Source organism: Muntiacus reevesi, chromosome 3, assembly GCF_963930625.1.
Source record: "Muntiacus reevesi chromosome 3, mMunRee1.1, whole genome shotgun sequence".
Lineage (NCBI taxonomy): Eukaryota > Metazoa > Chordata > Mammalia > Artiodactyla > Cervidae > Muntiacus > Muntiacus reevesi.
In genome coordinates this window covers 259,416,019-259,488,107 of record NC_089251.1, presented here as the reverse complement: position 1 = coordinate 259,488,107, position 72,089 = coordinate 259,416,019, and the positions used below count along the sequence as shown (strand labels likewise).

General features: G+C 36.8%; 1 protein-coding gene across 1 annotated transcript; it reads right to left on the bottom strand.

The window, feature by feature from the left end:
- Positions 1-16,478: 16,478 nt before the first annotated feature.
- Positions 16,479-37,624, bottom strand: ZC3H15 (zinc finger CCCH-type containing 15). The gene is made up of 10 exons (XM_065931893.1): positions 37,428-37,624; positions 28,473-28,574; positions 24,176-24,287; positions 23,381-23,533; positions 22,853-22,944; positions 21,522-21,704; positions 20,216-20,362; positions 19,799-19,900; positions 18,891-19,014; positions 16,479-17,301 (listed from the first exon to the last, which is right to left on the bottom strand). Exons 1-10 carry the CDS (start codon positions 37,500-37,502, stop codon positions 17,111-17,113), a joined length of 1,281 nt encoding a protein of 426 aa, XP_065787965.1. The 5' UTR covers positions 37,503-37,624; the 3' UTR covers positions 16,479-17,110.
- Positions 37,625-72,089: the final 34,465 nt, after the last annotated feature.

Sequence of the window (72,089 nt, the reverse complement as noted above, 5' to 3'; positions counted from 1 at the left end):
AAGGAAATAGATTAACAGTGATCATATACCTAGGTTTGCAAGGGACAGTCTGTGTAACAGTTGTCCTACTGTATGTATTAAGAGACTTAGTCACTCTCCATAATGTCCCTTTTACATTCAAAAGTGTCCTGGTTTGGAAGAGAAATAACCATGTGACCAAATATGAAGGGAAATGAGAACCTCACTAATATAGGATAGTAGCAGGGTGAATAGAAAGGAGGATGGATGTGAGAGAAATCATGGCATGGTAGAATAATATGTATATTTTTGATTCAAGTGACGACCAAAAAAAAAAAAAAAACAACCTCAATAATGGGTTAAAAAAGAAAGTAAAGAAAAAGGAAAAGGAAAAGATTTAGGAGAGAAAATGATGACTTTAGTTTGGAATCTGATGTACTGGCAGGATATGCTGAGCTGTGTGGTAGCTTATGGGAAATGTGAGGCTGGAGATATAGCTGCACATATGGAAATGATAACTGAAATCATAAAGTGAATGACACTGCCAAGGAATAGAGAGCAATCAAAGGTGGCAAAGAGGCCTGGAGGATATCAAGGAGTACCTATTTACAACTCTCATCTTGTAAATACTAAATGAGGTTAACAGTTCTATAATTCTTGATCATCTTGAAATCAGTCAAAATTACCAACTGCAGATGCAGAATGTTGAGTTTGAAAGTAGCTGATCAGGAAACCAAAGGGCAACTTTACAAACTGTTTCCTGCTTGTTATCATTTCATTTAAAAAGTTTTATCAACTTTTTCCTTTTGACCATATATTTTGGCCATGCTATGTGGCTTGTGGGATCTTAGTAGCCCAACCAGGGATTGAACCTGGGCCCCCTCCAATGGAAGTGCAGAGTCTTAACCACTGGACCACCAGGGAAATCCCTAATATTTTTCTTTTGAATGTGAACTTCTGAGTGTTATATTATAAATGTACTTCTAGCTCAGGACTAGAGTGATTGATACAAGATAAAGCAGCAGTGACACTGGCCACTCAAGCATCTACATTTTGTCACTCATTTTCTCAGCATACGTGTATGAATAATGTTATCTTTTCCTACCTAACTTGCTGTAGATTGCCAAGCTGAGGTCTCTCCCACCATTATCAGTGAATACATCAAGACTAAAGAACAAAATTAAGCTCTGTATTATTAGTGCATTCAGAACTATAATGGTGTATTGACAAATTGCTTAGTGTCCATATATGAAAGCCCAGGATTTACTGTTTCACTTACAGGTAGATATAAATTTTACCTAGGAAAGATCATGTACACTTTAAAATTACTATATGGAGTTGATAAACATATATATAAGGGCATTTGAGTTTAATTATAGGGTTGCTTTGACAAGTGAGGGAAAAAAGTGCATTTAAAACTTTTACATTTTGTAAGGCAAATTCATATATTTTTGCTCTTAAAACAAAGCCATATGAAAATATTTTAAGTACAAAATTCTATTTAACTGTCCAGAAAGTTGAAATTAAACCACAGGAGCACTGGCCTGATTTTTAAACTTGTCTCCTTTGAAAGAAACTTCAATGTTTCAGTATCAAGGATATACATAATCTACAAGTTTAACTGAAAACAGTGGCTTTGCAATTATTTAACTATCTTTTCCTTCATTTTAAAAATTCATTTTTTGGAGGAAAACCAGTTTTAAAGTAGGCCACGTATTTCTTCATATATCTAAAAACAAATGGTACATTGAACTGGAATCATATTAACTTTATGAAGGAGAAAATAGAGCAGGATAATTAATATTTTCAAGCAATTTCAATACATTTCAAACCTTAAACAACTGTCAAAATGACAAAGTGCAGCAACTCTACTATGATTCTCTGAAAAGTAGACAATATGTTTTTAATACCTGCTTGGAAGAGAATCGTGTGTTTCCAGTTAAAAATTTAGATTCTTTGCCAATACTGTGAAATAAATTCAAGCAGTATGGGAATCTGCAAGATGCAGTTTGTTACTCATCAGTGCAACCAATTTTTCCAGGTTGGCATTGGGCCTCTCAGTGTAAAACTGTTAATTTTTAATGCAACCAACATAGGAAGCTTGTTCCTGATGGTAAAGCACATTCAGTAATAAGTTGTAAACAGTCACTAAATGACTGGCTAGAATTTCTTTAGACAATACCCTACTTGACATTATTAATGGTTTTATCTGCTTTTTTGAAAATGAACTGCAATATTCATGTCATTAGAAAAATTCTGCAAACCATTTTTGGCAAGTAATAGGTTTAGTAAAATATCTATGCAGATGCTGAACATCCTAGGATGATCATACAGCTAAATAATTACATCAGTGATATGTTCAGAGGGTAAGGCAAAATAAACTGTTATTTTCTATGTTTCCTGAATTTCTAAGCTCACATTTTAAATTGAGATCTTGAACAGGTTATTATCACTTCAAGGGTTTTCCTCAATTTTAGGGTGCTATTAACTTCAGTTAGCCTCATCAACATATGGGCAAGTAAATGAGCCAAGAAAACCAAAGTGGTCAAATGTGTCCAAAGAATTCTTTTGTATACCAAAAGATCCAATTTAAGGCAACAGTTTTTAAACATAAAGAGATGAAAAGAAGACACAAAAATATATTTGTGTTTTCTCTGAGAAGGTCATCCACTAAATATTTTAGCTTCTATAAAGTTCTATAGTTATTGTGGGTTTTACATAAAAATATTTGGGAAAGAGACAGCAGTAATTTCAAGAGATCTTCCGTGTTTCATAAAATCACTTTAAATACAGATATATCTCAACAGTGAACTCAAGAACTATGTAAAAGAGCATTTTCTCAGCCACTCAGTAAAGTTCTTTCCCTTGAAGTTTGTGACACCCATTTATATTACATCTGAGCTATCTTCACATTCAAAAAATAATTTTCATGAGATTTTAACACTTTATGCTACATTTTCATACAGAGAATATATACTGCAATGCTTAATCATTAAAAAAAAAGAATTTTAAGGGAAGATCACATTCATTTTTTTGAATATGAACATTCTTAGTATTAGTAAAGCTATTACTGTCAAGTAGATTTTTATGAGTAGTACTGACTAAAAAACATAAGCTATCCAAGGTAAACAAAGGAAATATGGGGAAGAATTAATTAGGGGTTTGGTACTTTGTGAACCCCCACATTCTTACCAAATTTTGTAGAGAAAGTCGTTTCATTAAAAAATTTCCTGTATTAGGGAAAATGTGGGTATCTAAATTTAGATTTTACTTCCACTTCTGGCCAAGATGACACAGTGAATCAGATATACCTCTGCTTGAAACAAAAAATCATATGTAGTATATAAAAAATGGTTTTCCCCTAAAGACTCCACCAGAAAATTACTAGAGCTAATCAATGAATATAGTAAAGTCACAGGATATAAAATTAACACACAGAAATCCCTTTCATTCCTATACACTAACAATGAGAAAACAGAAAGAGAAATTAAGGAAACAGTTCCATTCACCATTGCAACAAAAAGAATAAAATACTTCGGAATAAATCTACCTAAAGAAACATAAGACCTATATATAGAAAACTATAAAACACTGTTGAAAGAAATCAAAGAGGACACAAATAGATGGAGAAATATACCATGTTCATGGATTGGAATAATCAATATAGTGATTAATTGGAATTGGATTATTGATTATTGGAATTGATTTTTGGAATCAATTGGAATTGATTATTGGAATAATCAATATAGTATACTAGCCAAAGCAATCTATAGATTCAATGCAATCCCTATCAAGCTACCAACAGTATTCTTCACAGAACTAGAACAAACAATTTCACAATTTGTATGGAAATACAAAAAACCTCGAATAGCCAAAGCAATCTTGAGAAAGAAGAATGGAACTGGAGGAATCAACCTGCCTGACTTCAGGCTATACTACAAAGCCACAGTCATCAAAACAGTATGGTACTGGCACAAAGACAGAAATATAGATCAATGGAACAAAATAGAAAGCCCAGAGATAAATCCACGCATCTATGGACACCTTATCTTTGACAAAGGAGGCAAGAATACACAATGGAGAAAAGACAATCTCTTTAACAAGTGGTGCTGGGAAAACTGGTCAATCACTTGTGAAAGAATGAAACTAGAACACTCTCTAACACCATACACAAAAATAAACTCAAAATGGATTAAAGATCTAAACGTAAGACCAGAAACTATAAAACTCCTAGAGGAAAGTGTAGCAAAACACTCTCTGATGTAAATCATAGCAGGATCCTCTATGATCCATCTCCCAGAATAATGGAAATAAAAGCAAAAATAAACAAATGGGACCTAATGGAACTTAAAAGCTTTTGCACAACAAAGGAAACTATAAGCAAGGTGAAAAGACAGCCTTCAGAATGGAAGAAAATAATAGTAAATGAAGCAACTGACAAAGGATTAATCTCAAAAATATACAAGCAACTCCTGCAGCTCAATTCCAGAAAAATAAACGACCCAATCAAAAAGTGGGCCAAAGAACTAAACAGACATTTCTCCAAAGAAGACATACAGATGGCTAACAAACACATGAAAAACTGCTCAACATCACTCATTATCAGAGAAATGCAAATCAAAACCTCAATGAGGTACCATTTCATGCCAGTCAGAATGGCTGCTATCCAAAAGCCTACAAGCAATAAATGCTGGAGAGGGTGTGGAGAAAAGGGAACCCTCTTACACTGTTGGTGGGAATGCAAACTAGTACAGCCACTATGGAGAGCAGTGTGGAGATTCCTTAAAAACTGGAAATAAAACTGCCATACGACCCAGCAATTCCACTTCTGGGCATACACACCAAGGAAACTAGATCTGAAAGAGACACGTGTACCCCAATGTTCATCGCAGCACTGTTTATAATAGCTGGAACATGGAAGCAATCTAGATGCTCATCACCAACGAATGGATAAGAAAGCTGTGGTACACATACACAATGGAATATTACTCAGCTATTAAAAAGAATGCATTTGAATCAGAACTAATGAGGTGGATGAAACTGGAGCCTATTATACAGAGTGAAGTAAGTCAGAAAGAAAATACCAATATAGTATATTAACACATATATATGGAATTTAGAAAGATGGTAATGATGACCCTATATGTGAGACAGCAAAAGAGACACAGCAAAAAAGAACAGACTTTTAGACTCTGTGGGAGAAGGTGAGGGTGGGATGATTTGAGAGACTAGCATTGAAACATGTTATATTATCATATGTGAAATAGATCACCAGTCCAGGTTCGATGCATGAGACAGGTTGCTCAGGGCTGGTACACTGGGATGACCCTGAGGGATGGGATGGGGAGGGAGGGGGGAGGGGGGTTCAGGATGGCAAACACATGTGCACCTATGGCTGATTAATGTGAATATATGGCAAAAACCACCACAATATTGTAAAGTAATTAGCCTCCAACTAAAATTAAAAAAAAAAATTGGTTTTCAAGATATAAATATTAGACAGTAGGTAATATTTCTGAGAGATGGGAAAAGAAAGTGACTCCCATGACTTTTCCAAGTTTACTGCCTGGAGTTTCTAGTTACAGGATAGGATGAGGAAACCCAGAAGGATTTGGAGTCTAGGGAAGTCCAGGCAGCTAGAATTTGCAAGGCAAAGTGCCAGAGATGACAGGCACACACCACACCAAGGGTCCCTTCTTGGGTCTTCAACTGAGTATTAATGACCAGCTCATGCATGTTAGGAAACTACCTAAGGCTGGAGAAAAAAAAAAAAAGAAAAAAAAACACTTGACAGTTTTAGAGAGAATTAATACTTGAAGCTCACACAGGCTACAACAGCTATCAAACAGGAAGATCTCATAAATTCATGGGGCATCTGAAACAATACTCAGAAAGGTTTTGCCTCACTTGTGGAAAGTTTGATCTGGACTAAATCTTCCCAAGTAACTTAACTGCATACAAAACAAAGCTTAGTAATATTTAGAGAAATACAAAAATATCAGCACTCACCAACTTCAAAATGTCTATCATCCAATCAAAAATTATCAGGGAAATAAAGCAGGAAAATACAACCCATATGGAGGAGAAAATTCAGTCAATCAAAACTAACAGATTATGACTAGTAAGTGAATGGAAAAAAGGGAAATCATATGAAATACTCAACCTCCCCAAAAAGAAATAGAACAAATAGAAAATAGTAAGACAGGAGACTTTAACCCACTTTTGTGAATTCTATTATTATATGTAAATGGTCTAAACTCTCCAGTGAAAAGGTAGAGAGATATGATTGGATAAAAAAGCAAGACCAACTATATGTTGCCTAAAAGAAACCCTTTAAACAAAGACACAAATAGGTTAAGTGGAAAGGAGAAGATATTCCAAAAGGATACAGAATGACTGAAAAACACTACTGATCAACATGACCTAATAAACATGCAAAGAACAAACAGCAGAAATGTACATGTGACATTCACCAAGATGAACTATACTCTAGGCCACGAACCAAGTCCCAATAATTTAAAAAGAATCCAAGTCATAGAAAGTATGTTCTCCTGAAAGGGACATGTGTACCCAATGTTCATCACAGCACTATTTATAATAGCCAGGACATGGAAGCAACCTAGATGCTCATCAGCAAACTAATGGATAAGAAAGCTGTGGTACATATACACAATGGAATATTGCTCAGCCATTAAAAAGAATACATTTGAATCAGTTCTAATGAGATGGATGAAACTGGAGCCCATTATACAGAGTGAAGTAAGCCAGAAAGATAAATACCAATACAGTATTCTAACACATATATATGGAATAAAAAGATGATAATGATAACCCTATATGCAAGACAGAAAAAGAGACACAGATGTAGAGAACAGACTTTTGGACTCTATGGGAGAAGGCGAGGGTGGGATGATCTGAGAGAACAGCATTGAAACATTTATATAATCAAGTTTGAAACAGATCGCCAGTCTAGGTTGGATGCATGAGACAAGTGCTCAGGGCTGGTGTACTGGGATGGCCCAGAGAGATGGGATGGGGAGGGAGGTGGGAGGGGGGTTCAGGATGGGGAACATATGTAAATCCATGGCTGATTCATGTCAATGTATGGCAAAAACCACTACAATATTGTAAAGTAATTAGCCTCTAACTAATAAAAATAAATGAAAAAAAAAAAAAAAAAAAGAAAGTATGTTCTCTGACCACAATAGAATTGAGTCAATGACATGGTCAATGGGCAATTATAAAGTATTTTGATCTGAATTAAAAAGGAAAACTTATGGGATATATCATATCAAAACATGAAAGTGAAGAGTGAAAGTCACTCAGTTGTGTTGGAGTCTTTGTGACCACACAGACTATACAAACCATGGAATTTTCCAGATCAGAATACTGGAGTGGGTAGTCTTTCCCTTCTCCAGGGTATTTTCCCAACCCAGGGATCGAACCTAGGTCTCCTGCATTGCAGATGGATTCTTTACCAGCTGAGCCATAAGGGAAACAAAACAAGATGAGATGAAGCTAAAACAGTAATTAGAGGGAAATTAATAGTACTCAATGACTAGATTTAAAAAAATATCAAATCTGGGAGTTCCCTTGTAGCCTAGTGGTTAGGACTCCAGATTTCCAATGCAGTGGCCATGGTTCAATCCTGGTCAGGGAACTGAGATCCTGCAAAACGTGTGGTGCAGTCAAAAAAAAAAAAAAAGAGAAAAGTATCAAATTAATAACCTCAGTTGCCATGTTAACTAACAGATAGCAAATTAAACCTGAAGTAAGCAGAAGAAAAAAATAATAAGGATCACAGTAAAAAAAATCAATGAAACAGAAAACAGAATTACACAGAAAAAAATCAAAGAAATCAAAAGCTGTTTCTCTCAGACAATCAAGTTGGTAAGTCTCTAGCAAGACTTACCAGGAAAAAGAGAAGACACAAACTGTTAACATTACGAACGAGAGCTAACACTGCTTCACAATCTGCAGTAGTATACTAAAAGGATAATAAAGGAAGCTATGAAAAACTTTATGCTAATACACTGAAAACATAATATGGACTAATTCCTCAAAGCATACAAACTAACAAAGCTCATACAAGAAGAAATAACCAGAATTTGTAATAAAAAGATCTCCCCTTAATAAAGATAACTATAGGTTCATATGGTTTCCCTGGTGAATTTCAAGGAAGATATAATACTGAACACTTATTTTCCAGAAAATTGAAGAGAAAGAAATACATCCCAACACATTCTCTGACAGTATTTACCCTGATCCAAAACTCAAAGACATTACAAGAAAACTACAGACCAACTCATCAATTATGAACACAGACTTAAGTATTTTAAATAAAATTTTATCAATTTCAGAGTCAACTAGGGTTTATTATAGAAATTCAAAGTTGGTTTTACCATGTTGGTGGTTGGTGGTTTATTACCTAAGTCATATCCAGTTCTTGCAACCTCAAGTCAGGCTCCTCTGTCCATGAGATTTTCCAGGCAAGAATACTTAAGTGGTTGTCGTTTCCTTCTCCAGGGGATCTTCCTGACCCAGGGATTGAACCCAAGTGTCTTGCAATGCAGGCAGATTCTTTACAGACTGAGTCACTGTATTTAAAAAATTAAAAGACATATGATCACTTCAATAGATACAGAGAAATACTTGACACAATCAACATTCAATCTTGATTAAAACAAAACAAATACCACCCACCCCCTAAAAGGGAACTTGCTCCATCTTTTATAAGTATTATATGAAAAACCTACACCTAACATCATTACTTAATGGTAAAAACTGAATGCTTTTATCTAATATTATGAAAAGGCAAGAATGTTTGCTCTTACCATTTCCATTTAATACCTTAATTAAAAGTCCTAGCCAGGACAATAAGAAAGCATTTCTTCAATTTCATTTTTTTAAAAAATAGAAACAGATGGTAAGTCAGGCTTTGTGAGGCCATTTGGTCTTTATGGCAACTACCCAACCTGCTACTGTAGCATGAAGGCAGGAGAGATAATGTATATATAAACATGTTTGAATAAAACCTTATTTATAAGAACAGGTTTGCTGACTCATGAAATAATGGAAAAAAGAAAAAAACAAACAACAACAACAACAAAAAAAACAAAAGAAAAGGTATCCAGATTGAAAAAGAAGAAAACTATCTTTATTCACAGATGGTTATCAAATGATCGTCTATGTAGAAGACTGTTAAATCTACTAAAAAAAAAGCAGAATGAATTTAGCAATGCTGCAGAATACAATCAAAATGCAAAAATTATATTTCTATATAGTAGGGATGAGCAATTGTAAATTGAAATTTTAAAAAGTATCATTTACAACAGCATCAAGAAATATGAAATACTTTAGTATGACAAATACTTAAATACCACAAAAGATATCTGAGACTTGTATACTGAAAACAACAAACCTGCTGAAATTAAAAAAGACCTAAATAAATTGAGAGATACACCATGTTCATGAATCAGAAGACTCAATACTGAGATGCACATTCTTTTCAAATATGATCTATGGTTTCTTTTTGTCTGCGCTGCACTGCTTGTGGGATCTGTTCTCCAACCAGAGATTGCCCGTAGGCTATGGTAGTGAAGGCCTGGAATCCTAACCACTAGGCCAACAGGGAACTCCCTGATCTACGGATTTAATGCAAAACCAATCAAAATTCCAGCATCATTTTGGGCAAAAATTAAGTCTCATTCTAAAATGCACATGAAAATACAAATAACTTTGTAAAAGATGAACAAAGTTGGAGAACTCACTCTACCTAATTTCACGCTTTACTAGTATAAAGCTACAGTCATCAAGAAAGTATGGTACTGATAGCAAGAGAGAGAGATAATCACCCTTCCAATAAGTGGTGCTAGAATGATTAAATTGTTCACCAAATTAAAAAAAAAAAAGAGAACTTTTATTCATACTTTGGACTACATAAAAACATTAACCCCAAATGAATGAGATCTACATTAAAACTGATCACATCAAGTGTTAGTAAGGATGTGGAACAAGCAGAACTCAAACTGCCACAGGAATGTAAAATGATGCAATCATTTTGGAAAACATTGTGGAAATTCCTCAAGAAATTAAACATATGAACCAAACATTCCACTTGCATTTACCTAAAAGAAATGAATTATATGTTCATACGAAGACTTGTATGTGAAAGTTCATAGTAACTTTAAAAAACGATAGTTCCAAACTGGGAATTAACCTCAAATCCCATCAACAGGTGAATGGATAAATAGTGTCATATACATACAAAGGAAAACCACTAACAGAAAAGAATGCACTACTGATATCTGAGACATGGATAAATCTGCAAATAATTATGCTGCATGAAAGCAAAGAGAAAAAGATAGAGTACTATTGCATATTATATGATTCCATTCATATAAAATCTTAAAAAATGTAAATTAACCTAGTTATGAGTATTTGCTTGGGGAGGGAAAAATTACAAAAGGACACGAGGAATCTTTTGGTGGAGATGAACATGCATATTGTATCTTGATTGTGATTATGGCTTCACAGGTATATACATCTGTCAAACATTAAATTTTACACTTTAAACATGTATAAATTTATTAATTATGCCTTCTCAATGAAGCTGTTTAAATAATTCAGTAAAGATCTATGAAAAACCATTTAGTTTTATCTGAATGGAGGAATTAATAGAGATGCTTCTATCAACTTATCTCTTTGAAATTTGACTGATTTTACATCTTTAAATTTAACTTAATTCACTAAATAAGCTCATTTAAATAGTTCATTTAAAATGCTGGCAAAATTCTCCCACAAGAAAGTCAGTGCACAACAAATTAATTGTTCTAGTGTCCAAAATACAGTTCTAATTCTCACAGAAGGGTTTATTCTCAGTTCTACAGGCAGTTATGATGAATCATATTTATGCATGCATTTAAATCAAATATAAAAATATAAGTGCTGGAATAAACTTGTTAGTAGCCTAAGTTTGTTGACAAAATCCTCTGACATCCTATTGGTCCACTTAACTTTTCTTCTGATAAGACAACTCATTTGTGTTCATACTTCTGTCACTTCTAATATCTTTTTTTAATAAATAAGGGTATCAACTTTCATCCTTCAGTTTTTTAATAAATATCATCAACCAGAAACTCCTTCTATAGTAAATCTACAAATTACGTAATCTTTTTAGCTACCTCCAATGTTGAATGATTAATAATTTAAAATAATTCTCTAATGCCAAAAATCTCCCTGGGAAGAAAAGGAGTGAGGTGGGTATCAAGGGATGAATGGGGTCTCCTGTATACGAGCCATTCCACACATCAAATGGTTCTTGCAGGCTACATATTAGATAGTCAAGAATTTACCCTTCCCACTAGAAGACTGCTCTGGAGAAAAAGTTAAAAAGACCCATCAAGTAATGCAAAAATTGTAATAATTAGTTCAAAGTAGATGTAATTCTTTTTAGTCCTAGTTTTAAATTGAAGATAAACAAGTTGAAGCTACTAATGACTGCCCCCACCCCACCCACCACAGAGCTGAAAGATAAGTTTGGAGTAGACAAGCAGCAAATACTTACTTTTCCTTTATGATTGGTGTTCTCTTTAGACTTCCCTGGTGGCTCAGATGGTGAAGCATTTGCCTACAATGTGGGAGACCCGGGTTCAATCCCTGGGTTGGGAAGATCTCCTGGAGAAGGAAATGGCAACCCACTGCAGTATTCTTACCTGGAAAATCCCGGGGATGGAGTAACCTTGTAGGCTACAGTCCATGGGGTCGCAGAGTCAGACATGACTGAGTGACTTCATTTTTCTTTCTTATGATGGGCAACCAGTGCAAGAGGTGTAGGAATAGCATTATCAGACAAAAAAGGTCCATAGAGTGAACAAACAGTGTGGTCAATCAGCTGATATACAGTTGAATGAGTGAGAGCTGGTTTACTTATGATTATCTACACAAATTAACTTGCTTCTCAATCACATGGTAATTTGAAAAGTTATCAAAAGGATTTAGTTACTAAAGTCTTAACTTTCATTATCTATTCAATACAGAGTAAAAATTCAAGGATGGATATTCCTATTAATGCAGTAGATTCTACTTCCCCCACATCTCTTAACTGAAATATACACAACATGAGCTTCCCCAGTGGCTCAGTTGGTAAAGAACATGCCTGCTAATGCAGGAGATGAGAGAGACGCAGGTTCGATCCTCAGGTCGGGCCTATCCCATGGAGAAGGAAATGGCAACCCCTTCAGTATTCTTGCCTGGAAAATTCCATGGACAGAGGAGGCTGGCGGGCTAAGTCTATGGGGTCGCAAAGAGTTGGACATGATTGAGTCCACATGCATGCATGCACACACACATACATGCAATAATGCACAATCATGAGGTGATCCACACAATTAGTGTATTATACACCTTTCAATTACACATTCTTTGATAAATTTCTATACATGTTGTAAAGTTGTAAATAGATTACTCAAAATAAATAACTACCAAATAAACATAGCAACAGCATTACAAAATTCTTAAAATATGTAAAAGTAGTACTGATCTGTCATTGAAATACAGTTTCCTAAAAATTAGGTAAGATTAAGTACAGATTAAAGGATTCATAGGTAAACAGACACAACTGCACATGTAAAATTGAAACTGGTAATATATATGCTACTTTGAAAACATTCGCATACCCTTTTCTCAAGATTAAGTGTCAAAAAAAGTGGTCAGGTATTAACTGTCTTCTGAATTATTAGTATTAAGCTAACTAGACAGGGCTAACAAAATTAAGTCCTAGTGCTTAAGTCCCTAAGTGCCACTTAATTTTACCTACATTTGTTTCAAAACCAATATATGTCTCTGGGGACCGAGTATAAAATAACCATCTTTGCCTGAAAAATGTCCATCAAAATACTTTCACAAAAGACATTTTTATTTAAAAAAATCTAAATACTCAATGAAATGTAAATACAAAATGACTGAAACGTTTGCCTATAGTCTGATAGAAAAGTAACTGAATGAATAAATTGCCTATTAACAGAAAGTAACGAACAGTGAAAGGGTAAACATACATTAAAATGGAGGGGGAGTATTTGGAAATGCATTTTGTACTAATGCCATTCAGGATTGTGTGTGTGCATGTGCACTCAGCTGTATTCAGATTTATTTCTAAAGATACTATGAAGTTTTGTGAAGTGAAGTCGTTCAGTCATGTCTGACTCTCTTCAAACCCATGGACTGTAGCCTACCAGGTGCCTCTGTCCATGGAATTCTTCAGGCAAGAATACTGGAGTGGGTTGCCATTTCCTTCTTCAGGGAATCTTCTCAACCCAGGGACTGAACCCAGGTCTCCCGCATTGCAGGCAGATGCCTTACTGTCTTAGCCACCAGTGAAGCCATGAAATTTTGTGGATGGTACTAAATTCTAGTTTAAAGTTATCTTTGTAGTTTTTATTAATTGAGAAACAAGGTATTATCTTCATTCAGAAAATACTATTACCAATGGGATATGCATCTGAAAAAAAGACAAAAACCCGAAACACAAGATTTTGGTAGTCCACCTACTACCTCTCACATAGTATTCCTTGTAGTTATACATTCATTGCTACACATACCTAAGTTCATACAGTATGAACAGTGTGTACATACCTGGAAGCGTTAACATTAACAGTGTATGTATCAGAATCAGTATATGTATCTGTATAGATATCAGATAGATATCTGTATGTGTATCAGAATCCCAGATCTCCACTTTAATATATAAAGACCAGTCTGTAGCCTGTGATCCTGAAAGCTCTTTATACAAAGTTCACTACACAGAATATGAATAGAACTCATTCAATACTGTTAAGTTATCTGTAATAACTTCTGTCACAAACTCCCTTTTGTGCACTGTGTGTGTTAAAACCTGAGGGTGGATGCAATGCTTTCTGGTCTGCTACATGTAAATATGATACTGTAGATTCCTTTTTATCACATTCTAAACCACTTACTGGTCAGAATGGCCTAATTCAAATATTTAAAAAATTTAACAATTACACAATTTTGCATCAGTCCATCCATGGTAGGTCTATAGTATTATATAAGTTATCTGTGCAAAAAGAAGTTAATATTATAATTTAATTAGTTTGCATTAGAAAGATTTTGGCAAACATAGGATCATGATAGTAACAATTATTGAGTACAGGATAAAAAGTGTTGACTGATGTAACCCCCTAGATGTTAAAGAAAATAAAAAGGTCTTATGTTAGGGAAAATGATCTCATTAACAAACTAAAGGGAAATAACGGGTAAAGCCACAGTTCTTCTGTGAAGGGCTTACATTGTAAGTTCCTAAATCACAAATCTTTAAAAATGAAGCTAAGTCATCAAATAATTAAAATTAGATTACAGAGACCTACTATGTTTACAATGGAAATTATACAAAAGAGCAATGTGTAAAAAAAAAAACAAAACTAAAGTTTCGTGTTAATGGTTTTGAAAACAAGTGCCAATGTCAGATTTGTTGTACCAAGACAGGGTAACTGCACTGTCAATAATACAGGAACACCTTGGAGATACCACAGGTTCAGTTCGAGATCACCACATATTACATATGTGCAATATTACATTAATATGCAATAAAAGTGCATATTACAATAAAGTGAGTCACACAAATTTATTGGTTTCCCAGTACATATAGGGCTTTCCTGGTGGCTGAGACCATCATCTGCCTACAATGAGGGAGACCCGGGTTCAATCCTTGGGGGTCAGGAAGATCCGTCAGAGAAGGAAATCGCAACCCATTCCAGAATCCTTGCCTGGAAAATTCCATAGACAGAGGAGCCTGACGGGCTACTATGGAATTGCAGAGTTGGACACAACTGAGCAACTAACACTTTCACTTTCAGTACAAATAAAAGTTCACACTGTAGTTTATTAAGTGTACAATAGCATTATATCTTAAAAAACAAAAACAAACATTAATATAAGAATAACATGTGGAAAAATAATGCTGATAGACCTGCAGGGAAGCCATAGGCCTTCAATTTGATAAACGTCCAGTATCAGCATTTTTAAACTGTACTTCGCTGAGCAAGTCTATCGGCGCCATTTTTCCAATAGATTTGCTTGCTTTGTGTCTGTGTCATGCTTTGATAATTCTTGTAACATTGCCAACTTTTGCATTAATATAATATCTGCTTTAATGATCTGTGATGTGATTTTTTATATTAATACAGTGACTTCCTGAAGTGATGGTTCACTTATGAGATGATGGTTAGCCTTTTCTTTTTAGCAGTACCTTTAAGGAAGGAATGTACACTGTTCTATAGACATAATGGTACTGCACACTTAACAGACTTCAGTAGAGTATAAATAAAACTTTTTTATGCAACAGGAAAATAAATTTGTGTGACTTGCTTTAGTGGAATATTTTGCTGTACTGCAGTTGTTTGAACTGAACACTCAAAATATCTGAGGTATGCCTGTATATGATTTAATTTTGAATTCTGATTTTTTTCAGATTAAATTTTTTTTTGCATTCTCTGAGCATATTTTTTTTTCTAATGGAAGACAGGCAAATTAGACGAAGGCTGTCCTATGTGTAAAGAATTGTGGGTAATGAAAATTACTTTCACACTGTAGCATTTTCCTTTTAACTCACTGATTAAAGAAAACTGGTTTTCAAAATCAAATGCTTGCTGTAAGGAAACAATACTTCAAATTGAAATGTTTCATTATTAAAGTATTTAAAGCTTTTTAAAAAAAAAGAATGAAATAAATCTTTCATAGAAAAGTATGAAAGTATACTTCCATCGTAGATGGGAAACTTGGCTCCTGATAGTCTAAACCTTAATTGTACTGAATTGTCAAGAAATCAATTTCTCTATCAACTTTGATGCTATTGCTGGTAAGATTTACAATCATGTTTTCTTAGCTTTCACAATTCAGAAACACTTTAACTTCTCTATGCAGACAAAGAAACTAAAGTTCAAAGAATTTAAAAATCATATAATTAGGGCCTAGGTCACCTGACCTTTTACTGCTATTATCTTAATTGCCTTAAAATCCATTAAGATGAGCAAATAACAAAAGCAGCACTGTATTCGTATTTGAAAATGTACCAGTGTCAAAGGCCCCCAGTCCACTTTTCTGGTGGATTTCTTTACACTCTTTTACACAAGGTTATCAAACTTCATCATGTACTACTATAACACAATGGATCTCCACAAAGATGCTTAAGCAGTACTTGGTACAACTGCTTTACCTGCACTGCTAGCCCATATGCATGTAAGTGATACTTAATTAGGTTGACGATCTATCAATTCAGCAATTACCCTTTCATATAACACCATCTATAGTTTCTTTTTGAGGCTAAGTATTTGTGTTACTAAACTCATAGTAGTGCTATCAGCACTCAGTCCTGTAATCGGCATTAAGAGAATCCTTTAAGTGTCTGCGTCTTTTGTGATAGTTAATTCTAAAAGATATTTAGTAAAAATTCTCAAGCTAGAAATAGTCAGAAGACTTTCAGAGAAAAACATTAAAAAGAAAAGGTCTGTATTTGGAATTTATTGTATCACTGTTTTTATTTACAACTTTATTGGCAAAAAAGAAAAGGGAGTGGTTTCAAACAGTTTAACACAGGGCATTGCAGTTGATCCTGTCAGATTAATGAAGTTTCATTTTAAAAGTCCATCTAATTGTCCAAAGATATACAATACTGAATCTGCATATGCAGTTTCCTTGTGAAGTACAGGCTCATATCTTAGGCAGTCTTTTAAACATATAAATACAAAGGAAATAGAATCACTCATTAAAAATTGCCTTAAATGAAGGGTAATTTAAATTTATGTTGTCCTTGTAACAACACATGCCCAATGAAAATCAAAAGCTGGAAAAGCAGTTTACACTTCCTACTTGAGTGGACAATTACAACCATCAATCATTTTCTGCAATGACCATTTATCTTTAATTTATCATGAACTACTCTGAACTTACTATGAGATGTAGCCAAAGTCAGAAAACAAGATGTAGGGAGAATATTCCTTTTTTGGAGGAAGTAAGCCCTCCATAATCAGCATGGGAAACAAACATCCTGTTGAAGAGTTTTAGGTGGAAAAAAATTAATGTAGTCAATTTCAACTCATGCTGAGCTGGCTCAATTTTTTCATTGACTTGTTGGGTGTCATTCTTCTAAATCAAGTGTGTTTAATTCTTCTTCTAGTTCATCCAAATCTTCCCCAGTGAACAGATTTTCATCAACAGGAACAGCATCAATGGCTCCATTTTCCTGTCCTTCCCCTTCGTTGTCCTCTTCCAAATCACTTCTCTCACCATTTTCAGCCCTACCTCCGGAAGCTTCACTTAATTTGTTTTCTAAAAATAAAAATTAAAATCAATAAGGCCTAGAAAACGAAAACACTAGTCCATTAGGAATAATTACAGACTGATAATACTTCTTTTCCTTTTTCCATGAAAGCCTTCCTTAAGATTACTTTAACAAGAACTGATTTTTCTTTTTTTGAGCTTATCTGTATCAGTTTTCTAAACCTACTATATGTGATCTAAAAAATGTTCATGATACAAGCAGCTACAGAGTTTTTGGTTTTACAAATAGTAGTTAAGTCACACGAGCTGTAATGGTGTAAATGCAGGAACATTTCATCTTGTCATCAAATTGTGGAAAAAATAACCCTGGGGCTGTGCAGCTACTTCTTTCAGGCTATAGTTATTATGACTGACAAAACAAAAATGCTTCCCTTTCTTGTTCAATGACACCAATAATGAACAGAAGAGAATTTTCAATAGCTTAAAGTTATTTCATACATCTCCGATGACAAATTCTTAGGAATTAGAACCTCTGAGGTACTTGCAATTGTGCCTATTACTACCAAAGCCCTACTTCTAAAAGGAGCAAATTAGTTTGCGACTGCCATTAAGACAATAGTCTAGCAGCATTCTCAAATCTCAGGAGGGCAGGCCAGTTTTTCCAGTTATAACTTGTATTTCTTTACTGTAAAAATAAGGTTTAGTTTTTCCCCCTCTCAACTTTTGTCTACGCTTTTCCTTCACAGCAACTGTGCCAAACTTGATTTTTTTTTTCTTACTCAAGGCACAATTAGATATAAATTGTATTGGCAATCTTTTATTTCCAAATATACATGAGCCAGCCTCCTGTCCATTCTTATTCTTAATCGAACGAACTTAACTACTTATAGTTCCAGATCTTGATTCTATATCTAGCACTGTTTCATCTTCAATTTTTCTTTTTCTGATCCTTTTTTTCTGGTCAACAGATAATATTTAGATTTCCCATATTCTAAAAGACCCTTCTCATGACAATGTCTCCCTCTAAAAGTCCTTAAACACGAGTGATTTAAGTTCACTTGTTCTCCTCATTCCTCATACCACTGTAGTCCCAGTGAAAACTGTGTGCTCTGTTCTTACGATTCTTTCCCCAGTCGTAATTAATTATTTCTAACTCTCACCTGACTTAATCTTCCTGAAATTCTGTTCTTCTCATAACTTTCCCAAGCTTTTTCCTTTCTACTACTCTAAAACATTAATGTTTTCAGCAGTCTGTTCTAGAACATTCTTATCCTATGTATTGGGCCTGGGTGAAATCACTCCCTGTTAGCTATGAATGCAGATGACTTTCAAACCTTTTCCTCCTAGGAATGTCTACAAAGTATCCTAGCCAATGCCACTTTTGATAAGCAAAATATCTCATACTCCTGTGCTCCCAAACTCATTTTCATTTCCTTGAAGTTTCAGTTAATGGCTTCAATATCCAACCAGCCACCCATTTCCACAGCCTCCACTATTTACTACCTTTATATTCAGCCAAATCATATGTTTATGTTACCGGTCTGGTACCTGCAGCCATCTAAGTTTGCCAAGACTGGTCTAACCTCCTTTAGACAGTTTCTTAGTTTGTGGAATTACATGAAAATTAGTATACTTACCATCCTTTTCTGAAGTATATGTGCTGAATCTTTCAAGACTGGCTACAGTAATTCCTGTCTCATCTACATCTCTTGGGATGTACAGGCTTAAATCTATGTCATTTACGCTCACTGAATCATCAACCTTTAAAAACACATAGAAAAGGAGTGTTACTAATAAAAATAGTTTTCATAAATTACTTGCCCTTTACCTCAGACATTTATCTTAATGACAGAAAATTAACAATGCCAAATGAAAACAAATGACTATTGCCAAAATTCACTTCTTTTATACACTTTTTGAGAAAGGAAAAGAAATGTCACACTTGAAGCTTCTTCCTGACATCACAGTTTTACATATACAATAATTTTAATCTTTTACTCAAAGGCAGAAGTCAGAATTTTATGATAATCGTATGAAAAATCAAAAGCTATTTGCTATTTTATCAATATAGTTAATAGTTAAAATATTAATAATACTAAGTTTATCTATCACCAATAATTCTGCTGCTGTCTTCTGCTCCCTTCTCTGTACTTTTTAGTGTCTCTGTCTCATGATTTTTTTTTTTTTACTATAAAGTATTAAACAAAAACCTTTTTTCGAGAGGGAGAGTAAAACATTTTACAGCTAATACACTCAAGCATTTACTATATTAGGTACTATCCCAAGTTGTACAAAAGAAGTATAAACAAATATGAACTCACTAACTCATTTAATTCTCAGAAGTACTTTGTGACCGGAGGGATTATCATTATGGCAGTATTACAGATGAGAGTGGAGGCCTAGAGTGTAGCTAATTTCTCAGAGTAGAGTAGGGATCTGAACCAAGGCCTCCAAGTTAGTACTCTTAACTATACTGCTCTGGTGTCACTCTCTCTGTTTCTCTCAATCAACATGAGAAGATGAAGTGCCAAATCATCCTTCTTACCTCATCACCACCTGTTCCCTGGGTGTAACGGGTATCATCAGCTTCCTCATCATCATCGTCAACCAGTTCAGGACGAAATTCAAACACCTCACGACCGCTGATCTATTCAAATACACACATATATCAACTCAGGACAAACTTCAAACATTTCTTAGTCATTGATTTTATTTTTAAAAATCCTTTATTTTTTTTGCTAGTCCCACATAGCATGTGGAATTTTAGTTCCTCCATCAGGGATTGAACCCATGCCCCTGGCAGTAGAAGAGTGGAATGTTCACTGCTGGACTGCCAGGGAAATCTCTGCTGGTCATTGACTTTAGACATATACATAATTAAATAGAGATAAAAATTTCCATAATATAGAAACTGTAAAATGAAAGAAAGAATAGAAAACCTATTTAGGAGTTTGGAACATACCACTAATGCTTTCCCAGCTTTGAAGTCTGCTTTCCTTCTTTCTATATCTTGCTCAAGCTTATCAATCTTTTCTTGTCTTTTCCTTTTCTTCCATGCAAGAAAAGATTCTAGAGTGATTTTGGTAACATTTGGACCTAGGGCAGAACGCTGCAAAGATAAAAAAGTTAATTTTTTTCCCCCTAAAGTTATTTATGATAATATCTAATCATTTTCTCCTAGTTCAATTAAGTCCTTGCTATGACTGTTATGAAGACATTAAATCTGGAGTTAACTGCTTTATCTTTACTTTTCATGGCAAGGAGCAAAATGAGTGTCCACAGATATAAACATTTCTAAACATTATAAAATATATTATTCTGAGCTAGATGTCCTTTCAAAATCGAAGGTGAGTAAAACTTGTCATGAGAAAGTCTTAAAATCAATAGCTGAAAACAATAAATACGAAAAGCAGCAATACATCCAAGTTTCATTTGTGATTCTCAAAAGATGAGGTTTTAGCTAATATGTAGCAGAACTAGGATACAAATAATTCCAAATATATCTGACTCCAAGTCTACATTTTTTATCACAATATATTGCCTCCTGTGAGACACCAAAAATGATACATCCTTTCAAGAACAAATGTATATAACTTTAAAGGTAGACATTTACAAAACATATTTAGACCACCCATAGCAAGGCAAAATGGATACCGCTTGAAGCATACAACCCTAAATCTAATATTTCCAATAATCTCAACATTTCATGTCACTGCCAGAAGCCTTATCTGTTGACTCAATAAACCTATCTGCTAGCTCAAAGGATAAAATTCTTGTGCTGAACCAGAGATGAGCAGATGAAGAGTCCTTGAGGCCAGAAATGATGAAATATACTTGAAAAGCTGTAGAGGAGTTGTCTCCTTTCACATGTTAAAATAACCAATAAATAACTAGGCAAAATGGTGAAAAAATAAAGACATCAAGGAAAACATCTAAAACTTCAAGTTCAATCATTCTGAATACTGACTAAGCATTTTCATGAATTGACATACCAGTATATGAACCTTATGAAAATAATTTGTTTGATAAGCCAGTGACTAGCACTTAAAAAAACTGTTTCACAATCCTAAAATTAATATCATGATTATGGCTAGGTTTACATTTTTGACATGTAAGATTAACTAAATAAAAAGTAAGGAAGCTTTGAGAAAAATTCGTATTATTTCTTCCCTTTCTTAACAACATGCTATTGTTGCCCCCAAGTGGTAAATATTAGAATTTCACAATACTGCTTTAGAGTTTTATGGTAGGAAAAAGATACCAGTTACCTCTCTTTCAATTAGATCTTCTAATGAAATTTCATCCTCTTTCTCTTCTTTCTTTTTATCTTTTTTCAAGACAAATCCAGGAGGAAGTGCATGACGATACATGCAAATATCACCCCCTCCAGGACATACCCAAAACCAGCCGTATTTGTTGTTTTCAATAGCTTCAAGGAAATGTTTGCACACCTAGAGAGACAGTATTATTCACAAGTAGTGGCTCAGTGTGGTCCGTTTCCAAGGTAAACGCTAAGGTATATGGAACAGTTACATTCAATTCACATCTTTTTTAAGCTAACCACTTAGGTAGAGAATACCTTGTGTACAGAAATATAAATATACATTAATCTTAAAGTATCTAATACAATGGTAACTTTCCTTTAGAGAGGACTTGTATAAAATATTTATTTTTGATATTGCTCTAAACTGAATTATACAAAAGGATTTGCTGACATTTAGTCTTTGTAAATGCAATCCAAAGAGTGGTTTTTAAATATGAGAAATTAAAAATGGTTACAAGAAAATAAAACCAATAACTTTGTTTTGATCTTTTCTAAAAACTAACCACATGCAGTAAAGATGCAAACATTATTTCAATTATCTGAAATTATAGTCAATTTTGTATAAGAAGGGAGCAAGGCATGAATGGGTGCAAGATGAAACTGTACTGAAGCTTTAGGTAATACACTTTACAAATAAGAAGGAAAAATTAATAAGCAATATTCTTTTCCTAAAAGACTACAAGAGATAAGTAAAAACAATATTCAGAATTTTTCTAACACAGCAAGATTTTTCACTTGTAAGTATACTACAGAATGAGTATGTGGACATGAATGTAAAATCTGAGAAATAGGGCACTGATTTGTAAAAGTACATTTCCTGGAATAATACTAGAACCATTATGTACCAAAAACTCATTTTTGCAATTCATACATAATAATATTTTTACTTTTATGATTAAATGTCTCCCTACCATTAAAACAGAGTAAGTTATGAATTAGACAGGGTAGTTTAACAGTTCTCCCTCCATTCATTTTGTACAAAAAGTTAAGAATTCTTATATGAAAACGTGTATTCATCCATGTTTGAGAAAGTAAAACCATCTCAGAAAATAGCATTTGGAGAACTTTCATCACATGATTTTTAAGTCACTTTTGAACAAGAACTATGTATAACTGACACTTGTATATTCCAAACATAAAGCCTGATCACCTTATCTTTATGAAAAGATCCAGTAACTTAAAGAATAATCTAGTAGAAAATAGCAGAAATATCTTGTCACATAACTCTCCCTAATGATAAATACCAAAGCAACTCAATTCAAGAAAAGGACATACTATTTGAGTTTTTGGTTTTTTCTTTTCCGCCTCACCGTGCTTCTTGTTCACAACTTCTTCCAGTTTTTTCTCATCCCAATTATCCATAGTATCTAAATAGAGAGAGATATGGAGACTAAATACTGTAATTTTGTTTACTGTTCCCAAAATACACTGCATATATCCTTATACAAGAAAGTTATATTATAAAACTCATGACCTAACGCATTTCCTTTAAAACATCAAAGGTAAGAATAAACAGTGTTGTGATATTTTCACCAAATCTAAGTAGTTCAGGCAAATGAGAAGGTAACTCTAGAAGAAAGAGTGAGAGACAAATACAACACAAGCCACTGGTTTTTAAATATCTTCATTTACTTAATCAAAGTCCGTAATATGATAAATTCAGCTTTTACAAAAACAACAAACTATTCTTCAGGACAAACACAGTCCTACTAAGACTGAAATGGTCTTCAAGCTACTAAATATTTAAGTAACAACAAATAAAAAATATAACTACTTTTAAGAATACATCTTAAAAAAAAATACCTTTTTCAAGCTCTTCATCTCTTGCATCAATGTAAACGCTTCGCTTTTCACATTTTCTCTCCAGAGTCAAGTCATGAGAGAACTTACACTTATCTCCTTTAGTACACTGTCCTTGCTTGAAGAATGCACATACTACAGATTTGGGATCTGCACCTAAGTCAAATAGTACATGGCATTTATATTAAAAACTGCCAAATAATAAAGTACAGCTTCTTTCTAAGATACAAATACTTTTGGTTAATTTGTTATTTTCTGTTCACTGGTGTGAGAGGAAATACCACACATATAGGTGAATATTAAGACATTTCTTTGAGGTTCTTTCTATGGCATATTATATCTGTATTTGTTTGCTTTATTCTTACCAAAAAAGAGAGCAAAGGGGTAGGAAACCAAGTAAGTGCATTTGTTATTCTATAGTCACTTGTCTAGTTGGAGTCAATGAGGTAAGAGGCAAAAGAGAAATATAAATATAAATGTACTTGCAGGGCCAAGAGTTTGGGATTTGCAGTTTTTATAACCATAGGTTTGCTTTGTCTACTACCGAAGATCAGAGATTATAAATCAACTAGTAGACTGCCAAAATCCTTAATCTTCTCTTATGGGGGGTGGGGGGCTAATGGCTGGACTTAACAGTTTTATGACACAGCTATGCACATATAAAAAGGAATAATAAGAATCCACATAGATAATTTTGACAGAGTATTATTTTCACAGCATATACAACTGAAGAAAACATTTAAGAATTTTCAAATATGAATTACATTGGTAAAAACACTTCTGAAATTTAAAGTTTACCTTTACTTATTTTTTGAGCAGCAACTACAGGTTTGAACAACTCATTTAGCTCTTGTAATTCTTTTTTCTTGTCATCTTTCTTCAACTTCTTTTCAGCTTCACTTTGTGCTACCTATAATATTACCAGGTATGATATATAAATTTGATGTAATATAATAAAACTGTTTTCACTACACAGTAATGTCTATATCACTGACATAACAAAGACAATCACATATTACATGTATATAGTTCTTACTTCTTAAAATCAATGTTACAATGGCCTTCCAGTATATATTAAATGGTGTGTCCAACTAGTAAATGAAATTGCTAAATCTTGTAGAGCAATTGACTCTTATAAAAAACCTATACATGGTACCATGCCAAGTTAAGAGCATATTCAAAAGCTTATAGCGATAGCATTTATTAAGCATATGCTACATGCCCAGCATTTTTAGCAAATGGTTCTCACCTGGGAATTTCTTCTTGTGACAACAACCTACTCCCCAGAAATAAGTAGGTGCATTTTGAAGATCAGAGATATAAATATCCTAAAATGCACAGTCCCACACAATAAAGAATTGCACCAACACAAATACCTGTAAGTACCCTTGGGAAAAACACTGGGTTACGTCAATGTGGGAGACCAAACAAAACAAAACAAACATGACATATGACATAGTTCCAGGCACACAATTTACATACCTAATATGATTAGAAGTTTCATCCAAACATTTATATGTCAGGTCCTATGTTAGATGACAGGGAATACAAAGATGAAAAGACAAAGATGCTTATTTAAAGAAGCTCAGAATCTAGTGGGAAGACAGACATGTCAGCGACTATAATATAATACACGGTGCTCTGGAAACAAAGAATGCTTATATGCCTAAGAAAATTAGACTGAGCTAATACTTTATGGATGAATTCTTTTGATAAGCAAGAAATGCAGAAACAGAAGCTTCAACCAATGCAAAGATGAATCAGCTATGATAGACATCCATGAAAAATATGGACTGTATCAACAGGTGGACAGGGTGAGATTCAAGAGTTTAAAGTAAGCCAGTGACACAATCAGACTGCATTTCATAAAGATCATAATAACAACTTTATGAAGAGTTGACTGAAAGGAGTCCAAGAATGAAGGCAAGGAAAATTAGGAGGCTAATGCAATTGCTGTAGCCAAGAAAGCATAGGAGCTTAAAACAGGCATTAGTAGCAAGGATGGAGAAAAGGTGGAAGAAAGCTGTTAAGGAGCTAAAACTGTTAGGACTAAGTGATTGACTAGACATGAAGTATCAGGGAGAGGCAGGAGTCTAGGACTATCATTTGTATGGTTAGTGATGCTAAACAAGACTGGAAATACAGGAGGAACAGCTTTCATGGCAGGAGGTGGAGATGAGTTCAGTTTTAGACATACTTGGTATGAGATGCTGACAGGGCAGAAAGGTAGAATTATTTAGGAGGTAGGGGGACGTGGATCTTGATTCCTGGACATAAGGTCTGCTTTGAGATAAATATTTTAGAAATAGCTGCTTACAGATAATAAAGGATGTGTATGAGATTATGCCTGGACACCATAAAAAAGTATAAGAGCAGAGAACAGTACCCTGAAGAGTATCAATGTTAAACAAGCCAAAAGAACCTGAAAAGCTTGTTAAAGGAAGAAAGAAACATCAAAGAAATAAGTAGAAATCCAGGACAAAAAAGTATTAAAGGGAAAGGAAATTTTAGAAAAGAACTGGCCAAGTATTATAATAGGGTTAAAGACATTCTAAATCCTGGCTTTGATGATGTGGTCAGATGTGTTTAAACTGAACAATGAGAAAAGTTTTCTAAAAATAAAAGCTTAAGTCACTTTATTTTTAATAAAAGTATTCTTTGTATCAGATGTTTGTGGGGACCAGAACCACTTTTCTAAGTATTTATGTTAGAAATCAAATGATTGTTAAATAAAGTATGGTTTGTACCCCTACCTGACAAACATACCTCGTGACATGGAAGAGCAGGTTTCATGGAGTTCCACATGGAGCATGGCAGTAAAGCAAGAACCAATCCCCGGCTCCTCCTCTTTCCACCACAGGTGTGCGGGGAGACAGAAGGTGCAGGGGAGGACATGGTTTGGATCTAGACTATGTCCATACTCCCAGCACATACCCTCGCATTGACTACTTCAGCCACATGGGCAATGAAGTGTATCTTAAGATGGACTTGGGGTAAGTGACTTTGAGGCCCTGAGCTGGTGTGAGGAGAAATACGTCTAGAGGAGACACAAAGTAAGGTCATCCTCTGCAGCACAGGTTTGGTGGGGATGGGGTGGGGGGAGGAAGAATCTTTTGCCTGGCTCTAACAGTAAGACTGCTGCTCATTTCCAGTGTTAAGTATGGTGGTTAGATACCTCAAGTTCACAGATAAAAGGCCAGTTACCCAAGAGATTATAAAAAATGTATTACTGAAAGTACTCTCAAGTTCACAAGACATTTTATGGCTTTCTAAGGTTGATGAAATTTTAAATTACCAGTCAATATACTTCCCACTGGAAGGAAAAAACAGGAAGAGGAAACATGTTTGAAATGAATCCTTACATTATGCCAGAAGATTTACATTATCTTCTCATTTAACTATCACAGAAAACCTACAAGGGTAATTGCCCTTTCACAGTACTACAAATTGAAGACCAGTGTCATTAAATAATTTAGGATCATAAAACAAATAAGATAGAGGGATGCATACTCAGGCTGATCTGATTCCAAAGCCTGCACATACATTTTTATTAGACCAGGCTACTAAGTCAGCAGTGTAGAAGATCAAGCTTTTGGCTCTTGAGTCAAACCATGTATAAGAGAAAGAAAAGTGTTGGAAGTACTAATCTGTAGACAGAATCAGTGATAGAAGCTAACCATCTTATGAATATATATTTTGGTATTTTCAGATGGAAAAAAAAGGTGTTTCAAAATTAAGGAAAAGGAGATGGGGGGTGAAAAAAGTACTTTTTAAAATAAATGTCTGTGGCTATAAAATCCTAAACTCAAAGCGAAAGATCTACATTAAAAAAAAGAAACGAGAACACAGAGATTTGAAGAACATGTGTCTGAAGTTTTGAATGAGTTGCCAATTGATAAAAATAATTCCAAAATTCATCTGGAAAAATAAATGCCTAAGAACAGCCAAAAAAAAAAAAACAGAAAAGGAACAACATCTTAAAGGGAAGGACTTGCCTTATCAGCTAACAGAATGTGTTACTAGGCCACTATAATCAAAATCGATGTGGTACTGGTTTAGGGAAAGAAGAGAGAATCTAGAAACAGATCCGAATATATATGAGACTTTAATATATGTCAATAGGGATGTTTCAATTCAGTGAAATAAATGATGCTAGCTATTTACTTGAAAGGAAATATCATGCAAAATAAATTTATATGATAAATTACAGACTGTAAATAGAAAAAAAATCTAAGAAAAACACATAATCTGGTGGCAGGGGAGACCTCTTCAACCATATAAAAGAAAAGCTAGACATACCTGACAGTACAAAAACTAAAAACTGTTGCACAGCAATATGTAACAGAAACATCACAAATTATCTATAATGTAGACTGTTGTACAGCAAAATGTAACAGAAACATCACAAATTATCTATATATCTCTCATAAGTTGACAATAAAAAGACAAAAACCAAAAAAGCAAAGGATTTGAATGGAAAAGTCAGAAGTACAGGCTCAAACAGTCAAAAAGCTTAAGAAAATTTTCAAACTCACTAGGAATAAGAAAAAGAAAAATGAGGTATCACTTTATACTTAATCAGATTGGAAAACATCAAAAAGAGCTTTAGTACCTATAACTCATGCACTACAAATGAAAATGTGAAGTATTACAATCTCTATGGAGAGCGACCAGGCAAACTTCTTAAAATTAAAAGTTCATTCCCCTTTATTTAGAAATATGTCACCAGATAATTTATGTTACATAAATAAAAAGCACAAATGCATGTAAAAACACCTGTGCAAGAGAATTTCTTGTAGAGCTGTTCTTAAAGTCTGAAAGCTGGAAACAAAGTGATTACTCATAAAGAGTGAAAAGATGGATATAGTACATCCACATCATAGAACAGTATGCAGCCATTAGAATAAATTAGAGCTATATAAAAATGGCCTGAAAGAGTATCTAGAAGGTATTGCTGAGTAACCAAGACAAGATGCAGGTAAGTTTACAGAGTAGGATTCTGTTTTGAAACACAATTATAGCACCAAACATTTTTATCTGCAACAATGTTGTATTACATCCATGTGAAGAAAATGCAGAAATTTAAGTTACTTACCTGACGTGGATTCTGTTGACCAAATTTAACTTGATGAGTAACAGCCTTGATAAACTTCTGCTGCTTTGCTCCTTTCTTATTCTTCAGACCAAAAGTTTTGTCCTAAATGAGAAATAGTATTGAAATATGCTAGCATTTATATTAACGATACATTAGGATTCACTACTTTGCCAACAAACGTCCGTCTAGACAAGGCTATGGTTTTTCCAGTGGTCATGTATGGATGTGACAGTTGGACTGTGAAGAAAGCTGAGCACCGAAGAATTGATGCTTTTGAACTGTGAGGTTGAAGACTCTTGAGAGTCCCTTGGACAGCAAGGAGATCCAACCAGTCCATCCTAAAGATCAGTCCTGGGTGTTCACTGGAAGGACTGGTGCTGAAGCTGAAACTCCAATACTTTGGCCACCTCATACGAAGAGTTGACTCATTGAAAAAGCCCTGATGCTGGGAGGGATTGGGGGCAGGAGGAGAAAGGGACGACAGAGGATGAGATAGCTGGATGGCATCACCGACTCGATGGACGTGAGTTTTGAGTAAACTACAGGAGTTTGTGATGAACAGGGAGGCCTGGCATGTTGCGATTCACGGGGTCGCAAAGAGTCGGACACGACTGAGCGACTGAACTGAATTGAACTGAGGATTCAATACATACTTATAACTATCATCATTAAACTTGTTAGTCTATGATGCTTTTTCTGAATTGTTTTAGAATATCAGTATTACAGGATATGCAGAGTTGTTACAACAGTATAATTAGTTCAACAATCAAATAAGTTTAGGAAAATGCTTATTCAACAGGGTTTCTAATTCTTATGCACAGGATATCTGAAATCCTTTACCCAGAGGGGAGGCAGCCATCCTAAATCTTCCTTTACCTCAGAGAGCATTTTTCTCAGCAAAAAGTGAGGGATTATGAACTTACTACTAACACATTTTGGGGAATACTGCATAAGCAGATACATTAAGTTCTGAATTGGTTTCTTGGGTAATAGAACTATCCTCTCTAAACAATTAAAGAACTCAAATTTAAAATGCATGCATTACTAGCTGTTGCTAAAATAGAAATATTAAAATTGAAGTATTCCTAACTAAAAACCAACACTTTAAATTTGGAATATTATCAAATAATACTTTGGGAAAGCTATTACTACAATAGCAGCTATTACTTGTGGAATGCACATTACATGCACTAAACGACAGTCTCTGACTACTAATGCTGCAGTAGGATGAACAGTGTCCCCCTCACAGTCATGTCTACCCAGACCTCAGAATGTGACTTTATTTTATTTTTTTTCCGGGGTCCCGCCGCACGTCCCAGAATGTGACTTTAAAAAGGTCCTTGTAGCTATAATAAATTAAGACGAAGACACACTGGATTACATATCCAATGACTAGTATCTTTATAAGAGAAGAAAAGGGTGAACAGGTTTAGAGAGAAGGCAATGTGCAGAAAGAGGCAGAGAGATTACAGTGATACAGCTTCCAGGTCAAGGAATGCCAAAGACAGCTGGAAGCCACCAGAAACATGTACGCCCATGGCTGATTCAGTCAATGTATGGCAAAACCAATACAATGTTGTAAAGTAAAATAAATAAATAATTTAAATTTAAAAAAAAAAAAGAAAGAAAAAGAAAAGGCAAGGGAAGATTCTTCCTTAGAGTCTTGAGGGAGCACTGTGTGAGAGAATAAATTTCTGTTGTTTCAAGTCACCCAATTTGTGGTAATTTGTATGAGAACCCTAGAAAGTACACAGGAGGCTAGACTGAGTGAGCTTCATCCTAAGGTGAAAAGCCTATCAGGAAACCACCAAACACTGGTATCCAAAAGTCTTTTCTCCTGTCTTTTCTCTTTCTCTTGAGAAGGAATTTTTGGCTAGGACAGTAACAAGCCTGGCTAGAGGACTGAAGAAGAGAGCAGGTAGGAGGTGTCTCTTAGTTTACTACATAGACATCTTAGTGGCCCTTTTCAGGCTCACATTTTAACCATGCCTCCCACATCCCTTGTGCCTAGTTACAGAAGCAGAGAAGCCTCCTGATTTATAAGCTCCGCCCTCTTTCTTGCAGGGGTAATAAATAAAAACTATCAGTTACTTCTGTACTTTAAACCCTCAGTTTTCAGTAACTTGCCTTCTGCATTACCTAGTACCTGCCATGGTTGAGTTTCTGGAAAATTTTGCAGAGCAAACCCACTTACTTCTCAATGGCACACTCCTAGGTGGGCACTCAGGCCCAACCGCTCTGTTCTACAAGATCAGCTAAGCAAACCATCATACATCCACTATCAGTTTTCGTATGCTGAGGTTCAAAATTATAGATGTCTTCTAATTTCAAGTCGGAGTTTGGAATTCCTTCATACTCTTGTTTATAAGTGAGCTTTCAAAAGGAAGAAAGGGGCAAAAAGGTCTTAAATTCACCTGAGATCTTTGGAGAGGCATTCAATCTGAAATAAATTAAGTGGCTATTTTAAAGCCTTTATTTTAGATATTAGTTCTAAGGGAAGGGACAGGATAGTGAGAAGAAAGTTATTATAGGTAGAGAATACTTATATACCTATGCAAACAAACTGGAAGTGGAAAAAACTAATAAAACATATCTTTCAATGCTCTCAAGATCATAAAGTTCAAGAGGATTTTAGTTTTAAAAGATTATCTCTCATTGGGAAACAGCTCCTGGTTCATCTCATCCATATAGCAAAACTTCAGTTTCCCTACTTAAATGCCTGTGCTTTAATATTGCATTATATTATAAAATTCTACATGAACTTCCTACAGCCTATGCATATAAAAAAAGGTGGTAGGTGGCATATACAAGCTGATATTCTCTGTATTTTTTTTAAAAAATATGGTTGGCTTCCCTTGTTTATAGAGTTTATATATTATAGAGTTTAATACACAATCCAATTAGAAGAAAAAAATGGTTAAAGGTAAAGTGACATATGGAGAGATGACTGCATACAGCAACCAGGTGTGAAATGTTTTCATAAAGACTTTCCTTTTACAAAAAAATGAGGTCTCATGAGAGGATGGAAAACCTCAGATTAAAGTTACTAGCATGAAAGTGCAATACCATCTATACATATCTCATCAGAGAAGAGCCTGTCTGGGGTTCAGTTCATGTTTTCTGTATTAATACAGAGGAGAAGCAAACTAAGAATTGAGCAAGGCCAAACAGAAAGACAGATACTGATATATGAAGATTTGGGAAAGAAAAAAGTCCTGTAAGGGGTGCTGGCCAGCTAGAAAGTACTCATGACAAAAGCTTCTGATAGAGGTGTATAGGCTCCAGATCCCAGAAGAAAAACAGTTTTTCAGGTTTAATTACACTGCTTTAGCACATAATTAACCAGTCTAAAGAGGTAATGAATGAGTTGTATTTTGAAAGCCTCTAATTAGATCTTGGAAATTATTGTTTTCTCCAGAGATAAAGGACACTTATTTACATCTAGCATTCACTAAACATAGACTCCTGAATATATAACTTTATTGAATCCTCTTAAAGATCATATTATCTCATTCTGTAAATGTGGATATTGAAACTCAATTCTTTTGAAGTAACACTGCTAATAAGGGGCAGGCTGTACAGTGTAATGATTTACAGAGTATAAGCTCTGGAGTTAAGAGTGCCTAAGCTCCAGTACCAAACAGAACTAGGCAAATTACCTTCTTTGCCAGTTTTCTTATTTGTAAAGTGGGTGTCAACTTACTAGCATCTCAGGACTGCAGTGCAAGTCAAAAGACTTATTACAAGGAGGTGAAGCACAGTGGTTAACAGGAAGGGCTCGGGAACCAAAATCCTAACTCTGCCACTTGCTGCCTCAATAATAACCATGGGCAAGTTATTTAACCTGTTTCTCTTTCTTCAAACGCAAAAAGGTTAATACTACTTACTTCAGTGAGGGAATTAAAGGAGCTGTGTAAAATTTACCACTTGTAGATGGCTTGCTTCTCTTCCTTTCTTTCCCCCAAACACTGAGATCTGTGTCTGGTTCAGGTATTATTTGAGTCTAAGCAAATTTCTTGTTCTTTCCACCATGAAAAACTACTTCCCAGAGAAACCAGTTAAGTTACAGGGCCGGTTGGTACACAAAGTTTTCTGAATACTACACTGTGGAACTGATACACCAACAGTACCTCTTAAAAACAGGATAGTTTGCAATTTGGAATACTTAAAGCCTCCCTCCCCCTTCTTTTTGAATATAGGAGAGACCCTTATCTCAAGAGTAACCTGGATTTAAGGATCAAGGGACAGCAGATGGGAAGACTAGAGGTTACATTCAATCCTAGGGAAATAGTGGTTCTCATTAGATTAATAAGGTCCCAAAGGTAAGGTGATAAGGAAGGAACAATGTGTGTTTCAGGCATGGGAAATAGAATACAAAGGAGTTTAGAGATCAGGCAGTAATTCTAAAAGGATGGCTCCCAGAGGCTTCAAAAGCCTTAACATTCAGTGAACTCCAAACCTGACTTAAAACTGACACTTTCTCCCCCTTCTTACCCTTAAGTAATCCTACTTCTTTTACAGACAAGCCTCTATATCTTAAATTAAGATATATGAAAAAAGGAAGAGGGTGTGAGGGCAGGTCAGTAATAGACAGTGCTCAAAGATCACTGGAGTCCTCCTTTTGTTCACCAGTGTGAACAAAGGCCAGCACTGTTCTACCTCATTAGTTTCATCCCCACATGCACTCTTATATTTTTTTTGGTCCATCTATGCAATGGATACTTTGTTTCTGGTTAATCTAGCTTCAAGTAATAAACAGTTGACCTTAGCTGAAGTTTTTCACTGGCAACAAGAATCACTTCTCTTTCTCCATCCTTTACACACCTGGATCCTGTCCCTCTAAGTCTCAATTACTACTTCTTTGCTGCTACAAGGCCTTAGCTGAACATCCTTCATTTGCTTGCCCTATCCCATTATCTCCTCTTTTCCATTAAGAAACCTTCCATTTCCCAAAGCTGATTTCAGTTCATTAAATTTTAGCCATTGCAAATAGTATATGCCATTTGAGACAACTGTATGAATGTTTAACAGAACCATAACCTTTTCTGATATACTCATTTCATAAAGAAAGCCAAAGTCACTCAGTCCTGTCTGACTCTTTGTGACCGCATGGACTGTGAGCCAACTAGGGTCCCTGTCCATGGAATTCTCCAGGCCAGAATACTGGAGTGGGTAGCCCCTTCTTCTGGGGATCTTCCCAACCCAGGAATCAAACCCAGGTCTCCCGCATTGCAGGTGGATTCTTTACTGTCTGAGTCACCAGGGAAGCATATACTTATAAATGCAAATGAATTAATGAAATTTGGGGGAGTTAAATAGGGAAAGAAAGAAATGCAGGCACTGTAAGTTAATTATTTCAAGTGACAGAAAGTAAGCACTGTGTATACACAGTGCAGGTTAGTCTGATTAACTTCCCTAACTAGTTCTTTTTATAGTAATGAATTAACAACAGCTGTTATTAATTGAACATATGTCAGGTACTTTACATGTCATCTCATTTAACCCACAGTTCTGGAATAATAGCAATTAGCTCCATTTTGCTAACGAGAAATTGTGGTTTAGATAGGTCATCAGGTAACTTGACTAAACTAGTTTCAAATTTTAATGCAAAATATGGGACTCAAACCCAGGTCTATTTGGCCTTGAGCTGGTGCTTCTTTCATTAAATTATGCTGCCTCCCATGCCTCTTTTTACTTCTTAAAGTTCTCAAAACCTATGTATGCTGCTGTTCTACAGTGGGTGTCTAAGACGGTGGCAGTGGAAGCAACAGAAGTATAGAAGAGGGGACAGGTGGGTAGTGCAGCCACTTATTTTAAAATCTCTTCAAAAGTGCTGCTTAAAAGCATATGTTCTACTTAACTATCAATTTTTGGTGAATTTAGAATTTCTGGTCATATGCCTACAAACTTTCCAAAATGAACCAGACTATGAAATGTTATTAACCTTTCACATGTCAAATATAGACAATACTTTTTCCACAAATATTATGGTAATAAAAATCAACTATCAGTATGAACCAGGTTTCAACTGCCACATGTTCATTGTAAGTTTGTGGCAAAGTATCCTTTACTGTCACTAAAAACAGAACTATTATATGACTCAGTAATTCCTCTTCTGGGTATACACCTAGAAAAAACCAAACCAAATAACTAATTTGAAAAGATACACGCAACCCAGTGTTCACAGCAGCATTGTTTACAACTGCCAAGGTGTGGAAGCAACCTAAGTGTCCATCACAGATGAATAGATAAGGAAGATGTGATATATATACTGTGGAATACACCTCAGTCACAAAAAAGAATAAACTTGCCATTTGTAGCAACATGGGTGGACCTGAAGGATATTATACTAAATGAAATAAGACAAAGACAAATCACTTATATGTGGACTCTAAAAGCACACACACAAAAAAGATTATAAAAAAAGCAGACTAGTGGTTATGGGGGCACAATATAGGGGTGGAGGAGTGTGAGGTACAAAATATTGAGTGAGATAGGCTCAAGGATGTACTGTACAACATGGGGAATATAGTCTATATTTTGTAATAACCATCAATGGAAAGTAACCTTAATAAGTTGTATATAAAAATTAAATTTAAAATCTGTAGAATTAAAAATATATATATTTTACTTCATCTTAACTTTTAAAGGCTTTGGTAATAAAAAGCCTTTCTATTAACAGCGTTCAAATTGTACAAAAAAATGAAACAAGTGCTTTTCCGGATGAAATGGAATATACTGTTCCCTAACCAGGCTGAGTAACATAGTATTCTCTACAAACCTAGTTTTGCAAAAAAATGATAAAACTTAACCTACAATTTACAATATTGTGGTTCCTCTCTGGAGGTAGTAAACATCTAAGCAGCACACTACCATTTAAAAAAAAAATTACTATTAAAAAAAATTCACTCATCGTATATTAAATGTGGGCAGAAAGGCTTACTCCCACTATTCCAATATTTTTGGCTACAGAATACAGCTGTCTATTTTCCATTTTTCTTTGGTGAAGTCTTCATTAATGAAACTAAAGTCCTCTTCTCTTTACCTTAAAAATAACCTTGTTACAAGATGAATAAATCCACAGCTATCATTTTTAGTTATGGGAATACTATAATTTTCAAATACGACTGCTTAAAACAAAATATTTATTTAAAAATAACTGTACACAGATAAAACTCAATAATGCATAAAGTATACTTTAACTGTCATGTAATATTTAATTTCATGTCTATATGTGAGTTTTACTCTGCATCATGGTTGAATGTGTTAATTCAACCTCAGTAAAGGAAGTTAACAAGTGAAATGCCACCCCTAAAATGCCCTTGGTTTACATAGCACCAAATGCCATCAGGTAACCATCCCCAGAGATTTACCAAGTGTCAAGAGTCCAGATTGTTCAAAGAGGTACAGCAGACACAGATGTGAAGGTGACAATGATTGTTTTCAAATCTCTAGTTATGCTACTTCAAGACAGTTCTTAAATAGCACAAATTGGCGGTAAGAATACACCTTCTGCTTCAGAGCTGGAACCCTGCCAAAGCTACTAGAATTCTAAATAAGCATGTTAGTTAAATCCAATCAACACACTAAAAATTTTGTGAAATTCTGACAAACATAAGTTCTGATTAGGTTTATACAATGAAACTCTGAGCGATTTCACTGCTATTATTTTTCAAGGCTATATATACTGAATATTAAAATAATCATTTACAAATAAATATCTCATTTCAAAACACCCAACAGGTTTTTCGTGTTCTAATGAAAAGTTAACTATTCCTGAAACGGCTCTCCATTAATTATTCAGATATATCTCATGTAGGAAAATGGTCAAGGCTTTTCCAACTACTTCTAACGCACACGAGGAACTGTTTAATTATGAGTAATTAATAGCAGGAATTCGGGGAAGAAATACCTTGTTATTTAGTAGCTAAGTCGCCTCGGACTCTTGTGACCCCATGGACTGTGGTCCGCCAGCCCTCCGCCCATGGGATTTCCCAGGCAAGAAAACTGGAGTGGGTTGTTATTTCCTTCTCCAGGGGATCTTCCCAAGGCAGGGATTGAACCCGCGTCTCCTGTACTGGCAGGCGGGTTCCTTACCACTGAGTCACCACAGAAGTCCATACGATACGTTTATGTTATCCCACACACGGTTCACTCTCTAAAGGAAATTCACTGATACAGTCGTTGGACTACAAATATAAAACATTTAAGAACGTCAATAGCTTCCCTCTGCCATTAAAAGGCAATAGAATCAGTGACCTTAATGAATTTACATAAATATATATATAACAAATTCAGATACAACACAACACAGCTAGTGACAAGAAACCTCATCTCCCTTAAAACGTCTTTCGATTTAAATTTAATCCAGAACCTATGTGACAAGCGTCATGTACAAGACAGTGTGATACGATATGAAATAAATCTCTCTTCATGTAACTTGAAACAGTTTAGAGGTGGATCGAAAAATGTCACCAAGAAGTAATCTGTTGGCTTGAAGGAAGTAACCACTACTCCTAGGTGATGGGTAAAGAAACACGAAACAAAAAGGCTCGTCATAAGTCGACCTTCCAGAAAGAGTGTGGTCCGAGACAGTTCAGCGTATTTCTCTTTTTTAAGACAAGCCTAGAAACGTCTTCAATTTCGGTGACTAGAGGACACAACCCTGTGAGGGCACTGGGGTAGGGGTGGGGGTCGTTTCGCACGGGAGTCGGTGAAGGCGGCTGTGTGGGGTGGAGAAGCAAAGGCTGAGTGCGGGGGAGCCCGCGGCGTCACTATAGCGATGAGAGGCAGCGAGCGTCAGTAGGAGACTGGAGAAGGGGCTGTGGGCACACAGAGCCAAAGCAAGGGGCACGTGGGCCCAGAAGACGCGAACAGGAGTCGGGGAGCTGGGAACCGGGAGGCTGCTTTCCTGAGAACTCGCGGCGTGAGTGGGGGAGGGGAGTAGGTACTCACTTCGATAATCTTCTCCTTCTTTTTCTGCTCCGCCTTTTTGCTGCCCCCGGCCTGAGCCTGTTTCTTGGGGGGCATTGCGGAGACAGGTCGCGCCGGCCAGACTTAAGCGCAGCTGGACTCCCTCAGGGACTCTGGCCCCGCAGTAGGAAAAGGAGGAAGAGGCGCGCCGCCGTTGCCGTCGCACCGCACGTAAAGCTACTCGCTCACTCGCCGCCGGAATGCGGCCTTTGCGACAGGTTGGTGCTGCAGAGCATTGTGGGTAGTGAGGAGCGGAACCCGGAAGCGAATCTGCGCCTGCGCTTATGCAGCGGCGGGCCAGGAGCGGGCGGAGACGAGACGTGGGAAAATGACTGCGTGTTACACGTAATGTCGCTCAGCCGCCTGGCCTTTGCTAGATTGCCACAGGCTCGGTGATAGTTGGGGGGAACAGATTGGGACCCACTGCGTTTGTGTTGTCCCTACACAGTCTGTGTCGCTGACGATGTGCGAGTTTTGCCCATCTTCGTCTCGGGTGGAGGCTCTTCCTGCCGGCTGGATTAGCAGTCATCTGTATTATCCCCATCCTGGATGACTACTGAGCATCGACAACAACTCGGGGCTTGGAAGGCCAGAATACGGAGTTATCTTCTTCTCGTTCCCAGGTGGAGCAGGGCCAGCTTACTGGCGAGTGCCGCCTGCTTCAGATTATTGTGAAGGCTTATGAAGAAATGGAGAAAGTTTCCTTTTGTTTGAGGAGTGCCTAACCGTGAACTCCTTTGGTGTATTAGGTTTATCAGGTTAATTTCAGGCTTTAGGAAAGTGCCTAGATGATTCCTAAAATCTTCTTTGTAATAAGAGGTTACCAAACCTAGTTTGACGGTGGAGGGCACATGTCAACAACTTTCTTTAAATGCTTCAGTTCAGTTCAGTCGCTCAGCAGTGTCTGACTCTTTGGGACCCCATGGGCTGCAGCATGCCAGGCCTCCCTGTCCATCACCAACTCTCAGAGTTTACTCAAACTCATGTCCGTCGAGTCAGTGATGCCATCCAACCATCTTATCCTCTGTTATCCCCTTCTCCTCCCGCCTTCAATCTTTCCCAGCATCAGGGTCTTTTCAGATGGGTCTGTTCTTCGCATCAGGTGGCCAAAGTATTGGAGTTTCAGCTTCAACATCAGTCCTTCCAATGAATATTCAGGACTGATTTCCTTTAGGATGGACTGGTTGGATCTCCTTGCAGTCGGAGGGGCGCTCAATAGTCTTCTCCAACACCACAGTTCAAAAGCATCAATGCTTCAGTGCTCAGCTTTCTTTATAGTCCAACTCTCACATCCATATATGACTACTGGAAAAAACCGTATCTTCAACTAGATGGACCTTTGTTGGCAAAGTAACTTCTCTGCTTTTTAATATTCTGTCTAGGTTGGTCATAGCTTTTCTTCCAAGGAGCAAGCATCTTTTAATTTCTTGGTTGTAGTCACCATCTGCAGTGATTTTGGAGCCCCCCGCCCCCCAAATAAAGTCTGCCACTGTTTCCCCATCTATTTGCCATAAAGTGATGGGACCGGATACCATTTAAATGTTTGGTAATCAAGAAAGAGTGACAGACTTTATTTTTTTTGGGGGGGGGGCTCCAAAATCATTGCAGATGGTGACTGCAGCCATGAAATTAAAAGAAGCTTACTCCTTGGAAGAAAAGCTGTGACAAACCTAGACTGCATATTAAAAAGCAGAGACGTTACTTTACCAACAAAGGTCCGTCTACTCAAAGCTATGGCTTTTCCAGTAGTCATGTTTGGATGAGTTGGACTATAAAGAAACCAGAGCACTGAAGAATTGATGCTTTTGAACTGTGGTGTTGAAGAAGACTCTTGAGAGTCCGTTGGACAGCAAGAAGATCCAACCAGTCCATCCTAAGGGAAATCAGCCCTGAATATTCATTGGAAGGACTGATGTTGAAGCTGAAACTCCAATACTTTGGCTACCTGATGTAAAGAATTGACTCATTGGAAAAGACTGATGCTGGGAAAGATTGAAGGCAGGAGGAGAAGGGATTGACAGAGGATGAGATGGTTGGATGGCATCACCGACTCGATGGACATGAATTTGACCATGCTCCAGGAGTTGGTGAAAGACAGGGAGGCCTGGTGTGCTCAGTCCATGGGGTCACAAAGAGTGGATACGACTGAGTGACTGAACTGAACTGAACTGAATCCAGAAACTAGTTGGCATAGCATACACACTACTTCATTTGGTTATCACAGTGACATTGAGGTAGGAGTTGTTACTGTTAGCATTTTAAAGTGAAGCACAGAGAAGAAGAAACATACTCAGGATTCTGATAAAAGCTGAGCTAGAAATTTCAACTTTGGCAGTTAAACTTCAAATGGGGGCAGAAGGAGGCTGGCCACAAACTTTAAAAGAATGCCATAACTGGAGGACTTGTGTCAGAAGCTGATTAGAGCCCAATAGATCCAAGATGGTGGCTTACTCAATGGTAACAAATCAGCTTGTTAAATCCATCAAAGACCAAAAGTGGGTGTTGGCCCAATTCCGGGAAATCCCTGCTCCTTCCCACAAAGGGGCTTCCCTGGTGGCTCAAATAGTAAAGAGTAGTCTCCCAGCAATGCAGAAGACCTGGGTTCAATCCCTGGGTCTGGAAGATCCCCTGGAGAAGGAAATGGCAACTGACTCCAGTATTGCCTGGGAAATTCCACGGACCGAGGAGCCTAGCAGGTTACAGTCCCTGGGGCCACAAAGAGCCCCACACGGCTGAGCAAGTAACGCTTTTCCCTCAAATAGTGGAATAATCCTCCCACTCATTTGCCTATGAAATTACCCAGCCCATAAAAAACTAACCATGCCGTATTTCAGAGCCACTCTTTCTGATTTGGCCCGCTGCTGCACTCCTGTGGAATGTATTTCTCTCTACGTAAATCCACTTTTTACCTATCGCTTTGTCTCTCACTGAACGCTTTATGGAATGAGACATCTGCGCTTCATTACGTTCTGAAACCAGGTGAGTGATTTCAACTAAAAGACCATGGGTTCAAGTCCCAATCTCAGTTACAGAGCTTCCACTTCAGAGTCTAAATACATATCACTGATAATACAAAAGTAGATGAATAAATGGGGCCTGTTAATATTTATACAAATCAAAATTGTTGTTTAGTTGCTAAGTCCTGTCCTACTCTTTGCAACCCCATGGGCTGTAGGCTGCCAGGCTCCTCTGCCCATGGGATTTTTCCAGGCAAGAATACTGGAATGGGTTGCCATTTCCTTCTCCAGGGGATCTTCCTGACCCAGTGATGCTGAGCAGGGCCCTATGGGACTCCTGGGGATGAAGGCCTTTTTGTCTACCATTCCAGTGTAGGCATGACTGCAGCCTCTATGACCGTCTCCAAGTTCCAAAGGGTGGAAGAAGTGAAAGTCACTCAATCACGTCCGACTCTGTGACCCTATGGACCCAGGAAAGAATACTGGAGTGGGTTGCCATACCCTTCTGCAAGGAATCTTCCCGACCCAGGGATCAAGCCTGGATCTTCTGCATTGCAGGCAGATTCTTTACCATCTGGGCCACCAGAGAAGCCTGAAGGGCAGAACAATTGCTAATCAAAGGAGAAGCAGCAACAGAACCACCTGAGGTAAGATTAAAGGGACCAGAGACTCAAGATTAAAGAGACAGGACCACCTATGATGCTGCACACACCCTAATCTTCTCCGCAACCCCACTCTTGAAACTGCAGTAGGAGGAATGAAGAGTGTTACTGCCTTGATCCTTACACATACCCTTGCCTGATGATATAACCTCTTCCTGCTCACCACGGAGGGAAGGGAAGAGAAAAGAATAGAGACTCAAGATCCAAAACAAACAAAACCAAAGGTCCCTGGTGGTGGTGGTGGTGGTGGTGGTGGTGGTGGTGTGTGTGTGTGTGTGTGTGTGTGTGTGTGTGTGTGTGAGAGAGAGAGAGAGAGAGAGAGAGAGAGAGATTACCCATTATGTTAAAATTCCCACTTTAGAAACTAAAGGGGCAAGTTTCTCCTTTTCCCTTATCCCACAGAACCAGATTCTAGTTACATAATTTAGGATTTGACCAATAGATTCTTCCTGCCCCCTCCCCACCATGCCTAAGCTTTTAATCTCAAAGAAATGAGACAAGACTCAGAAATGGTTCTGGTGTCCTTCAGAGCGTTAGAAGAATACATTGTTTTACAAATCTAGTGGTGACAGGCTGGTGGCATCTGCTCTATACTTTAATTACATCCTTTGCTATTATCTCTTGCTCTTTTAGTTTTCCTAACCTGATTTCTCCAGGTTTCCCAAAATTCTGAATATCCTAAGATTGCCAGATTCCTTAGATTCTGTGGGCAACATTTCCAGTAATTTTTTTTAACTTAAATTTGGCTTGATTTTAGTTGTTTGCACCAAAAGACACTTTTATGGGATGAATTATACATGCCTTTCCAAATTTATATGTTGAAACACTGATGTTTAGAACCTCAGAATCTGACTGTATTTGCAGGTAAGGCCTTTAAATAGGTGATTAAGTTAAAATGAGGCTCTCAGTTTGAGCTCTAATACAATCTCATGGGTGTCCTTTTAAGAAGAAGAAGTTTGGACACACAGAGATATTAGGTATGCATGTGCAAAAAGGAAATACCACATGAAGACAGGGCAAGAACGTAGCCATCTCAAGCCAAGGTGGGAGGCCTCAGAAGAAACCAAACCTGCTGAAACTTTGATCTGGGACTTCTAGCCTTCAAAACTATATGAATATAAATTTCTATTGTCTAAGCCACCAAGACTGTGATATTTTGTTATCGCAGCATGCCAGTACAGACCCTAACTGATAAAGGACCAAAGTATGCTGTGGGTGTTGCTGTTAGGGTGAGCAGAGGCCAGACTACTAGTTTATCTAAATTCTTTTCATTAAGACAGGATTAATTTGACTGGTCATGTAAGTTGCTGATCTACTTTGTGGCTTGAGGCAGTATATATTAGAAAGTATTTTGATTTAAATATTGGATGCTTCAAAATGCTTCTGACATGTTGGCAATTTCCTTTAAAACATTTTTTCCTTCTCCAAAATAATAAATTATTACAAAAGATTTGCCATTATTTCAGTAGTGCGTATAAAATCTCTTTTAACTTGTCAGTGTGAATTTCAGTTCTATAAACCTTCACTTCAGCTACACTGACATAAAATTTTCCTAAATGAGTGACTTACATGGGTGACTTATCTGTTTCTGTTTGAAATATTTCTTGGTGCCATTATGATAATAGTTATTATGGCATTTGTCACGAAATCAAGATGTACAATTTCCAAATATTTTTTTTGCTTCATTGAAGCTAAAACCATTTCACATGATTCTCATCAATCATGTCATTTCCTTTTTAAGAGCTTTCTGATGATTTCCCGTGCCTTTTTGAAGGTAATACAAGGGATTCCATGCTTTCTTCAGCCCAGTAATGTCTGCTTTCTGTCTTCTACTAGTTTATGCTCCCCATTTTCGGTCAGCTTTTCCTGTCCCTCACTTCCAGACCCCTATTACTACTCTCCACTGCCTTAGAGCTTTTCATAAATACTATAGACTCCCCTTATCCATTGGGGATATGAATATTCCAATATCCCCAGTGTATGCCTAAAACTGCAGGTGGTACCAAACCCTGTATAGACTATGTTTTTGTTTTTTCTTCTGTGTTGCTAATGGGCAAGTATTATATATAGTACAGATACACTGGACAAATGGATGATTCAAGTTCTGGGGGAAGTGTAGGGAGATAGTGCAAGATTTCATCATGCTACTCAGAACAGCTACTCAGAATGTCATGCAATTTAACACAAATACAGTTAATCCCCTGCATAGAAACTTTGCCTTACATATGAAGCTTCAAGTTGTGACCTTTTAAAGATGCACACATGCTATCATGTGTCCAGTCACGTAAGTTAGTTTGAGTGTCTGGTGTACATTTTCACGTGCGTGCATCCTCTACAAGTGGTTGGCTTTTGTGTCCTTTAGAGTACTGTATAGAGTACAGTAGTATTGTATTTTAAGCCCAGGATGTAGAGAAGCAAGCATAGAAGCAGCAGTGATGTAGCTGGTACTGCTAAGAGTCTCCAGGAATTGGAGGCCCAGAGAAAGGACGAAAAGAAACAAGAGGAAGTAACTGAAGAACAGAGGCTCATGACGCAGGAGATGGCAGATGGCAGGGGGGATTTTCTTTATTCGAGGAGATACTGTTAGCTTTTGAGGCACAGGACCCAAACATAGAATGGTACGTGGAGGTTCAGAATGCAGTCCAGTGCTACCATGTCATCTATGAAAAAAAGAGCGACTACCCAAACATCACTGGATCGTTTTTTAAAGAGGGTAGATAGAATTGAATCCGGCAAGGAACCAGAACCTGTGCCATCACCATCAGACCTGAGTGAAATCGTGGCTTGCCCTCTGTCTCCTGTTGCTAACAATCCCTCAGCTCTGCCATCTCCCATGTCCTCTCCCTCCTCCAGCCAGCGACTTCCTGCCTGTTCACCCGCTGCCAAGCCCTGTGTGCCAGCTCACGTACTGTGTTCTGTGTGCTCCGTCGTGTCCAACTCTCCGCGACCCTGTGGACTGTAGACAGTGAGGCTCCTCTGTCCATAGGATTTTCCAGGCAAGTGTACTGGAGTGGGTTGCCATTTCCTACTCCAGGGGGTCTTCCCCACCCATGGGTCAAATCAGAGTCTCCTGCATTTCCTGCATTTGCAGGTGGATTCTTCACCCGTGAGCCACCGGGGAAACCCTCTTGTATTGTACAACTACTTTTTAAGATACTATATTGTAAGATTAAAAATGTTTTTATTTTTTGTTTCTTATATATTATTTGTGTGAAAAGTATTATAAGCCTGTTTCAGTACAGTACTATATAGCCAAGTGTTAGTTGGGTGACTAGGCTAACTTTGTTGGACTTACAAACAAATTGGACTTACAGACACATTCTTGGAACAAAACTTATTTGTACGTAGGGGACTTATTGTGGTTCATTTCTGGCATTTTCCATTTAGTATTTTTGGACCAAATTGACTAAAACCATGGAAAGCAAAACGGGATAAATGGGAATTACTCTGGTTTTATGTATACAACTTCAAACAGAAGCTATCTACCTTCCATCTATCATACATAGAAACTTTGGTGCGTCATCTTTGATTCCTTCTTCAACCTCCAAACCAGTCAAGTCCTATTGATTCTACCTCTTAATCTTTTAAATTATGCTTTTCCTATCTCATTACTTTACTTCAGGGCCACATCTCTTGCTTGGGCTATTGAAGAAACTCTTTTTTTCTCAATTTCAAAATTTCTCCTTCACATTTGTTCTTAAAAATTAGTAGGCTGCTAGCATTCTTAGTTTTTTGGGTCATAAAACACATGAACAAGGAAGAAACAAGTAGTAATGGGTGGATAAAATATTTCATGTAACTGGAAGTGTTTCATATACATTCCACATAATATGGAGCTATTTATGTAAAATATAGTCTTATTTCTGTTAGAAGCATATCTAGGCTTTTGGTGAAATTCAGCATATCATTTTTGTTGGTTATTACCCAAATAACACCACAATTTTCAGATGTCTGCTATTGAACACTTTTCAGAATAACTGATTTAATTAATCGAACATCATATCACCTTCATAGCTAGATTTAGTGCCTGTTATCCCAGAATCTTAAAAATCTTTAAAGTGATAAATTTGTTCCTAGAAAAACTGTGAAGTTAAATACTTAATTTTCCTGTTATGAAAGCTAATTTTTTACTTTTATGACATAATGTTTAAAAGATCAGATTTTAGAGTCAGAAATGTGTAGGTTAAATCTTATCCCTTCCACTTCCATAGGGGACTTAAGGCAAATTGCTGAATGCTTCTGAGCTTTGGTTTCTTTACATATACAAGAGAAATAATCATCCTGTTAATAGCTCACAGGACTATTTGAAGGATGAAATGACATAGTGCATGTGACTCATTTGGAGTGCCTGATACATAGTAAGCACATCATTAGTTTATATTACTATAACTCCAGGTCGTAGTGTAAATAAGAGTTTATTGTTGACCCATTAATTTCTGAGGGAACTCACACCAAAGAAATGTTAAGTTTATGAAATTTGGAGATTGGGTAACTATGCGTGGGAGCTGAGGGGGTAGAAGTCAGAAAACAGAAGATTTTCAGATATCAGGCATGGGCAAATGATCACTGATGGTGCTAGAAAGTTACATGGGGAGTGAATGGAGTGTCTGGACAGGGCAGGAGGTAATGTATCCAGTTTTGGCTCTGTTGAATTAAGGAAGCTAGTGGGACATTCATGTGTAGAAATCCAGTGGAATGTGGATATTTGACTTGGAAACTCAGGAGAGACTGGAATGTGTAGGTGCCAATGGCAATGGAGAACTTGGAGGAGAATTGCACAGAACAAACAAAGAGTATGAATCTGAGGGATAAAATTTAAAAAGCAAATATAGAAAAAGCAACTCAGGAAGCAAAGTGAGAAGAGGCAACTCTGATAGGGATGCTTAAGGAGAAGAGCCTTTCAAATTGGAGGTTGTTGGCAGAGTAGTTGTGACTCTGGAGTTGGCATAAAAATGTGGCCACTCAATCAGAATTAAGGTGAATCAGATTGGACATCCAATTTAAGGCATATACATCTGAAATTAGTAGATATTTCAAGCTGTCTTGGCCTCTATTTCTTATATATATGGATATTGCCATCTGCTAATAACCTGAATTTTTGTTAGTTTTTTGTTTGTTTTTTGGTGATTAGGATACTATATTTAGGGTATGGTTACCCTTGTTCCCTCTATAGGATATATTAATCTCCCAAATCTCCACATGTCTGGCTTGCTTTCATCCCAGAGGTCTCAGCTCAAGTGCCATTTCCTCTAAGGACCAGCCGTGACCATTATATCTAAAGGGCCTCCTTCCCTCAGTCCCTGTTTATCTCTTCACTCTCTCCACTTTATAACAGCATTGATCACAATCTGTAACTGCTTTGTGATTTTGTTTCTTTATTTGTTAACTGGCTGTCTCTTACCCCAGCATGTAAGCTTCGTGGGAATAGGGGCCCCGGCTCTCTTGCTTGCTGCTCCATTTGATGGTGCCGAACACAGCCTGCCTCCTAGAAGGATCTCAGTCAACGTGTCAAAAAGTGAGTGACGGCCAAGGACGAAGGTGAGAGCTGAGGGTTCTTTCCCATTTTCTCTGCAAGAGTGTATTTAGCTTTGGTATTTATCTTATCTATTGAGAATGAGTTTAATAAAAACCTCTGTGCCAAGATATGAGAATCCAGTTCCATCTGGGGAGTTTTTAGTAATAATGAGGATATGTGTCACTTAATGCCAAGATTCTACAAGAACAGGAAAAAACTATAGATGAGACTTCTGAGGACAAACATCTTTGATTAGATGTACACACACACTTGCAGGCTTCCTTTCTTTTGGTTCTGCTGACTCTGCTGCTTATTGTGGAAGTGGGTTTGTAATGGTGTTCTGGGGATTGTGGTGAATGGGGAGCGGGCAATGTGGAGAGGGATATAAACATTGGTAAAATATTTACTTGTGCTCTGGGCTTTAAATGACATTCTGCCTTATTTGATGATGCAGGTTTGAAACATAAAATCAGAAAAGATTTCAAAAATTCTGTAAGAGACAAGTAAGCCTCTTCCTGTAATAGGTTATTCTGGAATTCCTAGAGGGGACAGGTAGTCACTAGTAATCGTATTTTCTGCATTAAAACTGGGAATCATACTCAGATAAATTTACTCATGTTCTTATATGGACATAAAGACAGAACATTTGAAACCAAAACAGTTCTAAAAACGTCCAGAACATATAGGTGACAAAGATATGCCATCGGTATATGCAGGATGATGTGAAACCATAGTAGATGAAAATGACTTCTTGCATAGAGAAGTCTGAGAGAGAAGCTTGGAGGAGATGCTGTTTGCACTGGGAATATAGGAATTTACCAAGCAGAGTGGAGCTAGTGGGTATGCCAAGCAGAGAAGACAGCATGTGCAAATATATGAATATATGAAAGTACATGACATTTCGGGGGAGTGACAATGATTTGGGGAAGATGTGTTGAGACAGTGACAAAAGATGAAGCTAAAAATATATTAGGATCAGATTTTAAAGGGTCTTATATATCATTTTAAATGACTTGGGCTTTAAATTGAAGTTATTAGTGAGTCATTCAAGGTTTTTATAGAGATATATGATCTCAGATATATATTTTAGCCACAATAAATCTGACAAAAGATAAATTAGAAAAAGGAGAGACTAGACATAAAGATCAATTATCAGGCTAGTGCAGTAGTCTTAGAAATGGTGACAACCTGTACAAAGATAGTGCTGATGGAGAGAGGAAATAAATTGAGAGTTATTTAGGGGGCATAAACAATGAGGATAAATCTACGTCAAAGATGTGAAGTAGGTATTGAGGATAGTTTTATGTTTTCTATTTTGAGTAACTGGGTTGAAGATAAAAAAGAAAGAGCTGAATGGGAAGAAAGAGAGAGGAAGACAAATATTTAGTTTTGGGTAGGCTAAGATGGCTTTCTAGGTGATGTGTAACAGGTAGCTGAAAACATAAATGTGGGTTTTGGAAGATAGATGAGGACTGAAATAATAAACCTGAAATAATGGTTTGAGATTCAATATAGATGCACATATTCATCAAGATAGATCGCACTTGGAACCAGGGGAGTAGTTGAGATCGCCCAGGGTAGGTGAATAAAGTGAGATGGTAAAAGTTACTGGTAAGTAGCAGTAACATTCAAGGAATGAAATGTAGTATTCTGTGGTAGTAAGGAAATAGGTCCACAATTTAACTGATACTCTTTAAGAGGTAGAGCCTAATTCTTCTCTTCTCCAGTGCTGGGATGAATTTAATGCTTACTCTCAACAGTGTATAGTTTCTTTTCTTTTCTTTTTTTTTTTCATTTATTTTAATTAGTTGGAGGCTAATTACTTTACAATATTGTAGTGGTTTTCGCCATACACTGACATGAATCAGCCATGGATTTACATGTGTTCCCCATCCTGATCCCTCCCTCCCACCTCCCCCATCCCATCCCTCTAGGTCATCCCAGTGCACCAGCCCCGAGCACTTGTCTCATGCATCCAACCTGGGCTGGTGATCTGTTTCACACTTGATAATATACATATTTCAATGCTATTCTCTCAGATCATCACACCCTCACCTTCTCACATAGAGCCCAAAAGTCTGTTCTATACATCTGTGTCTCTTTTTCTGTCTTACATATAGGGTTATTGTTACCATCTTTCTAAATTCCATATATATGCATTAGTATACTGTATTGGTGTTTATCTTTCTGGCTTACTTCACTCTGTATAATGGGCTCCAGTTTCACCCATCTCATTAGAACTGATTCAAATGAATTCTTTTTAATGGCTGAGTAATATTCCATGGTGAATATGTACCACAGCTTCCTTATCCATTCGTCTGCTGATGGGCATCTAGGTTGCTTCCATGTCCTGGCTATTATAAACAGTGCTGTGATGAACATTGGGGTGCACGTGTCTCTTTCAGATCTGGTTTCCTCGGTGTGTATGCCCAGGAGTGGAATTGCTGGGTCATATGGCAGTTCTATTTCCAGTGTACAGTTTCATAGCTGCTGGTGCTGCTAAGTCACTTCAGTCGTGTCTCACTCTGTGCGACCCCATAGACGGCAGCCCACCAGGCTCCCCCGTCCCTGGGATTCTCCAGGCAAGAACACTGGAGTGGGTTGCCATTTCCTTCTCCGACAGTTTCACAGATGAGGGGATAAAAGGTACTGCAGCTTTTCTGTCTGAGTGTCTGACTGTCTTTCTTTGCCTGATTGGGTGGATGGGGGTGCCTATCTTTCATGCCTTGAAGACACTCATGCAGCCCATAGAGAGACCCATATACTGAGGAACTGAAACGCATGTAACAAGTTAGGAACTGAGGCCTTTCGCCAACAGTCATGTGTGTGAATCTTCCTGGAAGTGGATCTTCCTGCCCTATTTGTCTTTAAATAATTGCAACCCCAGTCAATGCCTTCACTGCAACCTCATCAGAGACCCTGATCCAGAATGTCCCAGTTTCCCCACCCCAAGCTGTGCCTGAATTCCTTGACCATCAGATACTTTGAGAAGCAATGCTTGCTGTTTAGATGCACTAAGTTTTAGGGTACTTTTTAACATAGTAATACATAACTAATACAAAGATATTGAAGGAAAAAAGAAGTTATCAGAGAGATAGAAAGGAAACAAGCAGAAAGAGAAGTGTTGAAACAGCCATGAGAGGAAAGTTTTTAAGAGGAATTATGTCAAATGCTATAGGTAAGCACTTTTTGACTCTATTTTTTCAAAGCAATGGCACCCATGAGTACTAGCAGTCATTGTATTCTTCACTACAACATACAGAAAAAGGCATTTAATAATGACATTTAATAATGTCCATGATAAAGTTGTGTAAACTATTAATTTTATTAAAATTTTGCCCTTAAATACATCTTCGTAGCATTCTGTGTGACAAAAATTAGAATTATTTATAGTCATTATTTTTGATGCACATGTAAATATAATGGCGATCTCATAAAAAAGCATTTGTGAAATTTGGTTGGAAGCTAAATTAGCTTTTCTTATGGAACAGAAGTTTTACCTGACAGAATAATGAATGAACTATGATTATTTAGACTTGGGTATTTGGCAAAATGGTTTCTTAAAAAACAACTGGGTGAAACCATCACTTCAAGAAAAACCTTTGATATTATTTGTTGCCAATGATAAAATTTAATCTTTCAAGCAAAATTCAGAATTTTGAAAAACTTGGTCATTATGGACTTGACAGCTTCATAATATCTAAAGACTTTTCTGATGATGAGGGTGGTGATATCAACAGATGTGATTTTTTAAAAGAATCATTTTATAATAAGCATTTGGTAAATCTGTATAACTCATTGAACTGATATTTTTCAAAAGATCAAAGCATGAATTAACAGAATGAGATGTGTAGAAGATTCATTCAAAGTACAGGATGGGTCATTTTAATGTAACAGAGTATGACAATTTATTGATATAGCTACAGATTCCTCATCTCATAAGGAATTTGTATTACCTGCTAGAAAGTAGATATTGCTTACAGAGAGCTGGTTTTTTTTTTTTTCATAATTCAAATCTTTTATTTGAAAAGACAGAGAAAGGGAATACAAGCAATGATGTGGGAGGGAATTCAAGGAGGGGAACTGAGATAGCTCAAGTTTAATTTGGACATGGGGGAAAACATTTTGAAATAATATTTTTAAATGTACTTTGGAGAAAAACAACTTATTAGCATACCAGTTGTCTCAGGGCCAATTAGTATGGCATACTTTAATCACTCCACTAGACATCTTTTTTCTTGAAATAATCTCTCTTTATCCTTGCTCTGTTAAGTCTTTGTTGTTGTTGTTCAGTTGGTAAGTCGTGTCCGACTCTTTGAGACCCTGTGAACCTGCAGTATTCCAGGCTTCTGTGTCCTTCACTTTCTCCCAGAGTTTGCACTAATTCCTGTCCATTGAGTTGATGATGTCATCCAACTGTCTCGTCCTCTGTCACCCTCTTCTTCTCCTGAGAGCCGAGTTTCTGAAGAATATTTAGGACAAAGAAGAGAGTTGAATTCCTTTGAGGGAAGTGAACAAGGAAAGAGGACTTCCCCAAGACTGATTGGAGGTTTATGAACTTCAAAAATAATAACGGTGATCCACACTCCATTCCCTGGCAAGACATCTGAGTGGATTTACTGTGTGGTGCTCCTAGAGAGAGTGGGCAGGGAAATGGGGCTCCCAGGTTTGACAGAGATTCCAGTGCTCAGGTTTGACATGGAATGGGCAGAGCCATCTGCCTTCAGGAACCAAGTGGCCTTGAAAAATAAGATTTCAAAGGGGAGTATGATAAAGCTGAGAGGATGCTTGTGAACTCTAAAGGACCTAGGTTGAATTTCTTCCTGGTCTGTGGAATGGAAACTTGGACTTAATTTGATTTTAAAGAAATAATGGAGTTTGACATTTCTTGCACACCTGTTTGTAGTTGAAGATTCAGTGTCTACTCACTGTGTGTGTGTGTGTGTGCACACTCAATCGCTTACTCATGTGCAACTCTTTAACCCTATAGACTGTAGCCTGCCAGGCTCCTCTGTCCATGGGGTTATCCTTTTCTCCTCCAGGGGATCTTCCCAACCCAGGGATAGAACTCGCATTTCCTGTGTTGGTAGGTGGATTCTTTACTTTTGAATCACCTGGGAAGCACCTCATATACTCACTATATCAGTTAGAATTCTGCAAGGAACTTGTGTATGTGTGTGTGTGTGTGCATGCATACATGTGTATTTATTTATTATGAGGGGTTAGCTCATATAATTTTGGGAACTATCACATCAAAATTTGTAGGGCAGGCTGGCAGCTGGAAATGCAGGCAAGCGTCCATGTTGCAATCTTATTACTATCTTCAGGTGGCATTCCTTTTTTCTAGGAAACTTTAATTTTGTTTCATAAATCTTTTATCTTTACAATTACCTGTATATTTGCTTTTGTCACCATAGACAAAATAAAAAGGATATAAATTTCCATAAGGAAAAAGAGAGAATAAAAATATCAAATGCGTTTCTAGTGTCAATTACAGTTCTAGTGTAAATTAAAATATGTAAAAACATTAATTCTGGGAGATAAGCATCCACAAACATACTTTTATGTTTCTGGTTTTATAGAAATCTGTGTGATTGTTTCATGTGCTATACATCTGACTTATTCACATTCCTCTGTTTCCCTAATATTTTTAGGAAATACTAATAATAGTTGATATTTGAAAAGTCTTCCATCAAACAGAAAGAAATCATATATGAGAAAATATATATATTTAGAATGAGGTTGGAAATAAAAATTGTATGAATTAGTTAGAATTACAAAGCGACATGAATAGATTGTTTTTGGTGCTTGCTTTCTACAGCCATTCCAAGGTCTTTTTGGTCTTCATAATAAGACAAAAATAAAAGTTTAATCAATAGAAATGAGCTTGGTTCCAAGATGGGAGTTAACCTTGGGTTTGAATGATCCTATTGATTTGGCTTTATGAACCTGAGGCAAGATTGCATTTAAAAATTGGGCTGTACTTTAGTTTAAAATAAGTGCTTCTAAGATGTTGGCAAATAGACTGCAGTTGCCAATAAACTTGGCTGAGATAGGCTGAAACAACAGCTCAGTTCATACAGAGACAATAACTGAGATAAATATAGAGTCACAAAATGTTCATTAACAAAAAACTTTCTATTCTATAATTATCAAAATAAATATCACCAGTAATGAGAAGTGAAGCTAACCAAAGGGGGTTAGCCTGAGGGGTACTCATGGCCTTCAGTGTGGAAAAGTGGGGCAGAGTTTTCATTTTTTTTTCCCCTTTGGGAACTATGTCCTGCTTTCTGTCTTATTTTCTTCTTCTTTTGTAATCTATAGCATCAACTTCACCTATAGGGAAGTCACATTTCAAGCAAGTTAAAAAGCACTTGTCAAAGAAGTTCTGGCTCTGAAATCTTAGATAATGACAGTTTATCTAGTCACTGTGGGAGCTGGAGGGGAAGGAGGCAGTTGCAATCTGATGGTTGTTCCTGCACCTTCCTCCCCCTCCCCAACTGGTTCGGCTAGCTGAAACATCAGTTTATTGCTTTAGCAGAGGGATAGGAAAATTACTATCAGTGATAACACAAGTTTGTCTTAGATGTTTCATTTAAGCTAAGTTAGTGTTTTTATTTTAATTTGGCTTATAATAAAAAAATATAAATAAAGATTTTTTAAAATTTATTGCCTCTTGGAGATTAAAGATGCCAGATTAAATAAGGTATGGTCCCTATTGTTAGTAATGGTGGATATAGACATGAATTAGTTATGATACAACATTGTAAATTCTGTAACAGAAGTCTGCAATGTGTTCTGAAAGCAAAGTGCCAAGAACAATGAGCTGTATCTTGGGGTGACAAGAAATGTAATGTGATGTAAAGGTAGGTTTTATAGTATTTTGGAAATGTGTTGACATAGTAAAAATTAAGAAAAAAAAGGTCTCTTGCAAAAATCGGAAGTGAAAATACAAGGACAGTGAGGAAACAGATCCCACTGGCTTAATACCAGCAGGCCTTAGGGAGAAATAACAAGGGAATAGGTAGCTCCCTGTATTATTATAATATGCAACTAGGAGGAGGCAGGGGTCTAATGAAATCCCTGGGTTGAGTGGTCAAGAGAGGGAACAAAGGGAAGAGGAGGAGGTTCTTTTTTTTTTTTTTGTATAAATATATATATTCAAGCTTGTATGCCTGAGAACTTTTTGAGTACTACAAACCTACAGTAGCCTCACTCACTGACTCTGATGAAATCAGTGTAGACAATAAAGCACAGAATGGTCGCATAATCTTACCACTCTTGTCCTACCAGTTGGACTCACTGAATAGAAGAAACTTCTGATTGGGAAAAAAAACCAAAAACTACCCAGGAAGTCAACAGAGGATAGTGGGAAAAGTTCTCAAGAAAAGTGCTCTTTCTCTGGCATGGAAGCAATGGAAAATTTATTCCAGGAAAAGCAAAATATATGTGCAAAGGCTCAAGAGCATAGAAAAATTATGGTGAGTTTGATGAACAGGAAGTTGATTGGAGGAGCTAGTGACAGCTGTCACATTTAAAATCATTGGTGAGGTCACAGGGCACAAGTCTTTGAGTGCCACTGTTCTTTGAGCTAATCTTCAAATTGAGGAACTTGGGTCAAGAGTATGCTGTAAATTTCAGGAATTCAAAGCAGCAGAGTGAAAGGTCTCTGATAATGGATGAACTCTTATATAGCTAGGAGTTCCGTTTAAATGTCCCAGCTTAGGTTAGGGGATTGGTTTCACCTCTCTACATATCCAAATTTTCCTGTACTAGCACTCCTTTGTCTCTTCAGCATTAGAAGTCAAGGGACCTTAAGTGTCAAAACAACACTAAATAATGAAGAAAAAAATGCAGCACTGCTTAAATTTAAAAGAGCTCTGGGCTGGAGTTACTATGATTTATATAGCAACGCAGCTCTAATGAGAAGTTTGTATTAGCCTTTCTATTATTTCCCTGTATTTATTTCTGTTTCCATTGTGCTTACTATGATAAAGTACCTGCTAGAATGAAGTTACAGTAAAGTGTATGTTATAATACAGTTACAGTTTTCACCGCTGATTTTGACTTCTTGTGATAAATATGTCAGGTGAAAAAAGAACAAAAATATGAACTATAATAATGTAACACAAATAAATAAACTAAAAAACTCAAAGGCATAATGTATTAGTTTTCCATTGCTACATAACAAATTATCATAAGCTTTGTAGTTTAAAGTGACACACAGTTATATCTTGCACTTTCCATGATTCAGGAGTCCAGACACAGCTTAGCTGGGTCCTCTGTCTCAGGGTCTCGGAAGGCTGCAATGAAGCTGTCAGATGGAGCTGCAACTCATCTGAGGCTTGGCTTTTCTTTCAAATTTGCCAAAGTTGCTCAGAATTCAGTTTCTTAGAGTGGAAAGACTAAGGCCATTAGCTCCTGGGGACTGCCTGCCATCCTTCCCCTGACTCCACAACATGGCAGCAGTTTGCTTCTAGACCAATACGATGGTGTCTGCTGTTGTTTTGAGCCTCTTTTAAGGGCTCATCTAATTAGAGCAGACCACCACCCAGCACAGTTGTGATTAACTGACAGTCAACTAATTAGTCACCATCACTACATCTGGAAAATGCCTTCAGCTTTGCTGTATAGTGTAACCAACCAAAGGGATGCTATTCCACCATATTTGCAGGCCCTGCTTATACTCAATGGGTGGGGATTATACAAGTGTGTGGATCACTGGAAGTCATCCTAAAATTCTGCCTACCACATATATCGATCTTAAATTACAAATCTTTTTCCTATTTTCACAGAGAAGTTGAGAAATTCTGTAATACCTATACAATATCTAAGGCTTAGATGCTATCGCAGCACTGTTTAGTAGAAATATAATGTAAGCCACAAATGTGAACCACATAAGAGACTTATTTTTAGTAGCCACATAAGAAAAATATAAATATAAGAAAAATTAATAAATAGAAACAAGTAAAATTAATTTTGACTCAGATGGTAAAGAATCTGCCTGAAATGCAAGAGACCTGGGTTTGGTCCCCGGGTGAGGAAAATCCCCTGGAGAAGGGAATGACTAACCCCTCCAGTATTCTTGCCTGGAGAAGTCCATGAACAGAGGAGCCTGGCGGGCTACAATCCATGGGGCTGCAGAGTTGGATACGACTGAGTGACTGACATTTTAACTTTCAAAATAAATTTTAATGGTATGTTTAATTTAATCTCCATGCCCAGAATATTATCATTTCAACATGTAATCAGTATGGAACATTATGGGGGAGATATCATGCATTTTAAAAACATTGTCTTTCAACACCACATCTCAGTTTGGGCTAGCAACATTTCAAGTGCTCAGTGGCCGCAAGGCAAGTGGCTGCTGGGTTGGAGCCAAACTGCTATCAGTTGCCTTTTCAGCAATATCCACCAGGTGTCACAGCGAGCTTATTACTCTAAGAGTGACATCAACAACTTTCTTGATATCAGTTGTTAGGATTCTATTTCTATTGATGTATTTTTGACTTTCCATGTATTCAGAATTTCCCTTGAATTTTTTTGCCTAATTAAGAAACCAGGCAAAGTAGATTTTACTACTTAAATGAGTCAGAATTCAAAATGATGTGCATGTGAGGCCCATTATTCCTTACTTTTTCTGTAATCCTGAGATGATCTGCCCAGTGAGAGGGTGAATAATTCATAACTACTTGCACTTGCAATACTCAACAACATAGTAAAAATTATTTTAATGTTAGATCATTTTAAATACTTGGGCAGTTTTCACTACCTCAGACACAATTAAATGGTGTTCTTTTTACCTTTTCAAATTGTTTAGTAGAACACATTAAAAATAGAAAACCAAATTTTTTAAGTGACAAAATGTTCTTTAATTTTCATACCTATTACTGCAATTTACTTATTGCCATCATTTTTACTTTTTTCTCACACACAGTAAGACTAAATAGATTATATTTGAGCTCATTAACACTTTTACTTTACAAGGCAGAATAATTTTAAAGTGCTCATTTACTTATTTGCAGGTCGTTTTAGGATTTCTTTTAAAATTAAGGATAAATTGCTTCTATTTTAATATTCTGTGGTTTTAATTTTCAGTCTTGTACTTTTAAGCATTTCCTAGGTAAAACTAAATATACATATTTAAAGATTGAAGCATCTCAAATATTTTCTCCTTAACTTTTAGAAAAACACTAATCTATAAAATAGGAAAAATACAGATATCATACAGAAGCACTAAGTAACGAAAAGATTAAAGTGTGCATTTTTATCACTAACTTCAATAAAGTGAGTACAATTTAGATGTACTCTAGTTTTATACCAGTAATTAATCCTTCTCTTTGTCCTATTAATTCCAGCTATATGATGTCCATAAAGTAAAAATAAACTTGATCCTAACGAGAAACAATAATTATCTCTTGAGGATTCAGTTGTCAACTATCTTCAGAGGAAACTAATCAACCTTGGCATCTTAATAACCACTATTTTAAGGAGAGAAATGACCAGCGTTGTAGCTATAACTATATGAGAATATAAAAGAATCACTGAGTGGAAATATGTGACTAGTATTTTTAAAAAAAAAACCCATAAAACTTAAAGTTAGGATAATGTATACTTGGTGTGTGTATGTGTGTGCACACGCATGTGTGCATGTGCACCTCTGTTTTGATAAATCTCTTGTAATGTAACTAGGAAAATTTAACTACATATAAATATTTTAGAAGCCAGATTTTTAATGAAATAAGTATATGCAAATAATATTTTTTTGCTGCTCAACTCTTTACAGTTTTTGTTATTTCCTTCTTTTTTAAAATTTACTTTTAGCTGCACTGGATCTTCATTGCTTTGCACCAGCTTTCTCTAGTGGTGGTGGTCAGGGGCTAATCTTCGTTGTGGTGTGCTGCTTCTCATTTTGGAGGCGCACAGGCCACCAAATGTGTTGGTGGAGCACAGGCTTTAGGTGTGCTGGCTTTAGTACCTGCAGAAGATGGCCTCATCAGTTGCAGCTCCAGGGCTCTAGAGTACAGGTTGTGGCACATGGGCTTTATTGCTCTGAGGCATGTGCAATCCTCCTGGGCCAGGGATCGAACCCATGTCCCCTGTATTGCAGGGTGGATTCTTATCCACCGTGCCACAGGGAAGTCCTCATGTTTCCTTCTTGAAGAAATATTAGCCATGTAAAGCCTGAAGCTGAAAAGACCCTGATGCTGGGAAAGATTGAAGGCAGGAGGATAAGGGGATGACAGATGGTTGGATGGTATCTCTGACTCAATGGACATGACTTAGAGCAAGGGAAATGGTGAAGGACAGGAAAGCCTGGTGTGCTGCAGTCTATAGGCTCACAAAGAGTTGGAACTGAGTGAGTGAACAGTGAAAAAAGCCTGAAGACCTAATTTGTTTGCTCTTTTTGAAAGTATAATACTGACATAGTCCAGGAGATGGCAGCCAACATCTTTTGTGAAATAAATGAATTATGTTGATGCTTTATTATGGTAATTTTAATGTGATTTCTCTATTTTAATAACATCAACATTGAAGCAATCACTAAAAGCATAAAGCTGTTGAAATTCTAAATATGGATATCTCATTGTATAAGTGTGCTTTAAAGAGATTCTTCAGAGTATTTTATAAGGCAAGCTAAATACATTTCTCTCTTCTCCTTCTCCCTGCCTTCAGAGCATTGGCTTCTGCCAGAATATTGACCTAGAATTACCTCTAGAGCAGTAGGATTAATGAATAAAGTGTAATATTAATGAATATTTCAGAAGTGTTAAAATTAAGCACATAAAATACTAATGATATTATTTAAGAAATATATCAGAACTGATAACTGAGGTTGTTTTGGATACCACTCTTTTCTGGTTAAATTCACAATTCATAATGCACAAAGCTAGAAAACACCAATACAGTGAAGATGCTGCATTTATGTTAAAGGGCTATTTTAATCTCTGAATACATTACCTTGTATAACATTGAAGGTGTTTTGTTGTGGGAGCCTACAGGAAAAGGAATGGCATAGTTTTGTCCCTTGTCCACATATATGGTGTCCCAGATTTTATGGCCACTACCTAAGGGATAAGTCCCCAAATCATATAGCTCTGATAGCCAACAGTGTTTGTATTTACAGGTCACACAAGACTACAGCCAAACAAAAAAAGCAGTTTTTAAGTGGGTGCAGAAGCACTCTGTTCCAACCCTGGCTATGTACTTGGGTTCGACCTAAGGGGAGCATACCAAAATGCCCATCTCCCAGTTTCTCCCTGGAAAGGGTTTAACTGCATCCTTCCACAGCTGTTGCTTGAGGGTCTGGATTCTATGCACCCTGCATCTAGTTGCTAACTGCCACCCTCCCCTTTAGGACACTGCTGAGTCTCAGCACATCCTTAAATATTTGGAACTATTAAGAACAAAGATGCCAACTTGCACAATTACAAAGATCTGAGAGGAAAACAGAGCTCCATCAAGCTGACTGATGAGATTCAATCCCTATAGAAGTACAGAAGTCAGTCAAGGCTGGGAGAGGTGGTTGTTTTATCTAATATGCAGAAACCAACACAGAGAGTCATGGAAAATGAAGAAACAAAGGAATATGTTTCAAACAAATGATCAAGATAAATATCCTGAAATCAATATCAATAAGATAGAGAGGAATGATTTACTTAGTAGTTCAAAACAATGGTCATAAAGATGTCCTCACTGAAGTCAAGACAACAATGCATGAATAAAACAAGAATTCCAATGAAGAGAAATATAAGTACTAGACATTATAAGGAGATAGATAAATAAAAATATAAATACATAAATAAATTAAAAGTATCATCCTCAAATCATAAAGTTGAAGGAACCCATAACTGAACTGAAAAATTCAGTAGAGGAGTTCAAGAAAAGGTTAGATAAAATAGAAGAAAGGAACAGCAAACTTGAGTAAGGGAAGTAGACTTCATTCTATCAGAGAAATGAAAAAGAAAAGCAATAAAAAAGAGTGTAGATAGCTTATGAGACTTAAGGGGCAGCAATATCTACCCTAAAGGGGCCTAAGAAGGAAAAGAGAAAGAGGGGCAGAAAGCTTATTCAAAGAAAAAATGGCTGAAAATTTCCTTAACTTGGGAAAAGAAATATACATTCATATCCACAAAGGAGATGGGAATACCAGACCACCTGACCTGCCTCTTGAGAAATATGTATGCAGGCCAGGAAACAACAGTTAGAACTGGACATGGAACAACAGACTGGTTCCAAATAGGAAAAGGAGTACATCAAGACTGTATATTGTCACCCTACTTATTTAACTTCTAAGCAGAGTACATCATGAGAAACGCTGGGCTGGAGGAAGCACAATCTGGAATCAAGATTGCCGGGAGAAATATCAATAACCTCAGATATGTAGATGACACCACCCTTATGGCAGAAAGTGAAGAACTAAAGAGCCTCTTGATGAAAGTGAAAGAGGAGAGTGAAAAAGTTGGCCTAAAGCTCAACATTCAGAAAACTAAACTCATGGTGTCTGGTCTCATCATTTCATGGCAAATAGATGGGGAAACAGTGGCTGACTTTATTTTTCTAGGCTCCAAAATCACTGTGGATGGTGATTTCAGCCTTGAAATTAAAAGATGCTTACTCCTTGGTAGGAAAGTTATGACCGACCTAGAGAGCATATTAAAAAGCAGAGACATCACTTTGCCAACAAAGGTCCGTCTAGCCAAGGCTATGGTTTTTCTAGTGGTCATATATGGATGTGAGTTGGACTAGAAAGAAAGCTGAGTGCCGAAGAATTGATGCTTTTGAACTGTGGTGTTGGAGAAGACTCTTGAGAGTCCCTTGAACTGCAAGGAGATCCAACCAGTCCATCCTAAAGGAGATCAGTCCTGGGTGTTCATTGGAAGGACTGATGTTGAAACTGAAACTCCAATACTTTGGCCACCTGATGTGAAGAGCTGACTCATTGGAAAGGACCCTGATGCTGGGAAAGATTGAGAGCAGGAGGAGAAGGGGATGAGAGAGGATCAGATGGTTGGATGGCATCACCGACACAATGTACATGAGTTTGGGTGGACTCTGGAAGTTGGTGATGGACAGGGAGGCCTGGTATGCTGCGGTTCATGGGGTCACAAAGAGTCGGATACGACTGAGTGACTAAACTGAACTGAAACATTTCTCTGCTCTAAACTCTGGTGTTTTGGTACTGTTTGGTCTCACCATGTGTCAGGCACACTTTTGTGTTTCATAACAAAGGTACTGATGTTCAAAAAAAATAACAAAAACAAAAACCGCTGCTAACCAAGAATTTTTTACCTGGGGCAGAACTGTCCTTTAGAATTGAAGGAGGGATAAATAGCTTCCAGACAAAAAAAGCTGAAGAAGTTCGTCATCACTGGACTCGCCCTACAGAAATGTTAAAGTGAGTTCTTCAAGATGAAATGAAAGGATACAGATTAGTAACATGAAAACATGAAAGTATAAAACTTATTGGTAAGGGTAAATTCAGAATACTCTTAATAGTAGTGGGTAAATCACTTATGAAGGAGTTATAAAGGTTAAAAGACAAAAGTATTAAAAATAACTGTATCTATGTAATTTGTTAATGGATACACAAGATGTAAATTTGACATAACAAACATAAAATGGGGCAGGGGTGTAAAATGTAGAGCTTTTGTATGTGTTTGAATTTAAGTTATTCTCATATAATAGACAAAATATGCCACATTATCTGATAAGATATTAATGTCCAAAATATATAAAGACCTTATATATACTCCACAGTGAAAAACAAATAATCCATTTAAAAATGGGCAGAGGACCAAAGTAAACGTTTTCCCAAATGGTCAACTGATATGAAAGTGTGGTTAGCATCACTAATTATCAGGCAAATGCAAATCCAAACCACAATGAGATATTACCACACACCGCTGGAATGGCTATCATCCAAACGATAATGGATAACAGAACCTGGCAAGGATGTAGGGGAAAGGTAACCATTATGCATTGCTGAGGGGCTTCCCAGGTGGCACTAGTGGTAAAGAACCTACCTGCCAATGCAGGAGATGAAGAGACATGGGTTCAATCCCTGGGTGGGGAAGATCCCCTGGAGAAGGCATGGCAACTCACTCCAGTGTTCTTGCCTTGGAAATCCCATGAACAGAGGAGTCTGGCAGGCTGTATAGTCCGTAGGGTTGCAAAGAGTCTGACATGACTGAAGTGATTTAGCACAGCACAGCATGTACACGGCCAGTGGAGCTGTAAACTGGTGCAGCCACTATGGAAAACGTACAGTTTTCTTAAAACACACACACACACACACACACACACACACACACACACACACACACAAAACCATAAAGGAGGCAAGAATATACAATGGAAAAAAGACAACCTCTTTAACAAGTGGTGCTGGGAAAACTGGTCAACCACTTGTAAAAGAATGAAACTAGAACACTGTCTAACACCATACACAAAAATAAACTCAAAATGACTTAAAGATCTAAATGTAAGACCAGAAACTATAAAACTCCTAGAGGAGAACATAGGCAAAACACTCTCTGACATAAATCACAGCAAGATCCTCTATGACCCACCTCCCAGAATATTGGAAATAAAAGCAAAACTAAACAAATGGGACCTAATGAAACTTAAAAGCTTTTGCACAACAAAGGAAACTATAAGTAAGGTGAAAAGACAGCCTTCAGAATGGGAGAAAATAATAGCAAGTGAAGCAACAGACAAAGGATTAATCTCAAAAATATACAAGCAACTCCTGCAACTCAATTCCAGAAAAATAAATGACCCAATCAAAAAATGGGCAAAGATTTAAACAGACATTTCTCCAAAGAAGACATACAGATGGCTAACAAACACATGAAAAGATGCTCAACCTCACTCATTATCAGAGAAATGCAAATCAAAACCTCAATGAGGTACCATTACATGCCAGTCAGGATGGCTGCTATCCAATAGTCTACAAGCAATAAATGCTGGAGACGGTGTGGAGAAAAGGGAACCCTCTTGCACTGTTGGTGGGAATGCAAAATAGTACAGCCACTATGGAGAACAGTGTGGAGATTCCTTAAAAACTGGAAATAGAACTGCCATATGACCCAGTAATCCCACTCCTGGGCATACACACTGAGGAAACCAGATCTGAAAGAGACACGTGCACCCCAATGTTCATTGCAGCACTGTTTATAATAGCCAGGACATGGAAGCAACCTAGATGCCCATCAGCAGACGAATGGATAAGGAAGCTGTGGTACATATTCACCATGGAATATTACTCAGCCATTAAAAAGAATTCATTTGAATCAGTTCTAATGAGATGGATGAAACTGAAGCCCATTATACAGAGTGAAGTAAGCCAGAAAGATAAAGACCAATACAGTATACCTAACACATATATATGGAATTTAAAAAGATGGTAACAATAACACTATATGCAAAACAGAAAAAGAGACACAGATATACAGAACAGACTTTTAGACTCTATGGGAGAAGGTGAGGGTGGGATGTTCTGAGAGAACAGCATTGAAACGAGTATACTATCAAGGGTGAAACAGATCACCAGCCCAGGTTGGATGCATGAGACAAGTGCTCAGGGCTGGTGCCCTGGGAAGACCCAGAGGGATGGGATGGAGAGGGAGGCGGGAATGGGGATCAGGATGGGGAACACATGTAAATCCATGGCTGATTCATGTCAATGTATGACAAAAACCACTACACTATTGTAAAGTAATTAGCCTCCAACTAATAAAAAATAATGGAAAAAAAATAAACACGTATAAATTATGAAGTGCAAAAAAAAAAAAAATACCACAAAACAAAAGTTAAATTAGAGTTTTTCTTACTCAGTGTGAAGTTTTCTTTAAAAAGTAGAACTACCATATGGTCCAGGCTTCCCTAGAGGCTCAGCTGTAAAGAATTCACCTACAGTGCAGGAGACTGCCTGTAAAGCAGATGTGGGTTCAACCCCTGGGTCAGGAAGATCCCCTGAAGTAGGAAATGGCTTCACTCCATTTCCATCACTCCAGTATTCTTGCCTAAAAATCCCATGGACAGAGGAGCCTAGTGGGCTACAGTCCATGGGTTCTCAAGAGTCAAACACGACTTAGCCACTAAACCACTACCACCATATGATTCAGCAATACCACTTCTGGATATGTATCCAAAGTAAACAAAATTACTATGTTGAAGTGATATCTGTATGTTTATTGCAGCATTGTTTTCAACAGCTTAGACATGGGAGCAATCTAATTACCCATTGATAGATGAATGGAAAGAAGATGTGGTATAATTATATATATATTACATATTATATGTAAAATTCAGCTTTACTAAAGAAGGAAATACTGCCATTGCGGCAACATAGATGAACCTAGAGGACATCATGCTAAGTGAAATAAACCAAGTGGAGCATGACAAATACTGCATGATATCACTTGTTTGTGGAATCTAAAAAAACAAAGTTGAATTCATGGAAATAGGTGAATGATGGTTGGATCTGAAGTGGAGAATAGGGAGATGCTTCTGAAAATGTACAAAGTTCATAATTGAAAAATTTGCTAAGAAAATAGAACTTAAGTGTTCTCAACAGAAACAAAAAAAGTGAAATGATAGATGCATTAATGAATTCAATGATGGGACCTCTTCCACAATGTATATTGCAATTTTGTTATACTTATCAATTATACCTCAATAAAGTTTAAAGAAGATTTAACTCATAACACTCCTCCCTTCACCTTTTTTCTCATTTAATATTAAAGTAGTTTTATACTTTTAAGTGTCATATTGTGCTTTATCAGTGGTTTTAGAAAGGTAATATTGATAATATAGTTAAAAAATTAAAAAGTATTTATCATCTATATTATGTTTCATGCCATATATTAATCAAATTCATGTAATCATTTCATTTGATCTTTATAACAACTGTAAGAGATATTTTAAACTTAATTTTACAGATAAGGAGACAGAATCAGAGATGATAAGTAACTTTCTTAAAGTCACACAGGTAATAAGTGTTAGAGCATTATCTAAAGACCCTGAGTCTAACATCAGAGTTATTTTGAATATATCATTCTTTATCACAACCATCTCTGCATCTATAAGAAATCAAATCCTGTAAAAGCAGATCTGGCAAATTCTTGCCACATTTTACTTACAATCTCACCTCTCAAAAGAACCAGAGAGACTAGGGGAATTGCTAGTCTTTGATTAATTCTAAATAAAGTATTGATTGATGATGTGGAGCTGATGTGCATTTTGAGAGAAAAATCTGTGTGACACTGAACTTAGTCAAGTATATACAGTGGATTTAAGAAAAGAAAATTTCAAAAATTCAGAAAAAATAAAGATAGGCATGAACCTGTGGGTGGAGACTAAAGTGGAAGTGTGGTTCTAGATGGTGAGGAAGTTTGAAAATAAATACAGACTGTACCATGGACTCTACTGATAATATGTAGAGAGCTACAATGGAAGTAGTCAATGTGAATAAAATGCTGAAGGGAGACTTTTAAGCCCACATACAGAAGATGGGAAGAAAACAAGTACCAGAAGAGTGGAATGGGCCAGCAACAGTGGTGGTAAATTGGTTGACAAAGGTTCATGAAGCTTTTGAAATATGCTACAAATAATTAAAAATGGAATTAAAATCTATTTTGAGATAAGAGCGGAAGAATGAGAACCCTGACATCATTGAAAATAGTCTCTCCAATAATGAAAAATTAGAAGTAATATGAGAACTGCAAGGTTTTGATTGTGCATAAACAAATGACAACAATAATCATCTTCAAGTTTAATTTGAATATAACCTACAATCACACATTCTTTCCATGGAGTCTTTTCAGAGGTAAGTGTTTAAAATAGCAACCACTTTAATGATATTTCTGTTTTTGTCTTATGTTGATTTATTTACTTAACAGACTTTTATTAAATTCACTTCTTAAGTGCCAGAATATGCTACATGCTCAGAATACAAAGATAAATGAAGCCATAAACCTCAATGGTCCAATAGGTAGTAGTGATAAAAACATAATTATGGAAATATTATAATAAGTATACTAATTAATAAGCTATGTTAACAAATACTTATACAATAATTATAATACAATTATAAGGGACCATGGGAATACAGAATAGGCAGAAATGAATCTTGCCTTGTAATCTGGCAATTTTAGAAAAGAAAATTTCAAAAAGTTCATAATAAAAGGTAGCCATGTAATCAGGTAGGAACATTTATATTGAGTCGAGAACTGCAAAAGGAAAATTATAATTGCAGTAAAAAGGACTAGGCTGTGAAAACCCACCGCTTGAGAAAGAATTGTGTCATCAGTCACCCACAAGTGGCTTAGTATTCCTGGAAAATAATGTGCATGTGAAGGGGAAGGCAATCAAGGTAATGCTCTAAATCCTCCAAGCTAGGCTTCAACAGTATGAGAACTGAGGACTTCCAGATGTACAAGCTGGATTTAGAAAAAGCAGAGGAAACCAGAGATCAACTTGCCAACATTCATTGGATCATAGAAAAAGTAAAGGAATTCCAGGAAAACATCTACTTCTGCTTCATTGACTGTGATAAAGCCTTTGACTGTGTGGATCACAACAAAATGTGGAAAATTCTTCAAGAGATGGGAATACCAGATCACCTGACCTGCCTCCTGAGAAATCTGTATACAGGTAAAGAAGCAACAGTTAGAACCAGACATGGAACAATGGACTGGTTCCAAATTGGGAAAGGAGTATGTCAAGATTGTGAATTGTCACCCTGCTTATTTAACCTCTATGCAGAGCACATCAAGCAAAATGCTGGGCTGGATGAATCACAAGCTGCAATCAAGATTTCTGGGAAAAATATCAACCACCTCAGATATGCAGATGATGTCATTCTACTGGCAGAAAGTGGGGAGAAACTAAGGAATCTTTTGATGAGAGTGAAAGAGGAGAGTGAAAAAGCTGGCTTAAAACTCAACATTATCTTTGTCAAACAGCAACTTCCCACTTGCTATCTATTTTACATATGGTAATGTATGTGTTTCCATATACTATTCTCTCAAACACAGGGAGCTCAACCCAGTGTTCTGTAACAACATAGAGGGGTGGGATGGGATGGAAGATGGGTGGGGAAAGAGGAAAGAGAGGACATATGTATACCTGTGGCTGATTTATTTTGCTGTATGGCAGAGGCCAATATAATATTGTAAAGCAATTATTCTCCAATTAAAAAAAAGTTTCAACATTCAAAAAACTAAGAACTAAGATCGTGGCATCTGGTCCCATCACTTCATGGCAAATAGATGGGAGAGAAAGTGGAAACAGTGACAGGTTTTATTTTCTCAGACTCCAAAATCACTGTGGACTATGACTGCAGTCAAGAAATTAAAAGACACTTGCTATTTGGAAGAAAAGTTATGAAAAACCTAGATAGCATATTAAAAAACAGAGACATCACCTTCCTGAGAAAGGTCCGTCTTGTCAAAGCTATGGTTTTCCAGTAATCATGTATGGATGTGAGAGGTGGACCATTAAGAAGGCTGAGCACCAAAGAACTGATCCTTTCGAACTGTGTGCTGGAGAAGACTCTTGAGAGTTCCTCGAACAGCAAGAATATCAAACCAGTGAATGCTAAAGGAAATCAACCCTGAATATTCATTGGAAGGACTGATGTTGAGGCTGAAGCAGCAATACTTTGGTCACCTGATGCGAAGAGCTGACTCATTGGAAAATACCCTGATACTGGGGAAGACTGAGGGTAGGAGAAGGGGATGACAGAGGATGAGATGGTTGGATGGCATCACAATGAACATGAGTTTGAGCAAACCCCAGGAGATAGTGACAGACAGAGAAGCCTGGCGTGCTGCAGTCCATGGGGTAGTAGAGTTGGACAGGACTTAAGAGACTGAAAAACTGAACTATGAAGAGGAAAGGGTGATGGGAATTGTGGTAGGAAAGCTGGTGCCAACCAGGAGTGAATGTCTGACATTAACCTTGTTTAGAAGTTGCTGGGCTGGAGATGTAATGATGGAAAGGTAGGATTACTGCTTTTGAGGGCAAGTTAGTAGAAAGCATACTAAGTTAGTAGAAAGCATACTAAGTTAGTAGAAAGCATACTAAGGATCTTATTTTGTAAGGAATAAGGAGATATTGAAGAATGTTAAGTAGAGAAAAAATATCATTTGGTTTCTTTTATAGAAACGTCACTCTGACTGCAGAGAAGAGGTTGGATTAGAGGAGGCCAAGAAGGAAAGTAGGAGTGAAAGTGAGATTCGCTCAGTTGTGCCCAACTCTTTTTGATCCCATGGGCTATACAGTCCATGAAATATTTATGAAAGATGAGTTAAACTAACATAGTGGAAGGTGAAGAGGAAGGGGTAAATCGAGTTTGGAAAATCCACTGGTTTTATTAACTAACTGGAAACTATATATGATGGAGAGGAAAGAGTCTAAGATAACCACTAGATTCTTGGATTAAGTTACTAGTTAGATGGTGATGCTAACCAGGTAGGGCACATAAAAGAGAATCCTCTTTTTGGAAAAAAATAAATTTATTTTAAAAATATCTAATTTGAGGTAGTTGTGGGAAATTCAGAAGGAGTTGTTCATACGGGAAAATACAGGTCTGGAGCTGAATATAGACTTGGGGATCATCACTATATCAATCCATAGAGGTGCTGTAGGATGGGATAAAAATCAAGCTAGAATCAAGCTGAGTGTGTCCAATTGTTTGGTAATAATATTCTAAAGTCTAAAATGTTTAAAATAGGTATATTGCATTTTGGATATGTCTCTTTTTCTTTAATATGAAACTACCTATGTTAAGTAGTAAGAAAGTCAATTTGAAAAAATATCCAAACGTGTGTGTTTTTGGTCGCTCGGTTGTGTCCAGCTCTTTGAGACCCCATGGACTGTAGCCTACCAGGTTCCTCTGTCCCTGGGATTTCCCAGGCAAGAATATTGGAGTGTGTTGCCACTTCCTTCTCTAGAAGATCTTCCTGACAAAGGGATCGAGCTCATGTCTCCTGTGTCTGCTGCATTGCAGGAGGATTCTTTACCTGCTCAGCCATCGGGGAAGACCATCTAAAGATGAATAATATAATATTGCGTTAAGACTTATTTCACAATCATATATCAAAAAATGAACTCCAAAACAAAACTTTGTGGATAACAGTTATCATATAACTTTATTTTCTTAATTTGATTAAAAGACATGTTAGTGTAATTTGTGGTCTTAATATTTTAGAAGTATATAAAAAATATACATATTGTAAAAACATTTCCAAGAACAGTACTTCAACTTCTTTTTTACATAATATATTAGAATTTTACAAAACAAATGAGCTTACATTGTTGAATAGTATAAGTGGAAATATTTGCATTTATTTCCTTTATTTTATTTTTTAAAAAATTAATTTATTTATTATTTTACTTTACAATATTGGTTTTGCCATACATTGACTTGAGTCCTCCATGAGTATACATGTATTCCTGATCCTGAACCCCGCTCCCACCTCCCTCCTCATCCCATCCCTCTGGATCATCCCAGTGCACCAGATTCTGTTTCTTTATAGGCTGGCTTAAATAAATGCCATTTAGATTCCATACAACCCAGAATATAATTTTATCATAGCATTTACATTATTACATTGAAATGTTCTCTTTACGTGTCTGTCACCAAACATCCCCCTCTGACCTTAATCACCACCCTGGACTATGAGATATTCTAGAACAGTAAGCTTTCAAATCTTTTTGCTTTCAACTATAAGAAATACATTTTATGAGGGTAATGCATAAAACTGAAATTAAATTTCATGAAATAATATATTTACTATGGGAACTACTCTGATATTTTCCTTTCCATTTCTTTAAAAACATTACTACAACTCAGTACATTGATTTAGCAAGTTTCTAATTGGTCTCAAACTGTGGTTTGAAAAAAAAATTATTCCAAGGCATGCCTTCTTGATGCTTGTATCTCTGGTGTTTAGCATAGAATCTGGCACTATTGATTGAATGTAAACCCACGGAATTATTTTAGATCGTGCTGCTATGTAAATTCTATAATAATGTAGGAAAAATATTGCTTCTGCTGTGCTCAGCATAGGATTTTCTAAATTCACATTTTAGGAGATAGCACATGCCACGAGCCATGAATTGTGTTAAAAATAAAAAGCTGTAAAGCCTTACTGCACTGCATTTTTGTGATTCTGCTAATACCCGTGTGACCTATCCACGTGCATCCAGGGGTAACATACTGACAAATTCTCAATTAATACAAGCATTTCTGAGCTTCTAGCAGGCAGCTCTAGTGTATTAAAAGCTTTATCATTTTCAACATGAAAAGAGCAATAAAGGCTAAATGATTAGAGTATACAAGGGAGCTCAAATTTTTATTTAATATTGCTTAAATGTAGGAAAGCTTGTACATTTAAAATGACTAGCCAGAGATAATATAATAAATCAAGAGAAAATTATCCTTTTTAAATATGAATAACAATCTTAAAAAAACCTGATGAAACAGTAAATAAATTTTATTAGTCATGTCCAATTTACAAATATTTACAAATATTAAAAGTATTTGTATTTGTATTCATAGTGCTTTTATGAACCTGATTACACCTAGATAAATGAATAATACAAGACTCTATTATGAAATTCATAAGATAGAGACATTTACATTTCTTTACATATTTTCTCACTTTCACAGCTAAATTTCTAAATTTCAACTGCTTCAGCTATGCCTTGTACCAGTTATATCATTGAAAATGCTTTTGCTTTAATTACCAATGATCTCATTATTGCCCATTTCACAGGACACTTTAAAACATTATCTTTCTTGCCAAATCTGCTCAGTCTAATATTTTAGTCAGTCTTGAATTTTTCTTCTTCCTTGGCTTCTTTGACGTCATTTTTTTTCTAGTTTTCCATCTACACTTTATTAGCTGCTCCTCAATTTTCTTTCCAAGTTCTTCCCATTCACACCTTCTGTGTTTTTCCTACTCTATTGTAAATAGTCCTCATGGAAAATCTCTTCCAGCTTAAAATATTTCTGGAACTCATATTACTAAATCTATGTCATCAGTTCCAACCCCTTTTCTTAAGTGTACACTCATACATCTATGAAACTACCTCTTAAATATAATTCCACCTAGGTGCCTGAGAGTCTCATCAAACTCTACATGTCTGAAAAAGAATTATCTTCCTCTTCTTGTCCCTCACTCCAATTTGAGCAAATCTGCTACATATGTATATCTTACTTTGGTTGCCATAGATCTCCCCCTTTTCACCTCCTCCCTCAATCTGATTATTGACCAAGGCAAATTTTCCTAGATATTAGCCATTTCTGGAAAATCTCCATATTTTTATTCCTATATTGTCTGTATCAGGTAGTGTGATCAGGAAAACAAACAATATTAGGTGGAAGGTACTTGATAGAGAAAATTAGACACAACACTGTTGGAAGGCTAAGAAGGGGAAGATCAGAAGAAAGTGTTTCTAGTAGTTGGGAAATAAAAAAAAATGCAGGAATCACAGGGAAGTTGTGACTGCAGTGTTGAAGCACTTCCTGAGAGTTCTGCCCTCATTGCAGACATTGGCTCATCTTGAACGTCCCCTGAAACTTTGCGGGATCTATTTCTGTACATTTAGATGCTGTGTCTCTCTGTCTGAGGGCTTTATGTGGCTGTGGGGGCATACTGGATGAAGGACAGGCCATATGTGCCAGGAAGTGACTGCCTCAGGAGCAACCCTCGGCCCACAAGGGACAGCAGCTTCCTTGCTGTAAGTGGGAGAACCATGAAATATGTTCCACGTAGTCCGTTAGAGAGTTTCCAGCAGGGCTGAGCCCTAGTTGGCTATAGTTGTAATCCACATTTCACTATTCTTTTATCACTTTTTTCCCTTTCCTATTTTACTTCTGCGCTCTTTTCTGCTTCTGGAGCAACTCCAAAACAGGCTATTTTCCTTGGAAGTCTTGCTCAGAGTCTAAGACATGTATGTTTTTAGACTGCTTTCAGAGGAGAACAATCCTTTCTTCTCTTCAGTCTTCCCCATTTTCTCTTTTTTCAAAGTTAATTAATTTTAATTTTGGCTGTGTTGTGTCTTGGTTGCTACACAGACTTTTCTTTAGTTGCGGCAAGTGGGGCTACTTACTGTTGCAGTGCATGGGCTTCTCATTGTGGGGGCTCCTCTTGCTGCAGACCACAGGCTCTGGGGTGCATGGGCTTCAGTAGTTTAGGCACTCAGGCTCAGTAGTTACAGGTGGCAGCATCTAGGTCGAGGGCTCGGTAGTTATGGCCCACAGGCTTAGTTGCTCCGTGGCATTAGGATCTTCCTGGACCAGGGATCAAACCCGTGCCCCCTGCATTGGCAGGCAGATTCATATCCACTGTGCCACCAGGGAAATCCCACATTCTCTGAAAGTGCTTCTCTTTGAAGATTTTTAAGCCAGAAAATTCCTGCAAAGTTTTCTGAGAAATATGTTTTGTTAGATTTTTAGTCCTTGAGGTACTGGAGAGTACTGAAGGCAAGTATG

Bases quoted from the DNA above. Each gene is read 5' to 3' on its own strand.
- ZC3H15 (XM_065931893.1), bottom strand. From the start codon at position 37,502: ATGCCCCCCAAGAAACAGGCTCAGGCCGGGGGCAGCAAAAAGGCGGAG. The intron at 24,288-28,472 runs GTAAGTAACTTA...GTAATATTATAG, and splicing joins GTCAACAGAATCCACGTCAG to GTAGCACAAAGTGAAGCTGA. The intron at 21,705-22,852 runs GTATGTCCTTTT...CTGTCTCTCTAG, and splicing joins AAAAACCAAAAACTCAAATA to GTGTGCAAACATTTCCTTGA.